At 37.2% G+C, this 72,089-nt stretch overlaps 1 protein-coding gene across 1 annotated transcript; it reads right to left on the reverse strand.

Annotated features, from left to right (window-relative positions):
• Positions 1-34,395: 34,395 nt before the first annotated feature.
• LOC143583374 (uncharacterized) lies at positions 34,396-35,108 on the reverse strand. Its single transcript, XM_077065691.1, has 2 exons — positions 34,913-35,108; positions 34,396-34,862 (listed from the first exon to the last, which is right to left on the reverse strand). The coding sequence occupies exons 1-2, from the start codon at positions 35,106-35,108 to the stop codon at positions 34,396-34,398; spliced, it is 663 nt and encodes a 220-aa protein (XP_076921806.1).
• Between the last annotated feature and the right edge of the window lie 36,981 nt (positions 35,109-72,089).

The raw sequence follows: 72,089 nt of genomic DNA on the forward strand, positions 1-72,089 counted from the left end.
ATCAAGTTTAATGACTTATAAAGCAGCTTTTGACCACGGGTTTGCTTTTCAAAGCTAGTTTAAATATTCATCGAAATGAATACCCAGATGATAAACCGCATAAAGACCCGATGGATCCAGGAACCTTAAAGCATCCCATCAATACAGGATTTAAGGCCATAAAACCATACATCGTTGAAGCGTTAACCACTTACTGATACTATGTTTTAACAAATTTTAACAATCATTCTGATTAAAAGGCTTGAGTATGACCAGATATTACATTTCTTCCTTCATCGTCCAGACTTTTGTTAGAAACAAATATCCCATCAATTTGGCAAATTCATGTTTAAATCACTTACTTTTCCCTACTTGTTTGATTTAAAGGCCTACCAATGAACTAATACAATTAAGCACACAGTCTTTTACGCCTACTTTTTACTGGATTTGGGACCAGATGATCAATGTACTATCATCTTCCCTTTTTGCTTCAAAAACTCATTTTCTGATTAGCAACATTTTTTAATGTTTTTGACATTTTTAAATTTTTACTATTTTTGGTTTTTCTCATTTTTTCAATGTTTTTGAATTTTCTAAAATTTTCTCCCCCCCTAAAATAAAAAAGTATGCGAAAAATATTTACAAAGAAAATTTGACTCTGATGTTCAGGATTACTAGGTATCCAACACACCTGTAATCTCGGTAACCCCCTTTTCAACACTGCCCAAAACTTTTAAACCAATTAGTTTTAATAAGTAGTTAAATCTTGACTTATCAAAAGCTTTGGTGAAAAGATCTGCTTTTTGTTCATCGGTGTGAATCTTGTCTACAGTAATCAACTTCTTTTGTAGCAATCACGAATGAAGTGATACCGTATCTCTATATGTTTAGTTTTAGAGTGGTTTACCGGATTCTTACTTATCGAGATAGCTGCATTATTTTCTACATAGATAGGGGTAGTAAGAAAATTCAAACCGTAGTCCCGTATCTGTTGTTGTATCCAAAGAACCTGAGAGCAGCAACTAGAAGCAGCTACGTACCCAGCTTCACATGTAGACAATGAAACAGTGGTTTGTTTCTTACATTGCCAGGTGACAAGTCGCTTGCCAAAGAACTGACACCCTGCCATTGTAGATTTTGCATTCAGCTTACAGCTCCCATAATCTGAATCAGAAAAAGCCCTTAACACAAACTCATCATCTTTTGGATACCAGAGACCGACCCCCGGACATCCCCTAAGATAGTGAAGTATTATCTTGACGATTTTTAAGTGCACGGATTTGGTGTCCGCAACTGTTCCAACAGGATAGGAGTAGTTTAGTCTTTACACTTAATGTATAATGTCTAATTCGCTAAACATGTTTAGCGAATGAGGCCTCATTCGTTAAGACTAGGCTATTCGTTAATGTAAGAGCCCATTCGTTACTACAGTGCAAAGAATAACAGCTCAATTCCTTAAGGTATACCCATTCGCTAAGGGTGTTTAGAGAATGGGCTATGGAAAGGCCTCATTCGTTAGTGATGTTAACGAATGAGAAGGCTCATTCGTTACTACAGTTATAACGAATGGGGTATGCCTATAAATAGGCCTTCCATAGTTAGTTTGCATAGAGATATGTGCCATATTTATCCCCTATAATGTTATGGTGCCGGATTCTCTCTAGGCTTAATGTATTGATCTCCATTAATGTATGAACACGAGTTAACATATCGATTTGCGACTAGATCTTGGCTCGTCATAACGTTTCACAATTGGAAGTGTATGTGAAGCAGCCTCCCAGTTTTGAGGATCCTGACTATCCAGATCGTGTTTACCGCTTAAACAAAGCTCTTTATGGTTTACACCAGGCCCCGAGAGCCTGGTACAGCATGCTTGCTGACCATTTAATTGATAGTGGCTTAAAGCGGGGGACTGTGGACTATACATTATTCTACAAGAACGTTGGTGATTATCTGCTCCTTGTCCAAATTTACGTGGACGGCATTATTTTCGGTTCGACAAACGATAGCTTGTGCAAAGATTTCGAGAAGACGATGCAAACCAAATTCGAGATGAGTTCGATGGGAGAGATGAGTTTTTTCTTAGGATTGCAAGTTCACCAGTCTGATTCCGGGATCTTCATCCATCAGACCAAATATGCGAACGATGTCTTGAGCCGATTCAAGATATCAGACGACAAGATTCCTTCGACACCTCTTCCCGTGGGTCACAATTTATCATCGGATGAATTGGAGGATACCGTTGATCCAACCCTATATCGAGCAATGATCGGATCTCTTATGTATTTGACTGCATCTTGACCTGATATCATGTTTGTTGTTTGTTTGTGTGCCAGGTATCAATCGAGTCCTCGAGTGACTCATCTAGCGGCAGTAAAGCACATCTTACATTAACTGAGGGGAAATCCCGACATTGGGTTGTGGTACCCCAAGGACGATATGTTTGATCTCACCGCTTTTACCGATTCAGACTACGAAGGGTGCAAGATCAACTTCAAGTCTACAATAGCGGGTTGTCAATTCTTAGGAAACCGGCTTGTTTCCTGGCAGTGTAAGAAGCAGACAACGGTCTCAACTTCAACAGCCAAAGCGGAGTATGTGACGGCCTCGAGTTGCTGTTCACAGGTTCTCTGATCCAGCAGCATCTGCGGGTTTACGGTTTGAAGTTTCTTACTACTCCTATTTACATTGACAATTCGGCTGCTATATCTATCACCAAAAATCCGATTCATCATTCAAAAACTAAACACATTGAAATCCATTATCACTTTATACGCGATTGTTTTGAAAAGTAATTAATTGATATTGAGAAAATACATACGGATTTTTAAAAGGCTGACCTTTATACCAAGGCATTTGATAAAACACGTTTTCAATATTTGCTCGGTATAAATGGTTTAAAAAGATTAACAGATATTCAACATCTCGGTTGAATCATTTTTATTTTCATTTTTCTTGTTTAGTTTCAATCTATAGTTTTTATGGGGAGAAAAATATAAAAATCCAAAAAGATTGTGATTTTCAGTTTGTACAGAGAAAATTAAAAACTCCAAAAACATTCAAATATCGAAAAATTCAAAAACATTGAAAGATGCTCCTCAAAATGAGTTCTCGAGCAAAAGGGAAAATGATAGTACATTGTTCATTTGGTCCCAAGTTTAGTAAAAAGTAAGTAATAAAAGACTGTATGCTTAATTGCATTGATGTATTGATAGGTCTTTTAACAAACAAGTATGGACTAGTAAGTGATATAAACCTAAATTTCCGAATATATAAATATTGGGTCTAGTAAAAGTCTTGATAATGATGACAGAAATGGAATAATCTGGTCATACTCAAGCCTTCTAATCAATTTGAAAAACATTTTTTTAAGAAAAATCTTCTAGTTGGTGGCTAACGCTTCAACGATGTATGGTTTTATGGCCTTAAATCCTGTATAGATGGGATGCTTTAGGGCTCCGGATTCCATTGGGTCTTTATGCGGTTTTACATCTGGTATTCATTTCGATGAATATTAAAAATGCTTTAAAAAGCAAACGCAGTGTAACTGCTTAAATCTCTAAACTTGATCGCATAATGTACTTTATGTACAAAATGAATTACAGACTTGATCAAACCAAGATGTGAGTCATCATTGTCCCCTTGCTCGCATCTCATTACCATTAAGAAACGGACCACAAGAGACACAATGTCTGCAAGCCGACAGATGAAAACGTGCATACTCATCCATGGGAACGGACCTTAGGGTATTGCTTGATAACGGGGGTATATCTTGTAGTGGGGATTACGGACTATGTTGCTTAAAATCACTCATTTTCAATCAAATTAATTCTTAGGTTTAAGTCAAGTTGGTTGATTGGAGAAAATTAAATTAAGCTTGAATCAAGATTAGTGCTAATAAATTTTTGTATTCGTGCTTAATTGAACCAATTAAACATATCACCGAAAGTTCTGAAACATTTGTTAGAAGATTTAGGTGGACAACAATAACAATAATCAACTTAAACATTAGCCATAATAAAAACCCAAAATAAAACTGTGATGGAAGGAAAATTTGATCAATATGATTCCCTGATCGAACTCACAAAAATATTTACTGCTTTGATAGTTTAAATTGTTTACTACTTTACATTGTTTGAATAATTTCAAAAATCCAAAAAGATTTTATTGTTCTGCTTTATTTTCGATTTACCAAGCCAGCGAATAATCCGAAACAAAAAGAAAAACTTTGTTTCCCCGAATTTTTAAGTTAATCGTCATAACGTTTTCTCAACTGGTATCAGAGCTAGCAGTTGCTCATGATACGTTTTCTTCGTGTTCTTCATGTGTATTCAGATTTGGATAGATTCATGGTGTATTCAATAAAACTGATGATGAATTTGTGTTCGGAATGCAAATCCGAAGCTAAGTAATGTATTGTAATGGTTGATTACAATGTGTTGAAGAATCTGCCATTGATGTTTAAGCTATTAGTTGATCTGAATTAGACCGGATTAAGTGCTTAAATGATGAATTAGATGTTATATTCGTATTCCTAATCAAAATCCGAGTCTTCGCATGGTTCTGGTGGTTAATTATGGTGTATTGGTGAATCCGCCATTGTTACAGCTTGAAGATATGAGTTTTCCGGCGATGTAACAAATTTTTCCGGCGAAACCCGTTTTAAAGGTGTCTACAATAACTGCCAAACAACCCATTCGTTAATTTAAAAGGCCATTCGTTACGAAAGTTTAACGAATGAGTTATTCATTCCAGTGTTTAACGAATGTAAAGCTCATAACGAATGAAACCTTAATCGTGTACTGTTCATATCAATGAGGGTGAGGAACGTATGGAAGACATTCATTAAAGGTTTAACGAATGTGGATTTAACGTATAAGCCACTCGTTATGGGGATTAACGAATGAGATCTATTCGTTCATGTGTAACGAATGTGGATGGTTGCTGGACGAATGTACACTGTTCTAGCGAATGAAGACCAGATAACGTATGAGGATGTTAAATTTTGGTGATATATTTTCCGGCCGACTTTTCACGCATATCTATAGGCCGAGGGGGAGTAACCGATTAAGTTATCGAGAATTTTATTGAATATTTTCGAAGAATTGTTCAAGACCTTGCCTAATTTGTCAAGAAATAGGGGAGATAAAAACTTCAAAGAGCTTAGATTGGTATCTTCCTATGTTTGCAATGATTTCTTGAAAAATTACTGCAATTCGGGTGGTAATTCGTGATTGCAAAGCTACGTTTGACTGAGTTCAAAACCGCTATTATTCTTCGATCATGGATTGAGTTGTTCAAGATTGAAACCTAACTGTGTGGGATACAAGTGTCTGTCCATTTACTTCTTTCTGAGGGACTTTGATCCTAACAATGTTGGCTACGAGTATTCGGCGGATTGCTTCTGTTGAAGGGGACAATTCTTGGATGGGTTGATTTGGTTGAGGAATATACGGGTCTTGTTATTGGATTGAAGAATCTGATCATTTGGGATTGATTAACGAAGGTTGGAACTCTGAATCATATGCCCAAAACAGTAGTGCATCTAAGCGTATTGGTTGCCGAAGAGCTTCAAAGAGTGAAGATTTGGGATAAACGTTATCGAGAGAGTGAAGACCGATGTGAAAGATGTGGAATGATCGGGTTGTTCATGAAGATGTGTGATGAGGTTAAACATAAAGACATTTTTACTTTACCAGTGCAACATATAGCTGATGACTTGTTGCTGATTGACTCGTTTGATCCACTACAAAAAAAATGCCATATAGTGACACATAAAAAATGCTACTAAAAACCAAAAAAGTGCCACCAAAAACACTTGGAATAATGTGTAGCACACAAAATAAGTGTCACTAAAAGCGGTGTCACTAAAGCCTTTTAGTGTCACTTTTTCGATATGCCACACAAAGTTTTTTATCTTTTAGTGACACTTTTTTTATTGCCACAATAAAAAAAAAACTTTTGTGACACACTTTCAATGTCTTTAAAAAGTAATCCTACTTACATATTCATACTAGTTTTAGTGGCACTTTTTTCTGTCACAATCTAAAAAAACTTTTATGACAATTTTTTTGCCAATAAAACTATTTTTATTTAAATATATGTACTATTTTTAGTAGCACATAACTTTGCCATACAAATCACAATGTTTACAATATAAAATAAAAATTCAATAAAACTATACAAATAGTGTAGAAATCATAATATTAAAACTTCAATAATAATTTCAATCCAAAACATATAATCCAAATGATAGGAAAAAAAACTATGTAATAACTATTAAGTAACATATTCCAAATTTCAATTGTTTACACAATGAGTCCAAACGTTCTTTTGTGTTAAGACTTTCACTTTCATAAAATTTAGCTCCAAAGCTTTTCACGGCATCTACACTGCCATCATCAACCATATAAGCAAGCATTAGTATTGATTAAAATAAAAACTCTAAAAGTTACTTTGTTATGAAAGTTATTGTTCCTGATTTAAAAGAAAAACATGTATATAAAAATTGCCAGAACACCTAACAATTAGATAAAAAAAACATCTAATATGTGGCTATTATAATTGGCACGAACACGTAAAATTTGGAAAAAAAAAACCAACATATTAACTTAACTGTTATGTTAACTATCTTATCCTGAACCTGTTGTCCTTTCTCCATATATTCCTTTACTTGCTTCCCATTTTCACACCATGCTTCAACTTCTACTCCTCGTAAATCGCCAGCTGCAATATGCACTAAATCATACTGCACATGCTAACATAAATTTACTAAGTCATTTTTATTCAAAGTGCATTACTTTTGAAACCAAAACTAAGTTATGCATTTATTTATAAAGTTCATAAAAGAGAGACACAAATATTTGTGGGTCAATCTGACCTGGCCCATTTCAAAAGAATGACCTAATTTAACCAGGACCTTTCTTGACTTGTTAGCTAAACTACTTCTCTTTTCATAGTGTACTGCTCAAATAATATGCAAAAATAAACAAGTCATATATAGCAACAACAAAGTTTACAAGCCCCCTAATTATTATTATTATTATTTTTTTATTGGCCTACAGGAGTGCTTGTGTCTTTTCACATTACCTCACACGCACCTAGACCTTTGGCATCACGAGGAAGCTTTGTGGGTGCAAGTTTACTAATACGTGGAGTCTCTTCTAAACTTGATCACCCAATCTTAACTGGGCCCATATTTCATAATTGTGTTAAAAAAAGTGAAATAATGCTCCTACTTATAGTTTATTGATGAAAATTTATGAACTGTTTAATGGGTGATTATTCAAAACAAATTCATGCTTTCAAGAGCTTAGTTTTTCACCACTAACTATAATTTAAATAACACTCCATTTCCCTACCAAACTAACATAATGGGTGATTATTCAAAACAAAATATAAAGACAATGCAGTAAAATTTCTGAAGAGCCCTCACCTGTATATTAGAGATGTTATCAAGGTTCCATCGTGGCAAGAAGAAACAATTTGCAAAATGAAGTACAATCTGTTTATTAATTTAAAAAAGTTATAGAAGAATAATAACTAAAAGAGATTTTAAAAGAAAGCTTGGGCAGTTTGAGTGTTATTAATTAATAGAAGTTATGCACAAAAAGCTATAGTTCCATTCAAAATTGACAAATAAATATACATGATCCTCAAAAAAGTTAATTAAAATTATGACGAGTCTATATGAATTAAGTTACCAATTTATACTACCCATGATGTATAAAAGGGTGAAGTTGAAATTAGGATTAGGAATGCTTACATTTAATCATGCAGTAACCTTTTATCTTTTTGCTGACACATTGATGATCTGTATGTCCTGTTTTTTGACATCTCATATCCATGTATTGCCTTGTCCAACAATCGACACGCTAGATTCATATTTGATCTATACAAGCAATCACAGGTCAGAATGTGACAGACTATTGAAAGGATCCATACAAAATTAAATGACATTCTTAGGCTCTCCGTTGTGGAGAGAAAAAAAGGTATTAAAAGTCCACTCAACATCAAATGGCCACAACACCCTAATTACCATGATGGCACCAGCCTTTTTTGCCCTCCAGCGCCATCCTAGTAACGACGCCATCTCCTCTTAGTGAGTGGGGTCCACTTCAAGCTCACCAATCATATCCAAACACATACACATTTATTTTTTTATTGTTTTCTTTTATTTAAAATATTAGTTAAACCAAGTTAACCCACAACGCGCTAGTTAACTTAAAACGCCACTGCCTACGTGGCAGTGACGTGACGCAATAACTAGCTCCACAACACACAGCCTTAGTTTCAGAAATTTCATACTTCAAGCACCAAGCTGAATCATCTTTGTGAATATAATTTTTTTAGACATTTAGCCTTGAAACTTTGAACCCATGTGCCCCTATTGATTTCTTCCCAAGAAGATCACACGCATTGTTTCAACACAATTAGTCAAACAAAAGCCAATTATAGAGCCACAAATTCAATAAACTGACTATTAAAACTTAAAACACTAATGGAGGTATGGGGTGGGCATTTCCTGGGTAACTTTTAAAACTTTAAATTTCAAATTGCGTTTAAAGTTATTCTAATCTCAAAACATCAATCATACTTTACCAAAAAAAAGTATACATTCTTGTTATATATAATTCACATCTACACAATTTGAATCGCCAATCACCGGATCATCTATATTAAGAAGTACAAAACAAACATAAAGCAAAAGATATATAGACACCTTCAAAAAAATATACAATTTTTTCAAAAAAAATGTAATGCAATAAAATCACGATTTAAGATTATATGAACACACCAATAATACCGAGAACGTAAAGTTGAACCTTTAGATGAATATCATCTCATAGAAGACACCGTTAAACCCAAATGCAGTGGTGGTTCAGAGTGAAGCGTTTAATTTGGGGGAAGTTTCATTTAGGCTATTTAAATTAAAACAATTTTAAAACATAAAAAGAAAAAAACTACATGTATAAATTAAGTAGGAAAAATGTTTGCAAGATAAAAGTTTTTAAGTTATTAAGAAAATAATAAATAAAATAAAATAAGGTAAAAGTAAAACTAGTATATAAAAATATTGTCATTTGTATATAGATTATAAAAGTTATATATAAACTACGAATATTTTAGTAAGCCTTTTAATGGTTAAGATAAAACCTTAAGTCTGAATGGTTAAGGGGCTATCTTTTAATGGTTACCTCTTAACTATTCAGACTTAAGACTACCTCTTAATCATTAAGAGGATATAAACTGTTAAGAGGACTATTAAGAGGCTACCAAACAGCCCCTAGACTACCTCTTGACTATTCAGACTTATTGGACCGTTGTCACTAACTTAACTTGTTATGACTTCTTATGACACGTTATAACATGTATTGCGAAATACACCACATGATTATTTAAAAAATAGTAAACATAGGTCATACTTGTTTAATCAAAACGTTTTATGGTCAAATTAGTTAATACATGCCAAATTACAATCAGTCGTGGTAATTAAGGTCAAATATAGTGATTCGTATAAAAAAATGGGTGTATATGACATATTAAGACACCTAGTGGACCAGTATCACTTACAATGATACATTATGATGATTATCGTGTAACATAACACATTGCGTCAAACATAGTAATCGTGAGTCATAGTTGGTAAATCTAAAAGATTTGCAGTCAACCATTAAAAATGCAAGTCAAATAAGTTAATGCGTGTCAAGCTTGATCAAACATAATAACTAGTGCTCAGACGATTTCAATTTTATTCGTTATGTTAAAATTCATTTTTAAAAAATATGGGCCGCGTAAAATATCAAAATTCTTTGTATTTAAAACTGGTATTTAAAAAAACGGACGATACGATATGTTGGCTCAGTTGCTGTTTGGCCTAAGTGTAAGGCCCAACCCAAGAATTAAAATGGTTTTATTATATTTGATAACGTCTTGGCTAACAAGTTATATTAGTCTATATAACGCGAGTTATGGTTAGACATATAGATTATGAAGTCGATGCAACCAAGTTATGGTTTCTCAAAAGTCAAACCGAGTTACAGTTTGAGAGTTTTATTCAGTTTTTTTAGTTGTATTTTTTTGATTAATAAACAAGAGTTATCTGTTTACATCGTGTTTGATTATCAATCCAGGACTTGACGATATTCTAACAAACAACCTTAAAATACCGGGCTCTAAATACCAATTACCCGATGAAAATCAGGTTTAACCAGTTCAATCGAGCGGTATGTATCGGTTTTTAAAACATTGATATTTACTTACTAAAAAGTAAAACTAAATCAATTCTTATCTTTATTTTTTTGTTTAAAAACATTTGTTATCTTAGAATTTATAAAATTCCCTCTAGGTTAATTGAGTTCCCGCCATAACTCAATTAATTTTGAGACTCAACGACCCATTCCACAAAATTCCAATTCCCTCCACGCTAAATCATGTTCCGCTACAACCGTAAACATAATTTTCTTCTCCAAAACACACGCAGGCTCTTTCTAAACAAATATATGTAAAGGGACTTTTGATCTTCAACTATCAAACCTTAAACCTTTTAGTAATTAGAATTTATATTCTTGGAAAACCAACATTCTCCAAATTAAGCATCCATGGGTATTTTTTGTGTTTATTATTGATTTATTACCTTCTAGTTCTCACTGTAGTAGATGGTGTATTGGAGGCTATACGATTATGTCACAATTGTGTTACTTGATTTCAGTTTTTTTTTTCTAATATATTGGCTTTATATCATTGATTATGGATGAGCATATTCGGTGCAGGCACTTTCCGAATTTTCCTTTAATACCGATATTGGTACCAAACCGAACATTTCGGTACCGGTACGTACCAAAAATTCGATTTTTGTACTACTACGATACCGATCTCATCCCTATCATTGATACTAATATATTTATACATCGTTGGTTGATTTTGGTATTCCAGCAAAAAATATCTTTTCATTGCTTCCACAATTATGTAGTCATCTTCATGTAGTTTCGTTGTATAAGTTTAAACAAAATATTGTCATTATTATTTTTATTTGCTTTTTCGGAATTGTTTTAAACAAAATATTTTCATTATTATTTTTATTTGTTTTTTGTTCGGAATTCGGATTTGTTGTTCTAGACGTCCCCTTTGATTTGTTTGATTTTAGTCGGTGGTTGCAAGTGAGTTACTGATATTATTTGCTTATCTTTGTTATACAATTATGTTATATTTTGGTGATCTGGCTAGGGGTATAAACGAGTTGAGTAGAGCCCGATCTTGACTAGGCTCCACCAAGGCTCGCTTTGACTTACAAGAGCTCAGCTCAGCTCGTTTCGAGCTGTTTTTTTAAAGCTCAAGTTCGACTCACAAGTTGTTTTCAAGCGGATCGACTCGTTTATTATTTTTTAATTAGTTTATATACATTTTTCATTTATTTTATTGATAAAACCTTAAACAAGCCTAAGCTTGGCTCGAGCTCAGTTATGTAGTGTGAAATTAATGCATACAAGTCCAAAAGAGGTAAAAACATAAAAATTTAAGAGCTTGTTAAGGCTCGCCGAGTCTAACGAGCTTCCCGTACAAGACTTGAGTACGGACTCGATAACTAAACGATCTTTTTTTAAGGCTTGGGCTAAGCTCAATCTTGAAAAGGCTGGATTTATGCAACATTAATCATTGTTTTATTATTATTTCATCCATTGATGCCTAAATGGTATTAGTTATCATATAGTTACAGGGTATATTTTTATTTTGCCCAAATTGATTAACAGATTGTGTATGTTCTCTTAACATGTTTAGGAATCCATATGAACCGTGAGTATGCCTTTGTACTCGGATTAATTTAATAGTACATACTCCTCATCACACGTAAAAATGAGTGATTATGCTAAATGTCATTATAAGTGTTGCCAAGCAAATATGGCATACATAAAGTGTCATTAAATACTTAAATTTAATTGACGCAAACAATAAATGCCATTAAAAGTGTGTGTCAAGCAAATATGGCATACACAAAATGACATTAAAACAAAAATTTTAGTGGCACAAATGTTAAATGCCACTAAAATTGTGTGCTAAGAAAATGTGGCATACTCAAAGTGCCATTAAAACCTAGATATTAGCGGCGCAAATGCTAAATGCCACTGAAAACGTGTGCCAAGATATTGTGGCATACGTAAAGTGTCATTGAAACCTAAAATTGTGTCACAATAGTTAAATGCCACTAAAAACGTGTGCCACAAAATGGCATTTTTTTGTAGTGATCGAACCATATCATATGCCAGTTGGATGATTGGAATGATCACCTGGAGATGCTTATTTGAGGGGGAGATCTGATACGAGTAGCTACAAGTTGTTGGTTTGCTTACAAAGAGTTATATTTTGTCTGTTCGCACAAGCCTGAGAATCATCAGCCAAGGGGGAGGTTGGTATTACGGCTAATGATATGCAGTTAAAGTATTAACGATCAAAGTATTCGACTTTAACGTATTCGTCGTTAATGTATTCAACGTTAACATAATCGTCGCTAAAGTATTCAACGCTAAAGTATTGAATCTAAGGTATTGGAAAGCATTCGACAGCTACGGACAAGGGGGAGTCTATAAGTGCACGGATTTGGTGTCTGCAGCTATTCGAATAAGATAGGGGTAGTTTAGTCTTTACACTTAATGTATAAAGGTTCATTCGCTAAGCATGTTTAGCGAATGAGGCCTCATTCGTGAAGACTAGGCTATTCGTTAATTTAAGAGCCCATTCGTTACTACAGTGCAACAAATGGCAGCTTAATTCGTTAAGGTATACCCATTCGCTAAGGGTGTTTAGCGAATGGGCTATGGAAAGGCCTCATTTGTTAGTGATATTAACGAATGAGAAGGCTTATTCGTTACCACAGTTATAACGAATGGGGTATGCCTATAAATAGGCCATCCATAGTTTGCATAGAGATCTGTGCCATATTTATCCTCTGTAACGTTATGCTGCCAGATTCTCTCCAGGGTTAATGTATTGATCTCCATTAATGTATGAACACGAGTTAACGTATCGATTTGCGACTAGATCTTGGCTATTCATAACGTTTCACAACTGGTATCAGTTGTTTTTAATGTAAAAACCCGTTTAATTTAAACCTTACCGATCTTTGGTAGATCAGGTATTTTAATGTATGCTATTAAAACCCTAATTGGTTTTTAATGATTATTTAATTTTTTGTTAAACCCTAATTGGTTTTAATAATTATTTAATTCCTTAATGAGATTTTATCTCATTCGCTAAGGATGTTGGGTGATTCGTTAACTTTGGTTTAACGAATGGAAAGCCTTTCGTTATTTAAAACATAACGAATGAGTATCTCATTCGTTATAAAGACATTCGCTTCCGTTGTGCATAACGAATGGAAGACATTCGTTTAAACTGTTAACCAATGGAATGATTTTATAATTTATCATTCGTTAAAATTTTAACGAATGACTCTGAGATTCATTATAAAGTTAACGAATGAAAGAGCTAAAGTATTATTCGTTAAAGTATTAACGAATGTTAGTTCAAAATTTGAACGAATGACCTCGATTCGTGTGAAATTATTGAAGTTTATAATCCCTAGATAGACAAATGAATCTTCATTCGCATCTTCACTATTTCATCATCTTCCTAAACAAAACTCTGCCCAAATTTTTCCAAAATCACATACCTGCATATTAACTATATTGACTAACATATTTGCATTATATATGTAATGACGAGATCAGAGATACCAGATTCAAGATATTTCATCGGGTGTTTAGGGTTTAATTGATTGTTTTGATGATCGTTCATAAAACAAACAGTTAACAAATTAAAACATATACTTTGATGAAATTTCTAATTGATAATCAACGTTTAAGAGTATTAACCTAGTTTCCGAGTAGTTTCATAGAATCTGATTGTGATATTGTATGGTTTCTATGGATTGAATGACGATGTTCGTCTTCATTGACTGTAATTAGTCAAAATTATTGGCACTTCGACTGTTGTTGGTCAAATGGTTATGTTTAAACCTGATTCGTTATTCATATAACGAATGATCAAATGGATTCGTTATGAGTAAACGAATGATAGTCTTATTCTCTAAGGTTGCGAATGGGTTATTGAATTCATAACGAATAAGTATAACGAATTAGATCTAATTCGTTAATGTAATAAGATAAGATTCGTTATTATAACGAATGATTTAACGTATAAGTATAACTCGTTATTAGTAACGAATGTATTTCGTTAATAGTATAACGAACGTCTCGTTCGTATAGTATAACGAATGAGATACCTATTCGTTAAACAATATAGTATTCTTGAATACTATACTAATTCTTATGTTTGGTTAAACAGAAATGGCAGATGAGATTATTCAAAACCCCGTTCCCGAGAAAATCCAGAAGATAATCCTGAGCAATAACCTGCTCAAGCTGAACCTGAACAAGCTCCAGTACTATTATCGTGGAGCAAAAGCCATAAGATCTGTGCTTTTATGGAGACGAACTTTGAAGACTCACCGATCTTTGGAGGCATGATTAGTTTCTTGATACGCTCCAGGATATACAAGGCCATCTCTACAAAGACTGTGGTTTATCAAGGCATCATTCGAGCCTTTTGGGATACCACTAGACTTTATGAGATCGAGAATCAGATAGAAGCGGTTAGTCAGGATAAACGAGTGGTGATCGATGTTGGAGTTATTAGAGACTCTTTGGGCTTTCGTGATACAGTGGATGATAGATGTGAGTTCGATAAAGGTTTAATTCGTGGGTTGTTTGGACGGGTAAAGTATAATGGTGATTTGGGTAAATCGATGTACAACAAAGCAAACTTGTGCGAACAATACAAGTATTTGCTTCATGTGTTGATACATTGTCTCGGTGGACGCAAAGGAGGTTTTGATGTGTGCCGAGTTATGTTACAATCTGTTTTCGTTGCCTTGGTGCTAAATAAACCATTCAATTTCTCTGAATTGGTTTATTATCACTTGAAGGAGAATTTCACGAGCCGTCACAAGTTCCTTATGTACCCGAGATTATTGCAGATGATGATCAATGATCTCCAGCCTAACTTGATTAAAGATCAAGATGATGTATTGAAGCTAGAGCACATGGATTCAAAGACTATGAGACGTTTGAGATCTTATCGAGGTCAAAGTCTTCAAGATCGACCGAGGTTTAAACGCTTGATTAGCCATCTTGCCAATATCGATTATGAAGCGCCACCTATTGATCATTGGGCTCATGATAATTCAGATTCTGAGCGTGAAGGTGGTGGTGATGGTGGTAATGATGGTGGTGATGGTGGTCTAGGACCACAGGCGGAGTTACCATATGAGCAGAAGCGTAAGCGTAAGGGTAAAGAAACTATGGTGGATAAGGGGGAGAAACCGAAGAAGCAAAGGGTACGGCGTGGTTCGGGTATTGAGATACCGAGTCAACCTTTTGAACGATCGACTCCACCTGTATCTATTTCAGCTCCTACTCCATTGCCTCATAATATTCCGAGATCTCCAGTTCCTGCTGTTACTAGATCCCCAACTCCTATTCAGATGCGAATTTCTCCAGTAGCTCCATCACTGACCTTGACGACAACTTCTGTCGCTAATCCATATTTTGGAGATGTGTTGCAGACCGTATTGGCACGCATGACTTCTCCACAACCAACTACTCCTGTTACACCAGTTACTCCTACACCGTTGCAAAGACCTGAGCATTCGTTTATGACATTTAATCGTCCTCAGGGTCCTATGCAACTGCTTCATCCACACTTCTATGAGTTATCTCCTAATGCCCAGATGAGGGCAGAGCAGCGGAATATGTTTAGGCATATTCAGTTTCTTCAGCGTGAAAATAGGGAACCTAAAGCCCTTGTTGCTGCTCAGGGGGAGAGGATAGACAAACAAGATGCGATCATACTTCAGCTCATGTGCAAAGATGAGGAGTTAAAGAAATTGAAGAATGATGAAGATGATCAAGATGGTGAAGGTGGTGTTGATCAGCAACCGGGCGGTAGTTCTACACCATCGACAGGTAATCAGGCAGATATGAGTACTGGTGGTGGGACAGAGGGGAATAATCTACAGATTGTGCCATACAAGGATTATACGAGAGCCAAGCCGATTGACGTTATACCGGCTAACATGCTTTTGTTTGTTGGTATGGATGGGATTGTATATAGTATGGTGAATGCTGATGAGATCGAAGAGGGAGAGTTTGTTGATCACTCGTTGACTAAAGAACAAATTGCCCTGCTTCTGGATCTGAATGAAGAGGAAATTGAGGAACTTAGGAAGACGGTAGAGGTAGATATTGAATTTGAAGAAAGAGTGAATCCAGGCATTCCACGTGGGAATGTGCCTGAATATGAAGAAGTTGAGGTAGAAGACGTAATTGCTAAGGAGTATCCTGAGTTCTACACAGACAACACCAATGATTCACGTATTCCATTCTTTATCACAGAACACTTTGATTTAGCAGAACGACGTTTACGAGAAGAGATTGAGAAGTGGAATATGGAGGCCGAGACAAGTCACCTATCTGCTAAAGAAAGGAAACGGAAACGTGCTTTGGAGGGTATGTTTGAGCATGATGTGAAAAGGATGAACAAGATGATTGAGGCCTTTCGTTATCATGAATAGGAGGAAGTCAGATTAGCCATGGCTCGAGCATCTCATACCAGATGAAAAAGTACAAGCCCGTCAAAGATGTGAAAGGTGATTTGGTAGCTTGGCAGTATGATTCTGAGCTTAAGGTATATATCGTGAAGTTGGAGCATGGTATTTATTATTTCAAACGACCACACGATATTCTATCTATGCCAAGGTGGAATGTTAGAACACTAGCCAATAGACCGTTCGTGAATCGAGAAAAAGATGTCCGGGCTGAGTGGTTCTATGCTCATTTATTACATGAAACCCGCTATGGTTTCAAGTTCTTCAAGCCGCAAGTGCCGACTCACAAGTATATTGACGAGATTGATCCACGCACTGGCTGGAGGAAGATGATCTTACAGGTAAAGCCGCTGAAGACAATGAAAAGGGCACTGATGAAGATATTCCCTCAGAGTCTGTTCACCACATTCAACCGTTGGTACTACGACAACCAGACGGGTGAAGCGGTTATTGTATTGGGCACAGGATCTAACACGAGGATTATACGTGTGACCGATCGAATGTGGCTAGTTAACTTACATGAGTCTGATAACGACGCATTATTTCATAGTCAGATCAGATTTGCTAACGTAAGCGATTATGATCTTGCGATGCAGTTTCAGAAAGTTGTTCGAGTCTGTTATGCATTCAAGATTCATAGCTGCACTGACTGGAAGACGAAGATGTTATAGAAATAAAGTATAAAGAGCTCGAGACGAAGGGGAGTTCGTTGATACACGATATTGGCGTCTTGGTTGAAAGAGCCGGTAAGGATCTAGATCTTAAGATGACATCGATGAATTCGTTGAATACTTATACAATTAGGATGGATTACGTCAAGTGTGTGTAGTGTGTGTTGAGAGAGTATTTTGACAGAGTAACGAGAGGGAAAAGGGAATAATAGGAACTGTTAAATTAATGAATAGTTATAGGGGTATAAATAGGGGATGACGTCATTCGTTAAGATAGACTTAACGAATGAGTCATTCGTTACATTAATCTAACGAATAAACATACTTATACGTTAATACATTATCATAGCGAATGGCCTTCATTCGTTATGTTCCATTCGTTAAGCTAGTTTAACTAATGGGACTTACATTAATACGAATGTGACCCATTCGTTATGGAGTAACGAATGTGTCTTACAATTAGGTGAATGGCATATTCACATTAAAACCCCTATAATACTAAACTATTACATTATCAGACAATAAAGACCGAGACGTACAAAACATGTATCAACAAACTCCCCCTCGTCTCGAGCTCTTTATCCTTCATCTCTGGAACATCTTTGTCTTCTAGTCGATACAACTATGAATCTTGTATGCATAACAGACTCGAACAACCTTCTGAAACTGCATAGCAAGCTCGTAGTCGCATACGTTAGCAAATCTTATCTGACTTGTTAATAAAGCATCATTGTCAGACGCAGATAAGTTAACCAACCACATCGGATCAATCACACGTATAGTCCTCGTGTTTGAACCGGAACCAAATACGATAACCGCTTCACCTGTATGATTGTCACAATACCAATAATTAAACGAGGTGAAAAGACTCTGTGGGAATATCTTCATCGGAGCCCTCTTCATTGTCTTTGGCGGCTTTACTTGTAGAATCATCTTCCTCCAGCCTGTGCGTTGATCAATCTCATCAATGTACTTGTGAGTCGGCACCTGCGGCATGAAGAACTTGAAACCATAACGGGTTTCATGCAATAAATGATTATAGAACCACTAAGCCCAGACATCATCTCCTCGATTCACGAACGGCCTATTAGCTTGTGTTCTAACGTCCCACCTTGGCATAGATAATATATGTAAGACCCCAAATCCCGAGAATCCTACAGTTAGTATTCATCCATAATACTTATAAAAATACTTAAACTTGAAAACAGTTCATTTCATTAAACAACCAATTCAGAGTATAATTCAGCGGAAAACCATAATTAATAAAATAAGTTCCCAAAACCTGGGAATAATGCCCAAAAACCAAATTAAATATATCTGATAAAACTTTTTAAAAAGAAATGTTTAATATTTAAATCTTCCATCTAAGTATGCCCTTCCCGTCCAAGTAGCTTCATGCACGTCCAAGCGGTAAGGCATCCTTCTCCTAACCCGAAAACTCACACTAACATGCACACAAAGTCTGCTTGAGCAGAGTGAGTTCAAGTTTTAATAAATAACATCAATAATTAATAATCATAATAGTCATTCTAAGAGTTTAAAAGTAAAAGGGATACATCAGTTAAGCCATCATCATCGATAAATAATCATCCTTATATATATATATATATATATATATATATATATAACATCCAAGTAATAACATCAGGGTCGAGCAAACGTACAACCCAAACACGTAACATCTCATCAACGTATGCAAACACAAAGTAGGCATACGTAACATCCGCAGTCGATACGACTACTAACATTGCCAAATATTGGCCATACAATAATACATACATACATACGATAATATCATCTCAACGGCATACCCTATACAAGTGAGCCCATCCAAAATAGTTTTAAACAATTTATCAAGCAAAATGCTTAGGTGTGCATGCTAACCCAAAATCTTAAAAGAGTAAAACGGGGCATCATGAACTCACCTGACACAAGACACGTATTCACCCCGAGCTAGGTAATCCCTAAGTAATCCCAAAACTCAAACACCTGTTGGTTTACATACAAACATTACAATCGACATCGAAAGGACTCGTTTATCCTACGAGACGCTCTAACATGGTTCGAGTTACCTAAAGCCTCGATCTCATCAAACTCAATCATAACAGCCCCCGGGGCCTTACATTCCCCAACACGACCCTTAGATACTTCCGGGAATAAAGAATTCCCAATTTACCCCCGGAAGCACTAGGTGACACTAACACGCGCGTCTATGAGTCGTTTACGCCATTAACATCCAACTCAGCCCCGTGTGGACCCAATATGACAAAATCACAGCCAACATGTCCACACGATGCTACACGGGTCAAATGGGTCAGTAACTCGCAAGTACAACGCACCAACTATTCAATAAACGCAATTGCGCGTTGTACCGACCCGTTTGAGCAACCGACAACCAATTCAGCCCCATAACTTATAAAAATGATTTTTCAACAGCCCGTACATCAAACCAAGTTCCCCCAAGCTGAATTTTTCATTACTCACTTCAACCCTCGCGTTAAACGCATCAAACTACAATTCTAGTCAACCGAACACTAACAATCAAACTACAACTAGTTGACCAATCTAGCGAACACCAATGAACATGATTTTTAAGTATGATCTACTGGACATCCCTAGGAGTATTTTGGTGCAAAAGCCTCAACCAAAACAGTCCCGAAAAGGTTAGAATTGACAGTCACCCGGTAAGCCTACAACACGCAATTTAACGATTAATACGCGTGATATAAGGGTCAATTAAGGTGTAAAAGACTTGGGGAATCATAGTACTAACCTTTAATTGTTGTTTTACGCTCACACCTTGGCTGGAAAGAAGAAAATCGCAGGGGGGGGGGCTTGAAGCTGCTGATCGGACTGCAAGTGTGGCTAGGGTTTAGGTTTTTAAGTTTTATTTTATAATGTAAAAATGTTTCATCCTAGCCCCTCAAATTTGAAAGATATGGCAACTTGAAGTAAAGTTAAGGATTTAACGTACCGGGAAGATGATAGGGCAACGAAATATGCCGGATAACTCCCTATAATTATACATAATTTACATGATTTAAACCCTTAAACCGTAAATTAACAGGCGTTACAAGTCCACCCCCTTACAGTGGGATTCGTCCCCGAATGCCGATGCGACAGGAACAACTGAGGATAAAGTTTCATCATCTTATCTTCGGACTCCCAAGTAGCCTCGGAACCCCTACGGTGCCTCCACTGCACCTTCACCTGCCTAACCACTTTATTCCTCAAACGCCTTTCCTGACGGTCAAGAATAGCGATAGGTTCTTCAACGTAGTTCAATTTACTATCAAGCTCAATGTCATCAAGAGGCACATGGGCCGCCTCATCTGCTAAACATTTCCTCAAATGGGACACGTGAAAAGTAGGATAAATCCCCGCGAGCTCCTCGGGAAATTCCAACCTATGCGCTACCTCACCAACACGGGACAATATACGGAACAGACCAATAAACCTCGGACTAAGCTTCCCCCTCTTACGAAAACGAATAATACCCTTCCAAGGAGAAACATTCAACATAAACCGATCCCCAGCCTCAAACACAATAGGCCTTCGCCTTTTATCCGCATAAGACTTTTGACGATCCTGAGTGGGCTTCATTAAAGCCTTAATTTTATCGAGCTTCTCAGTCGTAGCCTCAACCACCTCCAAACTACCCAACTGTTTCTGACCAATGGAACCCCAGGAGACCGGAGTCCTACACCTCCTACCATACAACATCTCAAACGATGGCATCCCAATCGTGGCGTGATAACTGTTATTATAAGAGAACTCGACTAACGGTAAGTGACGATCCCAACTACCACCAAAATCTATAACACAAGCCCGCAACATATCCTCAAGAGTCTGAATGGTCCTCTCGGACTGACCATCCATCTGCGGGTGATAAGCGGTATTGATGAGGAGTTTGGTACCCATCTCCTCGTGAAACTTCTTCCAAAACCTGGAGGTAAAACGCGTATCCCTATCCGAAACAATAGATACCGGCACCCCGTGCCTAGAAACGATCTCACGAATAAACACATCGGCCAGCTGCTCAGAATTAAAAGTCTTTCGAATCGGCAAGAAATGAGCGCTCTTGGTCAGTCTATCAATGATTACCCAAATGGTGTCATAATTACCCCTAGGAGTACGTGGTAGTTTAGTCACAAAATCCATCGTAAGATGCTCCCACTTCCACTCAGGTATTTCCAGAGGTTGAAGTTTCCTGAAAGGCTTCTGGTGCTTAGCCTTAACTTGTAGACACGTCAAACACTTACTCACGTACTGAGCCACCTCAAACTTCATCGCAGGCCACCAATAATTCTTCTTCAGGTCTTGGTACATCTTGGTCGCGCCCGGATGAATGGAATAGCGTGACTTGTGTGCTTCATCCAAAATTTTTCCTCTGAATCCCCCATACCTTGGTACCCATAAACGTCCATCCTTATACTTCACCCCATCACCGACGTCTTCCAACAATTTTCCTTGACCCCAAATAAGCTCTGACATAATCCATTCCACCTGTAAAGCTTCGTTCTGAACGTTGGCTATCTGTTTCAAAATATCGGGTTTAAGAATAAGTTAGTAAGATTTTACGCGAATGGGTTTCGGTCTCTCCTTCTGGCTCAACGCGTCGGCTACCACGTTAGCCTTACCGGGATGGTACATAATCTCTAGATCATAATCCTTAATCAACTCCAACCATCGACGCTGTCGCATATTCAGTTCCTTTTGTTTGAAGAAATACTTTAAGCTCTTATGATCGGTATAGATAACGCAAGGAACACCGTACAAATAATCCCTTCACAACTTAAGCGCAAACACAACCGCTGCCAGCTCCAAATCGTGAGTAGGATAATTCGCCTCATGAGGCTTCAACTACCGTGAGGAATAAGCGATGACTCGGCCTCGCTGCATCAAAACACACCCAAGCCCCTGGTAAGAGGCATCAGAATAAACCACTAAATCATCGTTGCCATCGGGTAAAGATAGAATCGGGGCATGCGTCAACCTGTTCTTCAACTCGAGAAAAGCCCTCTCCTGCTCAGAACCCCAAACAAACTTAACACTCTTCTTGGTCAACTTGGTCAATGACGAAGCGATTTTCGAAAAATCGGGAATGAAGTGGCGGTAATACCCCGCTAAGCCCAGAAAACTATGAATTTCGGACGGAGACTTAGGAGATTCCCATACATTTATGGCTTCCACCTTTGCAGGGTCAACCAAAATACCACTCGGATTAATAACATGACCCAAGAACTGAACCTCGCGTAACCAAAAAGAACACTTAGAAAATTTCGCATACAACTTGTTCCTTCGCAGAGCTTCCAAAACTTCCGTGAGATGACCGGCGTGATCGGATTCGCTTTTGAAATACACCAGAATGTCATCGATGAACATAATAACCGAACGATCGAGCAACGGCCTACACACCCAGTTCATGAGGTCCATGAACGCAGCCGGTGCGTTGGTCAAACTGAAAGACATCACGAGGAATTCATAATGCCCATAACGAGTGCGGTAGGCAGTCTTAGGAATATCTTCCTCCCGAATTTTTAACTGATGATACCCGGACCTAAGGTCGATCTTTGAGAACCAACTAGCTCCTTAGAGCTTATCAAATAAGTCGTCGATCCTTGGGAGAGGGTACTGATTTTTAACAGTGAGTTTATTCAATTCACGGTAGTCAGTGCACATCTGCATGCTACCGTCCTTCTTCTTAACGAATAGGACCGGGGCACCCCAAGGTGAGATGCTCGGTCGAATGAAGCCCTTGTCGAGCAAGTCTTCCCATTGAGCCATAAGTTCTTTCATTTCATTCGGTGCTACACGGTAAAAGGCTCGAGCAACGGGTTTGGCACCCGGTACAAGGTCTATCTGGAACTCGACCTCGCGATCCAGCGGCACATCTGACAAATCATCTGGAAATACATCCGGGAAATCCCGAACAATAGGAACATCACCGACGGTAGCCACCTCGGTATTCACGTTTATAGCATACGCCAGATACGCCCCGCATCCCTGCCGCATCAACCTTCCCGCCTTTAGCATGGATATGATATGTGACGTCGCACCATTCCGATCACCGAAGACCGTAATTTGGGTCCCATCCGGGGCTCTTAGACGTACAAGTTTCTGACCACAAACGATCTGAGCATCAACACTTGCGAGCCAATCCATCCCAAGCACCACATCGAAACAGCCGAGCGGCATCAAGTACAATCGCACCAGAAATCTATACCCAGACAACTCGATGGAACAACCCTGAATAGCCCTAGACACGGAAACGGACTTTCCTACAGCGACCTCAACCTCAAACACATCGACTACGCGCTCAGGTGATTTATTCAACGAGGAATAGAAAGCGGTAGACACAAAACTTCTACTGGCACCCGAATCAAATAAGACCGAGGCCTGTAATTCATCAAGTAAAAAGGTACCTGGGATAATATTATACTACTGCTTAGCTACATGATCATCATATACGATTCCAAGGAATGAGAAATTATAATGGTGGAATAAAAGATAATTAAGGAAAAGTACCTGAAACGACATCCGCATCATCCTTCGCCTCCCTCTTGGAGATGTTGAAGGCCCTCGCCCTGGCCTTCGGCTTCTCTTCCACCTTCCCCCTCGAGGAAGTCCCCTGACCGGACCCCCCCCCCCCCCCCCCGCCTTGGTAGTAGGACAGTTCGATGCCAAGTGGCCGGCACCCTTACAGCGGAAACAAGTCAACGTCGGACACTCGAAATGGGGGTGCCCAACCTTATCACATCAGAAACAAGAACTAGACCCACTCTTACATTCCCGCTTGTGCGGTCTCCCGCACTTCTTGCAATTTCCAAACGCTGCATCCCTCTTAACATCCGAAGTCTCAGTCTTTACCCTCTTCAACTCATCCCATATCATCCTCCTAATCGATCGATCACCCATAGCCTGCACCAAGTTATCCCACCAACACAGCGCCTCGAAACGAAAAGAGGCAGTAGCATAAGTCACCATGTCATCCCCATTGCACTTACTAACTCTCAGAACGGCCTCCATCTCCCTCACCCACTGATGTGCTGCCAACGCATCTTTAGTACCATTGAAAGAAGGAGGGTCACATTTCCTAAAGTCACCGTACGAACAACCCCGGGTAGACACACTAATAGTCCGCACATCGTCTTCATCCCCACTCGGCACATACACCTCCTCCTCCTCCTCGACCTGCGCCTCCTTTCCCTTTCTTTCCTTACCCGAACTCTTACCGACCAACGACTCCTCAATGGCCCTAACGGCCTCAGCAACGATCTCGGAAATGGCGCTATGGAGCACCTGGTAAACCTTGTCCGCGATAGCCGCGCGCATAGCAGGATCTAAGGCGGGGTTATCCCCCTCCTCATGAATCGGGTTTTCTTCCTGCTGGGAAGTAGGGATTTCACTCTCGGCTTCGGCACGTGGCTTACGACCAAGAAAACTAGGATGGCCTCTCTTAGCTGCACGAATGTTAACCATGAGTTATCCCTACAAAGACAGAATTTTAACACGGTCAAGTACAAGTGGCATTTAGAACATGTAAGGTAAGGGTAAACTACTAATGACGTTGATCAAGTGTAATCAATCGTTTATTTTACCCGCCAGTCCTAATCACCCCTGCCCCTAACCCCATTAGCATTCTATCTATCACTTAAACAGTTAATCACATATTGGAAACTTTAAAATTCAAAGGAATGACTAAACAATATAAAGTTACCTCTTGGCGTGCAGCTACTCGCGGTGGGCAGACTAGTCTCTTTTCTTACAGTTCGAGTCCAAGCATTTGGGGATGCTCGGATCCCTCGAAACATGGCTATGATACCAACTTGTAAGACCTCGAATCCCGAGAATCCTACAATTGGTATTCATCCATAATACTTATAAAAATACTTAAACTTGAAAACAGTTCATACATTAAAACAACCAATTCGGAGTATAATTCAGCGGAAAACCATAATTAATAAAATAAGTTCCCAAAACCCGGGAATAATGCCCAAAAACCAATTTAAATATATCTGATAAAACTTTTTAAAAAGAAATGTTTAATATTTAAATCTTCCATCCAAGTATGCCCTTCCCGTCCAAGTAGCTTCATGCACGTCCAAGCAGTAAGACATCCTTCTCCTAACCTGAAAACTCACACTAACATGCACACAAAGTCAGCTTGAGTAGAGTGAGTTCAAGTTTTAATAAATAACATCAATAATTAATAATCATAATAGTCATTCCAAGAGTTTAAAAGTAAAAGGGATACATCAGTTAAGCCATCATCATCGATAAATAATCATCCTTATATATATATATATACACATACATACATATATATTAACATCTTTATAAGTACATCCATATATATATATATATAAAACATCCAAGTAATAACATCAGGGTCGAGCAAACGTACAACCCAAACACGTAACATCTCATCAATGTATGCAAACACAAAGTAGGCATACGAAACATCCGTAGTCGATACGACTACTAACATCGCCAAATATTGGCCATACAATATTACATACATACATACAATAATATCATCTCAACGGCCTACCCTATACAAGTAAGCCCATCCAAAATAGTTTTAAACAATTCATCAAGCAAAACGCTTAGGTGTGCATTCTAGCCTAAAATCTTAAAAGATTAAAAAGGGGCATCATGAACTCACCTGACACAAGACACGTATTCACCCCGAGCTAGGTAATCCCTAAGTAATCCCAAAACTCAAACACCTGTCGGTTTACATTGTAAGACCCTGAATCCCGGGAATCCTACAGTTGCTAATCACATCCATAATTTCACAAAAATTTAAAACCAAACTATTCGTTTTTATTTAAAACAAGTTTAGAGTAAATAACAACGGAAAAAGTGTAAGTATTTAAAAATTCCAAACACGGGTACAAGTGTCCAAGATCTAATATAAATAAAATGTCTGCTTTATTTGAAATCCTCGACCAGAAATGTCTTCAACCTTCCGAGTAGCATCCAGCACGTCCGAGCGATAACCTCCAATCCTTAACCTGACAATCAATCTAACATACACACAAAGTCAGCTAGAGCTGAGTGAATTCAAGTTTTCATAAACGACATTCGTTAAACAATTTAAATTCCATGAGTATGAAAGGTAGGGGAAAATCATGAGTAATTAGTTATAAAATTTTCCTTTGTCAAATCATAAGTCCATAAAATCATAAGTAACTCTTCTTAATCAAATCATAAGTAAATAAAACTTTAAACATCTTTTCTTGATAAAAAAATGCAACACGGGCCTCCTCACCCCGGGTCTACCCCGAGTAATATATTTGACCCAGCCGCGGTTTAACGAAAACCAACAAAATCATGCAACACGAGTCTCCTCACCCCGGGTCATCCCCAAGTAATATATTTGACTCGGTCACAGTTTGATAATACAAAAGTCACGCAACACGAGCCTCCTCACCCCGGGTCATCCCCGAGTAATATATTTGACTCGGTCGTGGTTTAACATACCCAAACACGTGATACGGGCCTCCTCACCCAGGGTCTTCCCTGAGTAATATATTTGACCCGACCATGGTTTAACAGAACGGCGGCCTCCTCACCCCGGGTCTTCCCCGAGTAATATATTTGACCCGCCGGGTCCTAAACATGCAACACGGGCCTCCTCACCCCGGTTATTCCCCGAGTAATATATTTGACCCGGTCACAGTTTACCAACACGTACACATTCACATACACACATACAAACATCTAATTCAAACATCCAACCAACAATATCATCACATACAATCCATAAATAATGGATAATCTAGGCATTCAATACTAAGCCTAATGGCAACATCGAGCTTAGAGCCCAAGTAATATGTATAACCTTAAGGGATATATGACCTTAAACGAGTCTAAAATATCCTAAGGCATAAAATATAATTTACACATGTCCTCATAAAGGTACAATCACAAACAAGATCATACAATACCAACTCAATAGTTTAAACGAAATAATCGGGTAAAATTTGTAGTAGGGTGTGTATGCTAGCCCAAAACGTAAAGAGATTAAAAAGGGCATCATGAACTCACCTGAAACGAGCCACACAAATACCAAAGAGTTTGAGAACCTCAAAGCCAATCCACAGTTTACAAGCCTGTCGGATTGCACACAAAGATTACTAACTAAACGTACCGAGTCGTTTATCCTACGAGATGTTCTAACATGATTTGATTGACCTAAAGCCTTGACATTACCAAACTCAATTACATCAGCCCCCGAAGCCATGTATTTATCAAAACCGCCCTTAGTTAATTCCAGAGACAAAGGATTTCTAAACTACACCCGAAAGTTGTTGGTTTTACCGAATACGCGCGTTAACGGGTTGTTTATGCACTTAGCTACCAACTCAGCCTCGTGTGGACCAAATTTAGTGAAGCCACAGCCAACAAGTCCACACGACGCTACACGAGTTGGATGGGTCGGTAGTTCGCAAGCACGATGCACAAACTACCAATAAACGCGAATTTGCGTTGTACCGACCCGTTTAAGTAACCGACAACCAATTTCAGCCTAAATACTCAAAAAAATCAGTTTTTCACAGCAAACATATCATGCCGAGACTTCAACATTCGAATTGGTTTTCAATTCCCTCAAACAACGCGTAAAACACAACAACTCACAAACTAGTCAACCGAATCCTAGTTTTCAAACTATTAACAATTGGCCGACCTAACCAATTCCAATGACCATGAAATTTTAGTATGTTATATAGGACATACGTAGGAAGATTATGGTGTAAAAACCTTAGCCGAAACAGCCCCGAAACTGCCCAATTGGACAGCCACCCAACAAGCCTAAAAACAACCGAATTTCGACGAATAAGCGCGCCATAATGAGGAATTAAGGTGAAAAAAAGTTGTAGACATATAATACCGACCTGGAATTGAAGTTTGGATGGCCGGAAACAGGCTGGTCATGCATGGAAATCGAGAAGAGAGGGGGAGGGGGCGCCGATCGGACTAGCTAGGGTTTAGGGTTATATATATATATTTTTTGTAAAATTTAATAACAATAATACATCCTAGCCCCTCCACTTTACTAATGGTTGAACTTGTAAGAAAAGTTAAGTAAGATACATTTACGAGGGTGGCAAGGAGCTCTCGGAAGAATGCCGGGTCAAGCTCGGAAGGTGTACACAACACTACAAGGTTAAACCTTTTTATCGGAAATTTACGGACGTTTCATACATACAAACATTACAATCGACATCGAAAGGACTCATTTATCCTAAAAGACGCTCTAACACGGTTCGAGTTACCTAAAGCCTCGATCTCATCAAACTCAATCATAACAGCCCCCGGGGCCTTACATTCTCCAACACGACTCTTAGATACTCCCGAGAATAAAGAATTCCCAATTTACCCCGGAAGCACTAGGTGACACTAACACGCGCGTCTAAGAGTCGTTTAGGCCATTAACATCCAACTCAGCCCCGTGTGGACCCAATATGACAAAATCACAGCCAACAAGTCCACACGACACTACACGGGTCAAATGGGTTGGTAACTCGCAAGTACAACGCACCAACTATTCAATAAACGCAATTGCGCGTTGTACCGACCCGTTTGCGCAACCGACAACCAATTCAGACCCACAACTTATAAAAATGATTTTTCAACAGCCCGTATATCAAACCAAGTCCCCCCGAGCTAAGTTGGTCGTTACTCACTTCAACCCTCGCGTTAAACGCATCAAACTACAATTCTAGTCAACCGAACACTAACAATCAAACTACAACTAGTTGACCAATCTAAAGAACACCAATGAACATGATTTTTAAGTATGATCTACTAGACATACCTAGGAGTATTTTGGTGCAAAAGCCTCAACCAAAACAGTCCTGAAAAGGTTAGAATTGGAAGCCACCCGGTAAGCCTACAACACGTAATTTAATGATTAATACGCGTGATATAAGGGTCAATTAAGGTGTAAAAGACTTGAGAAATCATAGTACTAACCTTTAATTGATGTTTTAGGCTCACACCTTGGCTGGAAAGAAGAAAATTGTAGGGGGGGGGGCTTGAAGCTGCCGATCGGACTGCAAGTGTGGCTAGGGTTTAGGTTTTTAAGTTTTATGTTATAATGTAAAAATGTTTCATCCTAGCCCCTCAAATTTGAAAGATATGGCAACTTGAAGTAAAGTTAAAGATTTAACGTACCGGGAAGATGATAGGGTCAACGAAGTATGCTAGATAACTCCCGAGAAGTATACATACTTTACATTATTTAAACCCTTAAACTGTAAATTAACGGGCGTTACAATATATCGTGTGGGCGTTTGAAATAATAAATACCACGCTCACACTTAACGATATATACCTTAAGCTCAGAATCAAACTGCCACGCGACCAAATCACCCTTCACATCTTTCATCGGCTTGTACTTTTACATCTGGTATGCAGATGCTCGAGCCTTTGCCAATTTGACTTCCTCCCATTCATGATAACGAAAGGTCTCGATCATCTTCTTCATCTTCTTTACATTATGCTTTAACATACCATCCAAAGCACGTTTTCGCTTTTTCTCTGTCGCCGATAAGTGACTTGTCTCTGCAGCTTTATTCCACTTATCTATCTCTTCACGTAAGCGACGTTCTGCTGCATCAAAATGTTTTGTGGTGAAAAATGGAATACCTGAGTCATTGTTGTTGTTATCGGTGTAGAACTCAGGGTACTCTTCAGCAGTAACATCCTCAACTTCCACTTCATCAAACTCAGGCACATTCCTGCGTGGAATGCATGTATTCGTACTTTCCTCAATCTCAATATCCACATCCACACTTTTACCCAACTCCTCAACCTCTTCTTCGTTTAGATCTAGAAGCAAGGCTATATGTTCTTTGGTCAATGAATGAACTACAAATTCGCCTTCTTCGATCTCATCTGCATTCACCATACTATACACAATTCCGTCCATACCCACAAACAAAAGCATGTTAGCCGGAATAACGTCAATTGGTTTGGCTTAAACCTTATATCTAAGTGGGACCCACAATTAAGAACCATACCGGACCCGAGCCACCCCAATTTGACTTAAACCTTATATCTAGTTGATCAAATCATGTTGCACCATTTATAAGAATAGCTACAAACAATCAAGGGTATTGTTTATCCACCTAAGCTTAAGCATTAAGGTCTACCTAGCAGCCATTAGATATGATTAATGTATGTTTAAGTAGCTAACTAGTAAGTGTTCCCCACTACATGACATACCCCCGTTATCAAGAAATACCCCAAAGTCCATCTCCGAGGGTGAGTATGCACAAATTCATCTGTAGGGCTTACATATGACGTGTCCCTTGTGGCCAGTTTCTTAATGGTAATAGGGCGCGAGCAAGGGGACCCCATATGACTAACAGCGTGGATGATCAAGTCAGTAGTGTATTTGTACTTTGAAGTATGAGGTGATCATGTTTATTGACTTCTGTTTGGCAGATAAACTGCGGGTTTCTCTTTGAGCTCTTTTAATATTCATAAATCCACTTAGGAAATATGAATACCCAGATGATATATCGCATAAAGACCCATGGTGTCCGTCCCCCGGAGCATCCCATCAATACAGGATTTAAGGTTATAAAACCATACGCCTATGAAGTGTTAACCACTAAAACTAGAAGCATGAAATTTATGTTTATATCACAGGCTACTTGGGCATACCCTAACGTTAAACCTACCCAAGCATTGTATGATTAGTCTATTCAGATTTCTATAAAATTTTAATTTTTACGATCAAACTAAACATAAGGCTTGAGTATGACCCGACCTTTTAACCCATTTTCTATAGTCTAACATGTATCCCACTAAAAATCAAGCATTTTAAAGGGTTCAATTAAGTCAACAACCAAACCGCCCTTTCATTCTTAAAGGCTGAGCCTACCAACACATCGGAAACTGAGTCTAAACCGTTCAGCTACAATACCTTACGTGTGGGCCTATCGACCTTGTTCTTATTTATTATTATATATATTTATTATTTTTTTATATTTTTTATTTATTTATTTATCTTTTTTTAAACACCAAGAATTTGTCAAAAACACTAGGTAATAATATCATTTCCTGTTTAACGCAGAAATTCAAAAACACAGGACATTCAAAAACCTCTTTTTTTTTTAATTTTTTTCTACAACTAAGTAAAATAAACTCCCATCCCCACACTTGAACAAAAAACATCGTCCTCGATGAGAACAAGAAAAGGAAATAAAAATAAAACTATTCTAGAAATTAAAATTACGAAAGAAAAGAACTAATACTCCCCTGGTAAATAGCCGTGTCTTCTAATCTTGTGATTATATGAATGCGCATATGCATGATCACGAAGCTCCTCCAACTATGCAGCTGATGAAAACGATGATCTCCAGCAGTCGAAAGATCGAGGTTAACCGTCTGAAGTGCCCACGAGGCACGATGCTCCAACTCGACGGGTAGATGACAAGCTTTCCCATAAATAATCCGAAATGGTGTAGAACCAGTCGGAGTTTTATACGCTGTACGGAAAGCCCACAAAGCGTCATCTAGCTTGTCGGACCAATCCTTTTGGTTTAGCCCAACCGTCTTCTCAAGAATGCGTTTAATACCCCGGTTACTCACTTCAACTTGCCCACTAGTCTGTGGGTGATAGGCGGTCGTAAGCCGATGGGTGACCCCATAGCGTTGCAACGCCTTTTCCATCTGCGCGTTGCAGAAGTGAGTACCTCGATCACTGATCAAGGCTTTCGAAACACCAAACCGATAGAAAAGAGCCTTAAGAAATCTCACTACAACTCTGGCGTCATTAGTGGGCAAGGCTTTGCCCTCGACCCACTTTGAGATATAATCAACAGCGATGAGTATGTACTTGTTCCCACGAGATGACGGGAACGGGCCCATGAAATCAATACCCTAGATATCGAAGACCTCGCAAACCTGAATAAAATTTTGGGGCATCTCATTACGGGATGAGATATTACCTATACGCTGACAACGATCACAACCTCTAACGAATGTATGCGCGTCCTTAAACACTGACGGCCAATAAATTCCAGCATCGAATACCTTCTTTGCGGTAAGGCTCGCACCGTGATGCCCTCCTATCGGTCCCTCGTGACAATGGCTCAAAATCTGCCATCCCTCCTTAGCATCCACACACCTCCTAACAAGCTGGTCGGCACCGATACGAAACAAATATGGATCATCCCAGATGTAGAACTTAACGTCAGCCAAGAATTTCTTCTTTTGCTGGTGAGACATCTTTTTCAGGATAGACCTGTCAACAAGAAAGTTTGCGATATCGGCGAACCAAGGGTAACCGGCATCCTGTGCCTTAACAAACATCAAACACTCGGTAGGAAAATGATCATCGAGCTCAACAACTTCATCTTCAACTTCGGCTCTCTCCAGGCATGACAAATGATCGACCGCCACATTCTCGGCCCCCTTTTTATCATGGATCTCTATATCAAACTCTTGCAACAGCAGAATCCAACGGATAAGACGAGGCTTAGCATCCTGCTTGCTGAAGAGATATTGAATAGCGGCATGATCCGTGTAAACGACAGCCTTGGACAGAACTAGATAGGACGTAAACTTATCGAATGCAAACACCACAGCTAGAAGCTCTTTCTCGGTGGTGGTGTAGTTCTCCTGAGCATCGTTTAAGGTCCGGCTCGCATAGTAGATCAGATGGAAGCGTCTCTCCTTCCGCTATCCATGAACGGTGCCGACTGCATAATCGCTCGCGTCACACATCAACTCGAATGGTAACGACCAGTCGGGAGCAACCAGGATCGGGGCGTTAACAAGTTTGTCTTTTAAAAGATCAAATGCCTATATACACTGCTCAGAAAAGACAAATGGGGCATCTTTCTCCAGAAGCTTGGTCATGGGTCTCGTGATTTTAGAAAAATCTTTAATGAAACGACGATAGAAGCCGGCGTGACCCAAAAAGCTTCGAATAGATCTCACGGAAGTCGGCGGGGGGAGTTTAGAGATTGTTTCGATTTTGGCACGATCTACCTCAATCCCCGCACTCGAGATTCGATGCCCCAAGACAATGCCCTCGCACACCATGAAATAACACTTCTCCTAGTTAAGGACTAGGTTGGTATCAATGCAACAAGACATCATCTTTTCAAGATTAGAGAGACAATGATCAAAGGAGCTTCCGAATACCGAAAAGTCATCCATGAAAACCTCCATGGAGTCCTCAATCATGTCGTGAAAGATAGCCACCATGCATCTTTGAAACGTGGCTGGAGCGTTGCAAAGTCCGATAGGCATACGTTTATAGGCAAACGTGCTATAAGGACAAGTGAATGTGGTTTTCTCCTGGTCATCTGGAGCTATCGGGATCTGAAAATACCCGGAGAAACCATCAAGAAAGCAGTAGTACTGCTGACTTGCCAAACGCTCCAGCATCTGGTCAATGAAGGGTAAAGGAAAGTGGTCTTTCCTAGTGGCATCATTCAGTCTGCGATAGTCGATGCAGACTCTCCAACCAGTCAAAGTTCTAGTGGGAATGAGCTCATTCCTCTCATTGGTGACGACAGTCATGCCACCCTTTTTTGGAACCACTTGAACTGGACTAACCCAGGGGCTATCAGAAATGGGAAAGACGATCCCTGCATCAAGGAGTTTGATAATCTCTTTCTTCACCACCTCTTGCATCTTTGGATTTAGCCTTCTCTGAGGCTGAACAACGGTTTTGAAATCATCCTCCATGAGGATTTTATGAGTGCAAAATGAGGGGTTTAAACCTTTGATGTCAATAATCTTCCAAGCAATAGCCTCCTTGTGCGCTTTGAGCACTTTCAACAGCTTCATCTTCTCGCCCTCCGTCAGTGCAGAAGCAATAATCACTGGCAACTTCCTCTCCTCGTCTAAAAACGCATACTCCAAGTGAGTGGGTAGATCTTTAAGTTCTAGGGAAGAAGGAGGACTCTCGATGGAAGGTCGGTCCTTTGGATCGACTCGCACAATCTCAGTCGATATGTCGGAATCAAGGGAGGACGACTTGGCGTCAACATCAGATAGTTGTTCGGTCATGGCGACCATCTCAACCTCTAGAATCTCCCTATCTAGAATCTATGTGTCTAAGGCGGAGCCTCCACAGATGTCACTGAAAAACTCCCCCACATGAGTCATGATCGTATCAATGAAGTATAGGGAGTCATCAGTTGATTTGGGGTGCTTGAGTGACTGTCGAACGTCAAACGTGACGTTCTCATCCCTAACTCGAAGAATCAATTTACCGTCGCGAACATCGATCAACGCTTGCGCGGTAGCAAGAAAAGGCCTGCCTAGAATGAGCGGAACGCTATCATCTTCGTTCATATCAAAAATGACGAAGTCCACCGGGAAGATGAACTTGCCGATACGAACGAGCATATTCTCAACAATCCCACGTGGATATTTTACGAATCGGTCCACCAGTTGAATGCTCATCCTCGTGGGCCTCGGCTCACCTATACCTATTCTACTGAAAACAGAATACGGCATAAGGTTAATGCTGGCTCGAAGGTCGGCCAATGCATGACTAACCGCATCCTCGCCTAAGATGCAAGGAATCGTGAAACTCTCAGGATCTTTTCAAGCATCTTGCTCTGCAGAACAGCAGAGCATCCAACACTAAGAGGAACGAAGGAGACTTTAGCTAACTTCTGCTTATTAGTGAGAATGTCCTTGAGGAATTTGGCATATTTAGGCATGTGAGTCAATGCCTCAAGGAATGGAACGTTTAGATAAAGTTGCTTAAGGAGTTCTAAGAATTTGGCGTTCTGCTCCTCGTCTCTGTCCATCTAAAGTCTCCCGGGATATGGCAATTTGAGCTTAAAAACTCTTGGTGGTGGTTTGGCTTGCTTCTTGGCCTGTGCTGTACTTGCTGGGCTGCGCCTCTGGTGCACCTTGGCAGGCAAAGACTCCATCTGAATCTCCTCGTCTACCTGCTCCTCTCCATCGACCGCAGGCTGCTCGACAACTCCTTCTATAGTCACCTCCTGAATCACGGGCTCGTCACGTGCCCCTGCACCACTCCTACTAATCACAGCTTTCGCGAATCCTCTCGGGTTTTGCTCGGTATTGCTCGGAAGTGTAACCGGCGGCCTCTCATTTAAACAACTAGCTATCTCTCCTATCTGCCGCTCTAGATTCTGAATCGATGCTCCCTGATTTTTTATGAAGGTTTCGTGCTCATGGAATTTCTCTTGGGTTTCCTTAAGACGGGAACCTTCTCGTGTCATGAGCTGGGATAGCATCTGTGTCTGCTGTGCCATCATCTCCTCTAAGGTGGGCTTCTTCTCTTCACTACTCGGTACCTCGACGGAATCCTGGAATAGGCTTTGACGTTGCTGGAAGCCGGATTGATTTCTGTTCTTCCAGTTTGAGTTTTGATTACTTCTCCATCCCGAATTATAGGAATTTTGGTTTCGGTTTGGATAGCTTATGAAGTCAACAGCCTTTTCCTGAAAACCTACGGGGCACTTATTCGTATCATGGCCCCCTCTACAAATCTCACAAAGCTGACTCTTCACCTCCAGGTCCTTTACCATCTTCGTTAATGCCTCCACCTGTGCCGTAAGTGCAATGTTCGTGTCAACCGGATGTACGCCACGTGATAGAGAGTCGACGCTCTTGGTACTCCTAGCCGGTGGTCGCTGGTATCCACTCATGGCTAACCCATTGAATAGGGCTATGCACTCATCGGTATCCTTCGTCGTTAGCAAGTTGCCTCCCGCAGCCGTGTCAAGCATACTCTGCGTCGCGTACGTCACTCCGTTATAGAACTTCTTGACAACTGTCCAGTCTTGTAGGCCATGGTTCGGACATAATGCTAGCAGATTTTTGAATCGCTCCCATGCCTCATAGAATGTCTTGGTGTCCTGCATTTGGAAAGAATGAATTTGATTACGCAAATGAGCGGCTTTAGCCGGAGGATCGTATTTTTCGAGAAATTGAGCTTGCATGGCGGCCCAAGTAGCTATGGACCCCTAAGGGAGGGATTCAAGCCACAGGCTAGCCTGATCAACGAGTGAGAATGGAAAGACGCGAAGCTTGATAGCATCTTCAGAAACGCCGGTGAGATTGAATGTGTCGCAAATACGAGCAATGCGAGTGAGATGAGAATGCGGGTTTTCGTGGATCAACCTGTGAAATTATGCAGAATGTGAAATAGTGTTCAAAATATTAGATGGAATCTGCCAATTCGTGTTTACCGCGATAGCTGGTGGAATGATGCTGGATCTCGCACCAGCATTGGCCGGACGGGCCCGATCTGCAACGGTCCTCCTCAGTGGTGGTACTGCGTCACCCATCTCTTCTACTGCAGAAGGTGCCTTAGATCGCCTATGAAACTCACGTTCGGGTTCGGAAAGAGGTTTTAACTCGGATGGTCCCTGCGAACGTGTGTGTGGCATGCACTAGTGAGATAAACAGGTGTAAGTTCAAATAAATGGCAAATAATTTTTTTTTTAAGTAGCATGTAGAGCCCCCAAACTACACGAAAATAAGCAAAATTAATTTAATTAAGCTAAACTAATCTAAACTAGAAAACAAAAATAAACAGGCAAGTTCCCAACTCGGGTTGTTCTCTAATCGCCTCAAACCGTGTCCCTGGCAACGGCGCCAAAAACTTGATGTGCGAAAATATATATATATGAATAAAATGTGATTCGCAACAAAGCTTTAAAAACCAAACAGCCTAACCTAGTTCACACAATCGGCAAGTGTACCGGTCGCGTGTAGCAAAGAGAAAGGAAATCCGGGTATCGAACTCAAGGACACTAGAGGTGGCTCGGATACTAAACCCTAACTAAGTCCTGCCCTAAAACAATATTTGATTAATTATTATTTTTTTATTAATTTATTGTAGTTAATTTAAACTATTTTAATTAACTTACTTAACTTAACGGAGCTAACGGGAAAACTTAACGACACTAACGTCACTAACGGAGTTCTCAAATATGATGAAGAGGAACCACCTAGGTAAGGAATCTTAACGACTATCAACGACGCTCGGGTGACAACGAACACAGAAACCGGGTTCTAAAGATAACCTAACTAGACAATAATAAAAGAAAATAGGTCCCCACAGTCAGTTTTACTAAAAACCCCTAAAAACGTCTAGAAAGATAGGTAAAGCATGGTTGATTTTCTAAGTACCCTAATGATTTATTACTTGGTTCGTAACAAAATCACAAATTCCTCTAGGGCTCATAATCGTAACAACCCTAGGGAATAAGGGGTAATTCAATATTAAAGATTAAATAATTCGGCTTACAAATTAACCTAATCAACGGCTAGAAAAACCAAACGAGGTCTCGCAACGGCTAACTAAATCGACTAGACCAAAGAGATAAACCGACTCCTAATGTCTTGGTCCGACTAAAAGGAGATGATCCACTGAGATGAACAACTCTAACCAATCAAACCCTATGGTGACGTCTACCATAAACGACCAAAAACACCAAGTAATCAGTCTAGCATGCAATCCTAAACAAAACACGAAACTAATTCATGTAAAGATAAAATCACAAGGGTCTAATTAATATAATATTGACAAACTCAATAGCAATCATAGAATAAAATCAAACTAATATGAACTTGACAATAGAAAATCACTTATACGTTCGCCAATCAACCCAAAACAATTGTCAAAACATCATCAATCTACCAAACCTAGGTAGTTCTAAAAATTTAGCTACTCATATTCAAATATAAAACAAAAATAAATGAGTTCATATAAAGAAGTAAATAGAAGCTCAATTAAATGATTAACTGAATTGATGAATACTTGAAGTTAGCGTACTGCTTCAATTAATTCCATGCATCAAAAGAGCACTTTCTTCAAGAGTGACAATAAGATTCTGCCAAAGAATCTCTTTTAATGCCGGCTCCTTCAATCTCCTATGCACCACCAATAACAATTTTAATAGCCCCAATACTCGAAGAAAACGTGGATCTCCCTATTGCCTCAAAACCTTCTAGAAGACCATATATTCTACCTTTCGTTCTTTATTTTCTTTTTGCGGCTCCCTTTAATCTGCCGTCAGGTCCCCCCTAACTTCTGCCGACCCCCTTTGTTATATATCCAATCGATTAGGTATTCATTCTTTCTTTTTGGGTCTTACTTCAAAAGCCTTTCAACTTTATATGGGCCCACAAAAACTTAATTACTGCATCACATAGAAAAATAAATATAAATAAATTTCATGTATAGCAATTCAAAATCTGTTTGCCTTTAAATCCAATTATATTATTATATATATATTTGACATAAGTAAACTCTTTCTTTATTTTTTCTCAAACGTGTTAATAAAACCTGTCTTTCTCTTTTTTTTTTCTTTCTTTTTTTTTAATGATAGTAATAATAAAGAAAGATATATAAAAATTTATCCATTGGCCTCAAGTTTAGTAAAAAGTACTCAATTTTATCTCGCTGTCTCATGAAACCTTCAGACTTTACATATGAGCCAAATATGAGTAATATTCAAAAAAACCTAGCTCAAAAATATTCAAAGTGTAGGAAATATTTCTATAATAATATGTATAATTGAGACCACATCAGATTCTTTCGTTCAGCAACCCCATTTTGTTGTGGAGTACACGGAGTGCTGAATTTATGAAGAACTCCCCGTTCGTTACAGTAGTCTGGCATCTTGTTGTTCTTAAATTCCGTCTCATTATCACTTATGATACGACGGATTGGAAGATTATACAGTATCTCCAATTTCTTGAATAAGACCATAAGGGAATCATATGTCTCATCTTTTCATTCCATAAACATTACCCATGAAAATCTCGAGTAGTCATCGGTAACTACAAGACAATACAGTTCGCCTGTGATACTCTTGACATTGACAGGACCAAATAGATCCATGTGGAGATGTTTAAACGGTAAGTTGATGGAGTTAACAAGTTTCTATGGATGAGGTTTCTTAGTCTGCTTTCCCTTCTTACAATCCAAACAATCTTTAGTTAGTTGAAAATTCCTCAAATTAACTCCTTCTACCAGATTCCTGTGAACTAGATAGTTCATTTTCCTCACGCTTATATGTCCCATCCTCCCATGCCATAGAACCGATTCCCGTTCAGATGCTCTTGAGATGAAACATTGAGCAGATCCAGATGAAGTTGATGTAGTGTTCATGTTCATAACATAGAGATCATTTTCTCTTGGAGCACGCATAAGAATCCACTCTTCTGGTATTTTGAAACCAGGTTTCAAAATCAAACATTTACGATCCGTGAAATGAGTAGAGAAATGTTTATCACAAATCTGTGATATCCTTAGAAGATTATTCTCCAACTCTGAAACGTAGTTGACATTCTCGAAAGTTACTTTCCGATTTGTTAAAGTTCCCTCACCAACAATTTGTCCTCCTTGGTTTCCAGCAAAACCGACATACCCTCTTCTAATAGATTTGACATCATTCAGCAAGTAGAGAGTACCCGTCATGTGCTTAGAGGCTCCACTATCCATTATCCAACGAGAATCGTGGGATCTTGGAAGCCCATGCACATAAAGTTAAAAATTCAGTGAAACAAGGAAACCCAAGCCTTCTTGGTCTTTGGTTGTTTAAAATGTTTAAACAACAACTTATCATTTTCAACCTCTGAATCACATGATAATGAATTTTCACTTAATGTTGGTGACTCAGATGCAGACTTCACTTTCTCAACACAATCAGGTAGCTTAACCGTTTTTGTTACCCAGTTTTGACCAGCAGATTGTTTCTTTTTGTAAAATGATGTTTGACTTGTTTTTGAAATTGTTGATTTTAAACCATCATTTTGAACAATCTTTTTAACATCAACTGACTCATTTCTTTTCAAAATTTTCACGTTATCAGTAACACAAACTGGTTTCTTATCACACACATAACCTAGTCCCAGTCTTTTGCTCACAGTCTTTTGAAGTTTTTGAATCGGAATGTGATCTTGTTTGTATCGATTAGGACAAGCATAAAACACATGTCCAACCTCATTACAACCAAAAAAACCGTCTCCTATCAATAAATTTATTGATCTGAGATGTAGTTTCAATACGATAACGTTCAGCTTTCAAAGGATAAAATTCATCATTTGACTATTTTCTGAATTCATCTTCCTTTTCAGACTCTGAAGTTTTACCAAGTATAAACTTGATCTTTTTCTCTTGAAATTGATTAACTGAAGAAGATTGCTTGTTATAGAAACTTGTTTTAGTAAATCTTGTCGAGTTCTCAACAACTTTCTTTTCATTGTCCAAAACTTTCTTTTGATTACCCAACCCATGAGGTTTAACAATTTTCTCATTCAATACAACTTCTGCCATTTTTACTCCAGTTGTAGAATCACAACCAGAACTCTCATTATCAACAACAGACTTAAAAATATCATCATGATGTGGTGTGTTGATTTCCAAATTGAGTGCCCTTTTCAAACCTTTCGGTTTCATTGGAATATAAGCATTCATCATCGGTGGAGACACGGCATGATAATCTTATCTAATGTTCTCGGTCTCATTATCCTTGTTCTTCGATGAAGTTTTGGGGATAATGTGATCAAGTACATATGACGATGCAGCATAGCTTACCAATTACAGGTTAACTCTTTCAGTCTCATCTTGAGTGTTTGAAGCTCAAGTTTGAGTGCTGCGTTTTCGTCAATGTGTTTGTTAATGACAATTTGTTTGTCTTCAAACGTATGCTTAAGCATCGAAATTGTCTTTTGGTTTTGTAAAATCTTTTCCCAAAGACTCTTTTACACACGATTGAAGCTTCATGTAAGCGTCATTAACGACATTTAAATCAAACAAAGCTTTATCATAGCGTACCTTTAATTCTTTGATTTCTAGATTCTTAAAGTCACATTCATCGCATGGTAATTCACATTTTTCACAAAGATTTGAGTTTAGAATTACCTCATTTGCCATGAATGCTTAATCAATTTTGTAATACCCCGGCTAAAGCGGAAACGCCTGAGTGTGACGTACAGATTGCTCAAACACACGTGACACTATTAGGTGACCATAATAACATTATTTCATTTAAATCTTCATGTAACACAAGTTTATCAAATAATACAAGTTGTAACAAATAAATAAACAAATGATAAGTTATTCTTTGAATATCCTATAGGCATGCTATGTGTCTTCTAACTTTCATCCTCGTATCTTTACACCTGTAACATATGTATAAAATAAAGTCAGCTATGAACATAGCTGGTGAACTTCCACAGTTTAAATACGTACGTAAAAACCTTACAACTCATGGACAAGTGATAAACGAGCAAGTAAGTCCTTTCCAATTGGTAACAACCAACCAACTCGGGAAATCGCGCAAGTAAGGTCCTTTCCAGTTGATAGCAATCAACGTACTCGGATAATGAGGCCCTTTTCCACTCGATACAAATGGACCGGAGTGCAAAGGGGGCGTATGATCATACTTAATGAGGCTTCCCAACCGTGCAAGTAATATTCGTGCAAGTAATATTTGTGCAAGTAATACAAGTAACACACAAGTCCATATACGAATTGTAGTTTTGTAATAGAAGTAACAATACTTGCATTTCAATATGGATACATATGCTACCCCAAAACAATAAAAATATTAAAAATGGGTGGTGAAAAACTCACTTTGAAATTGAAGATAAACGTTGCAATGAAAACCGAAAGAATGATAACGAAACCGAAGCGGTCGAACATGCGTTAAAGAAATCCGAAACGATAGAACTTCTCGAACTATAATTAAAACAAAAGCAAAGTCTAACTATCGGGATTGAAAGGTTAAAATTATTTTGTTAACGGAGTTAAGCATTATTTAATGTAACTTTTATTATTTTATGGCATTTTTATATTTTAATAATATTGTTTAAGCTTTAACGGGTTTTAACGATTTAAATTAATATTTTATTAATAACTTAACGCTAATACGAGAATTATGATATTTGCGAATCACGGATTTTAACTATAGTTTTTAGGTGAAAATGTTAAACTTAGATTTATACATAATTTATTTATGTTAAAATGATTTTATTTGATTTAAAATAATTTTTAATAATCTATTTGGTTTATTTAATAATAAAGACGACTTAAAAGAATTCGGTTCATTTCCGGTCGGACCCGGACTCAACTTTAGGTTGGGTTCGTTTCCGACATGGTAAAAAGTTTTATATTTTAGAGAGTGAGATGAAAAAAATTAGTTTTAGATGTTGGATAAATAAAATAACTAAACCGAACCGAATAAATACATAAGCGAGTCAAGATCGTTTTTGATGAACTACACTATTGTTAAATAAATAATATAACATTAAGTTCTAAACGACACGAACAAGCAGAAACTAAAAACATACCCGGAATAAGAACTTAGATAATAAAAGAAGAAATCTTGAACTTCACGGTTTGACTTCATAAATCAAAGTAGGTGAAAATCACCAAAATGAGAAAATAACAAGAATCTTTTGTAAATTGAGTTGTGAGGAAATGAGAATGAATGGAGCTCTATTTATAAGTGAAGTGAGCTAGAGTTGTTTCAATTGTATTAAATTGGTCAAAATACTTAATGGGTCATGAATGCCATTTAAAACTTGTAATTGGTCATAAAAATTAAATTGTAACCTACAATTTATATTCAAACACATTTATTATCATCATAAAGAATTTTGACCAAGATTTAAATGTAGTAGGAATGTATTTTTCTTCATCTTTTAAAACCAACTAAGTAAAAAAAATGTGACATAATTAAATAATAATAAAAAAATGTACTTTGGTTATACGTAAGTAATGTTATCTATGCGACATTTGAATAAAGTATATATATATATATATATTAGTAATGGTTAATATATTTAAATAAATTTAGGAAAAGCTATTACATATGAAATATGTAACATATGATTGTATTTATAACTAAATGGATCATCTCGACTAATAAAACGGATTAGTTTTCAAAATATATTTACTCTTTAGTCCTTGAACTTTGAGGTGCAATCTATATGAAATAGAATTTATATAACTTGGATATTTTTATATTTTACCCGCACAGTTTGCAAATTGTTTTATCTTTAAAACATTGACTTTCGTTAATTGCGCAAAATGAATTGAAAGTGACAAATGATAACCGTAAATCCTCGGAATTCAATACGAATAGAAAATGAAGGTATGATAAACGACGAACAAGAGTACATTAAAATGAAAAACCGGGTCGGTTTAACGAACACAATACTAACTCAAAAATGACGAATGTCACTTGAAGTGAAACTTAAGAATCTTTTAATAATATATATATATTTATATATATTTATAAACAAAAACCAAAAATTGGAAATGGGTCGGGTTTTCAGATTTGAAAAGTAACGAATGTTACAAATTTGTTCCTCACTTAAGTTTCTGAGTCATCATCAGTGATATCTTCCACCACTCCTTCAACGAATCTTTCTTTAACTATCTTTTCATCAACAGCAACAGATTCCTTCTCATCTCCTGACTTGTTGACTTCTGGACTTTCATCATCCTCTTCCACTCCAAAGTCAATTTTTCCTTGTGGAATATCTTCTTCATAAAACCAACCTGCAAAAAACTCTCGATAATGTCAGGAGGAAATAATGAAACAAGATAGTCAGAAGGAACCTCATGAATTTTATCATAGGTTCGAGGAAGTTCATCATCAGAAGTATCACAATCAACTTCTTTCACATCATTGTTGCTATCTTCATTCACATCCTTATCTTCATTCACATTCTTTGCTTCATTCATATCCTTGACCAAGTTCTCATCTTTGACCGCATCCTTGTCTTCAACCTTATTATCCATCTTGACCACACTCTCACCAATTACTTCCTGTTTGTCTTCATCAACCACTTGAGCTACATTCGCTTGGAATACAAAATTCCAATTGAAGCCTTTTTCTAATTGGGCTGTAGCTACCTTTTGTTGCGAGGTTGATGCTTCAGTAGGTTTCTTTCCCTTTGATGATTCTCCCTCTGGACGATGATATATAGCTTGTTTTTAGTAGTCTCGTCCAAAAGGATTAGCAGCATTATCATCCACTCTCTTATTTGTGCATTCCCTTTTAAAATGACCTTTCTCTTTGCAATGAAAACATCTAACCTTAGACTTGTCAAATCCTAATTTAGAAGTTGTACCATCAAGCACGTTTCGACCAGTTATTTCTTTGAATCTCTGAGCTCGTCTTATAACACTTGCCATGCACCACCTAATATCAATCATCTCCATTTGCTCCGGGTCTATTTGGTCATAATCTTCTTTAGTCATGTTGTAATTCCCAATGCGACCCGCCACCAAACACTCATATGATTCTAGAACGGCTCCTAGAAAAGCCATGTGTTCCTTGATAGTGTCAGTGGTCATGTTTCCCATATTCTTCATATTCACTGCTATGTTGCATTGAAGAACATCATAATCCTTTGAACTTGACGCTTGAGTAGTTGGAATTGTTCTAGAATAACTACTACTATATTAAGGAGTAGCAGCAACATTAGTAACACAAGCTTGACTGAGTGGCTCAGCACAAAAAGAAATAGGAATTTTGGGATTTTGAGTAACACTTGAATTAGAATTCTTGTAATACAAGCCCACATCTTGTGATACAGCTGTAGATTTCATCTTTTGTTTCATTCTAAGCTCCAGATCATGAGCTTCAAGCTTTTCGATGAAACTTGCAAAGTTCAAACGAGCATAAGCAATGGTATTAGATTGCTGAATCATAATAAAAGTACCCGACTCCTCATGAAAAGCATCAGCAAGTTTATCGACGTACTCATATTCAGGCTTATCAATCTTCGGCCTTTTCATCTCATTCACAATATAGTAGTATCTTTCAATCAATTGAGCAAAAGATTCACCCTTGACTTGAGTAAATATATCGAATTCCTTTTTGAGAAGTGCAATTTTACCCTTACGCATGTCAGGGTTCCTTCGATCTTTGTTTAGAAGTGCATGCCAAATGGAATAACATGAGCCATTATGTTGCAGTAGTTGGAAGATCTCGGCTTTGATAGCTTGTTGAAAGAGGTTTAACATCTTTTTCTCCTTTAGGAACAAAGCCTTTTCATTATCAGCAATTTGAGATAATCGATAATTTTCTTCGTTCTCATTCTTGGGAATTATGTACTCTTCCTCCACGGCAGTCCATGTTTCGTAGTTCAACGCTTGAACATACGTCTCGAATTTGTCAGCCCATGAAGGATAATCTTCCATCCTAAGAAGCTTTGGAGGCTTATTAGCTATATCCATCTCATTTTCCAAATTGATGTTCTGAAGTAGAATAGACGGTTGTGACACGAATGCACCTAGACTTTCCATTGTGATCAAAGTTAACGTATGTCTTCTCTGGTTAACGGATATGCTAAGAATACAATGAATGGTCAACGGATATGTAAAGATTAACGGATATGTTCTGGGGTTAAGGCTGTCAACGGATATGTTATTAGAAATGGTCAACGTATATGTTCTAAGTCCACGAATATGTTATTCAGTATAACATATACGGCGTATATCTTATACACCGTATATGTTATGCGTAGGCAACATATGCACTGTCAAGACATATGCGCTGATCATTATCATTTTGGTAATTTTGGAATTTTATGTGCAAATGATGTAGGAATTGAATGAAACTTTGTAGGGTTTGTCACGGATGTGTAAGGAAGGTTCTGTGAAGTTTTGGAGAACTTTTGATGGTTGAATTTGTAATTAGAGAGAAAACCTTGAAAACTTGAATGTTCAAACTAGTAACGAGCCTTAAAGCTTTAATACCACTTGTAGGAACGCCTTGAATGCAGATTTAATTGACAATCAGGATCTCTAGTTGTTACAGCCTCTAACTCAATGTGCGGAATCCATTGAGAATGAAGACAATCAAGTAAACATTAAGCACATTATCATTGATAAATCAAAGGATTACAAGATATGACACTTTTAGTACTTTCTCTCTCTACTCTCTCTCTAACATTCAGCCAAAAGTCTTAAGTACAAACGCATAAGTCCCCTATTTATAGGAAACATTCACAAGCTCATCAAGGCCGTATATGTTATACGACGTATAACATATACGTCGCATATCATATGTGTTGACCTTGAGACTTATGCGTTGACTATCAAACACAAACTATACATTTGACATTTTTAGCCTTATACAATCATATATAATCCATGTAAGACCCCCTAGCAATAGACATTATGCTCTAACATGTCTTTTGATTTTTGCTATCCTAAGTCTTTTTAAGCATCTTTAGGTTACTCCTTACGTCCCTTACACTCCAGGATGTATTGTGATTAGTGATACTGAGAGGTGATCTAGTCATTAGAGTACTTTAATACTGTTGGAGAGACTGAGAGGTAATCCAACCAACCGGTTTGCGTCATACGTCTTTTAGGTAATCCTTTTAGGTCACACCCAGAGAATGATCAGGGATCCACTAGGATATCTAGGGTGTCGTATTTTTAGATTCCGGGGCCATCACAGTTTCCATAGCCGATAAGCATCCACGATTCACAAATAGTATTTCAAGCCTAGGTAACGCCTTTCTCATTATTGTTTTATTCTAAGTCTTGGATTTTTAAATTTAATTTACTAGTTTAATTTAGTTTAATTGGTTATAAGTTTTAAAATAAAATAAATAAATATTCAAAAATAATTAGTTCAAGTGTCAGTTTTAGTTTAAGTATTCTTTAGTTTATAGTTAATAAACAAAAACATAAAAATCAATTAAATATATTTATTCAAGTTTTTAGTCAGAGTCTAGTTTTAGGTGTCGCTAGTGTCCTTTGGGTTTGATATCCGGACTTCATTAGGCTTTACTACAGTTGATAGGTAAACTTGCGTGTCTGGTGGTCTAGCATTAGGATAGTCTAGATTTATAAATTAAAAACTAGAGTGTTTAGGTTAGGTTACTATTTTATAGACCGCTTTCATCACATCAAGTTTTTGGCGCCGTTTCCGGGGACACTTAGGCGATAGAGAAACTAGCTTTGATTGATATACTTAATTGATTACTTGGTCTTATTTGTGTGTCTAATTGTTAGTGTCTAGTAGGTCTTAGGGAGTCTTTTTAGTGTGTCTAATAATTTTTGTAAATTATTATTAGTATTATTATTTTATATTATATATATATATATATATATATATATTTTATATATATTTAAATTTTGTAAATATTATTATATATTTTTCTGGTGCCTGTGATTAAACTAAAATTAAAAACTAAGATTAAACTAAAAATTAAAACTAATTAGTAAAACTAAAGATGACTCGAATTGGAATTTGGATTTAATTCAGATGATTATAAACAACCACCTAGGCTAGAATCCCTAATGCATCAATTATCAAATGATTGGAAAATGCTAAGTTATGGAATCGAGATCTTAAAGTATTTACTTAAAGGGAAGCCAAACAGAACCCTCGATCTTTCTCAAGGAGACACCTATGGAACCCTAATAAATTATTAAAAATACCGGATTAATTAGACTCGCTCACGGTCGCTAATTTATTTTATGACAAACACCTCTATAAAAAATCCTACCTTATAGCACGGTAATCAAAGGTAGTTTAAAGAATTCACTTGACTAGATAGACAAGGCAAATAAACCAAACATAGACAGACTCCTTAGAGAGAACTAAATCAAGCAATTTATCAACCAAGACCTATCAAATAATCTATCACCTTATAGCTATTTATATTAGTAGAACACTTAAGTCTACTCGATTAATTATTATTGTTCCTATGGTTTTATTGCAAATCACCCACAAACTAGTCAAAAATACACAGTAGATAGCCTAATAGTATCCTATTACATGAAACAATCACCAAAGACTCTGTGTAACAATAAAACTCATCAAACAATCCTAAGCACATATGCATCGAATGAATAAAAATAAACTGTTTACTTGATCATAAATCCATAACAAAAGCAAAATCCAAACCAAAATAACAAATCAACAAGAGTTTATCATAGAGCCTTGGGGGTCTTAAGAGTTTAGCCTAGCATAACTGAATCAAACAAAATTCAAATGGAATTCATGGTCAAAATCATAACAAAAACAGAAAATGGAAGAATTAGGATGATAAAACCGTTGTCTTCGCTCCCGCTTGATTAGCACGATGCGTTCAAAATTTTGTTTTTGTTTCAAAATTTTGTTTTTGAAACGGACGTGGCTAAAACAAAATTATTCATGCCGGTTCAAGCTAAATCTTCTCTGGTTCATTCCTGTTCGTAGTGTAGGCTCGTGTAGCTCCGTCCATTATTGCTCTTTTCAACACCATTCAAGTCCCAGGACATACAAAACAAAACTAAGTTAGTAGTATACAAATTCGAAACAAAAACAAACTAAAAACAATTAAAAAGGATACAAACTATTCAAGGGAAAATATGTGTACTTAGCAATATATTATGTATCGTATGTGTGGCCGTTATGACCACAAAAAATTTTGTTTTAGCCACGTCCGTTTCAAAAATCCGTGGCGAAAGTGTTTTTGTCATAAGGCATTTTGTCCCATTAAGTGTGGATAAAGGGTAGCAACAACCGCATAAACTCATAGTAAATGCGACAACATGTATTATATAGTCACAGAAAAGTTTGTTTTCAACACATTCGTTTTGAAAAAAATGTGGCCCGTGGGTTGCAACAACCATATCAATTTATTGTGATTCGACGTGTCCATTTTCGTGTAATAATACATTTAATTTCAAATTTAATTTGGGAAATAAAACTTCACTTAAGATGACAAAACTAAAAATGAATTAACCAAATGATATATTAACAGTATAAATCAAAATATATCCATATATATAATCAGGTGTTCAACTTAAACAGCAAAGACTTTATACTTCTAAATCAACGCCATTTGTTAAATTTATTGATCTTATTGCTCCTTGCCTTTTTATGTCTTCTTTCTAATTTGGTAGCTAGAGCAACAAAATACGGAAACAAATTATATGAGTACCCAAATAAAAGCAAATATGCATGACTCATATTTGCAAACACAATACATACCTCCTGGATGCTTGTTTTTTTCTTGTTCCAAACAAGATTGCCTATATGGCGTAGCTTAACCTTTGTTGTTTTTCTGTTTTTCGTGTTTAAAAAAAAACATTCAACTGATTAGATTATGAATAATCATCACCTGTCGAATAAAATAAACTATGAAATACTTACCAATTCTTTGAACAAAGTGTGAAATACGTCAGCATTAGTAGTCTTCACATAATTGAACTACAATTCAATTAATTAGGTTATGAAATTACGATCGACAGCCACATGAAAATTTATTAAAAGAATAATGAGAATGTCAAACTCTTATCAAAATTTTAGCATTACTACGGTGGTTAGATCTAACAATATTCTCCACTTAATTTACCTAAAAAAATGTTGTATAAATATTATTATACTATATTAATTAGGTTGCTACATAACAGTATGTGCCATGGTCATTGCTAGCCAACGAGAGAGCAATGTTAGTTTTTAAAAGTAACAGATATGTTCATCAAAACACAAAGAATATCTTCGTAATTTTTATGATAAACAACTTCCATGTGAAACTGCTATTGCATTTTAGGGCATATGCTGTTCATGGATAGGTTGTTTTAAACTGATCAACACATGAGAGAGGAGGGGGTGCTGTCGTTTACTGAAAGTTGTTTAAAGAGGTGTCGGATTAAGTTTTAGATATCACTAACAGTAGGTAACATTTGATTACTACTAAAGCATAATTTATATATTTAAACTAAGTCACAAAATTTACCGTAAATTTTAGTTATGGTCGGATTAACAGTGGGTTTGTAGTGGTGACACTTGCTCTTTTCAATCTGTATATAAAATTTCAAAAGAATGTAATGAAATGCTTTTTAAGATAACATTATAAACATGTTTAATAAACCAAAAAAAGTTTGAAGTTAAACTTAAAAATTTATCTGCCATTACATTAACTGTAAAGAACGGGTTTCATAAGCATATCCACCTCGTTATCATATACCTTGTAATTAATACATAAACATCAACTATACATACAACTATGAAATCATGATATACACAAAGAAACCGAGTTGAATTAGAGAATGAAGTTAGTTAGCATTTTATCTCTAAGACAAACACATCCTCTTTGTTGTTTTGTACCTATGCACATATCAGGCATATATATATATATATATATATATAAAATTAATGAAACCCAGTAAATATGTATAAATAATGTCATATTTTCAAGTACTTAACAATTACCCGTTGATAAAAATAATAAGATTATAACAAGAAACATTTTTCAGGAACCAAATACTGCCATATTGTTAACGTAACTAATTGTACATAAAATAAAAAATATTCGATAATATATTCGAAAAAACAAGAAGGATCAGTGGCACGTCACACACAACAAAAATTCACAATATCATTCAGATTCTAAGTTATTATTTTAACCCAATCACCTCAATAACTTGATACTAGTAAGATTATCTGAATATGTAAATTAACAGCCATAACAGACACAACTTTCAAGTTAATACCTAATAAGTAGATACTAACAAGATTCGATGAAACTGTACATGCGTTTATAAGTAAAAGATATATTAAAATTATAAGATTATAGCAAAAAAAAATTGTATTTAGGAAACAAACATGACCCGTAGCATCTCACATAAAACAAACAAACACATTATCATACATGTGGCAAGTAACATTATTAATGTGAACTAGTAAAATCATTCAACTAGCAAGAAGGTTAATACATAAATAACTTGACACTAGTAAGATTAGATGGATATTATTAATGTGAATAGCATAATAACAGGATTAATGGCATCCCGTATACAACAAACAGAACCAATATCATACATGGAGCAAGTTAATACTGCAATATGTTGATACTAGTAAGATTAGACGAACATTCTTAATAAGAAATAGCAAAATAACATAATTATTGGCATCTCATAAGCACAATAATATCGTTCAAGTAGCAAGTTAACACCTCAATAGTTTGATACTGGTAATAGTAGATGAACATATTTAATATGGAATAATAAAATAACAGGATTAGTGGCATCTCACTCTCACATACAACAAACAAATACAATATAATAAAGGTAGCCATTTAATAACTCAATAGCTTGATACTGGTAACATTTTATGAGCATATTTAATATGAAATAGCAAATAACATGATTATTAGCATCTTATATAAAACAAACAGACACAATAGTATCATTTAAGTAGCAAGTTATACCTCAATAGCTTGATACATGTAAGATTAGATGAACATATTTAATATGTAATAACAAAATAACAGGATTAGTGACATCTCACATACAGCAAACAAACACAATATCATACAAGTAACAACTTAATACCTCAATAGCTTGATACTGATAAGACTAGATGAACAGATTTAATATGAAATAGCAAAATAACATGATTATTGGCTTCTCAGATACAACAAACAAACATACTAATATCATTCAAGTAGCAAGTTAATACATCAATAGTTTGATACTAGTGAGATTAGATGAATATATTTAATATGAAATAACAAGATTAGAGGTTTCTCAAATACAACAAATAAACACAATATCATACAAATTGTAAGTTAATACATCAAAAGCTTGATACTAGTAAGATTAGATGAACATTCTTAATATAAACTAGCAAAATAACATGATTATTGGCATATCATATACAACAAATAGATACCGTTCAAGTAGCAAGTTAATACCTTAATGGCTTGATACTAGTAAGATTAGATGACCATATTTAATATGAAATAACAATAGCAGGATTAGTGACATCTCACATGCAATAGACAAAAAAAATATAATGCAGGTAGGAAGTTAATACTTCAATAGCTTGATACTAATAAGATCAGATGAACATATCTAATATGTGAAATATCAAAATAAAAGGATTGCTGACGTCTCACATACAACAAAGAGACACAATAATATCATTGATGTAGATGTCGTGGTCTAATATAAAATAAAGTAATTATGAGTCTTAAATACCTACATAAGTACTAGTAAGTAAGGTGCCGAACCAAGAGAAGTATGTGGTAAATGTGTAATGTAACTGATTTATAACATTGTGAAGATTATTATATTATGAAGATTTAGTCGACTACTAATCACACTAGCAATAATTTGAGATTTAAATAACACGGTCACTTGACAAGTTGTAAACAATTAATGAAAGACTAATCACACCCTGGTTCAGAAATATGTAATACTAGTAGCCTACACAATTGACTTGATTTGAATTAAACACACTTGAAATTTTAGGTTAATCAACATACATTCCTAATTAATAATAGGTGTTAACAATCGTCTATCGTCTGTAACCGGTGTAAGAAAACCTTCACTCTATGAAATCACAAACAACTGTACACTTCATAAACCAAAAACAGTTAACAACCCTAGTCTAAATCAGTCTTAATAGAAATCCTCATTTCATAATGTTACTAATGCAAGGAAATCTTAACAATTATGAATCCAAGACAATACTAACAACTTAATCCAAAATATTTAGTCCATTACATAGGTTCAAATCAAAGCAAAATTGTAGAACAATAAAACCTAGGCTACATAATCTTACACCCAGATATGAGTCAAAGGGAATTAGCCTCTCATGGTAGCCATTAGATCTTCAATTGATGATTGGAACTCGTTAGGCATCGATCGAATGATGTTTAGTGGTGTTTCCTAGACCAAAAGTCATCCAAAACGGCCAAGGGAAGTTAAAAACGAGTTAGGGTTTATAATGGACCTTCTATACCTAAAAAAACTCGTAAGTTCGCGTCACTTATCAGCACCTGGTGTAAGCTACTCCCTACCCGGCATAAGCTACACAAGGCCTTGTTTTCCAACGGCAAAACAAACTTTTTAAAATTACTTACGCAGTAAGCTACGTCGGGACCTAAAATTCCATGTTTCATCTTGTTTCCAATCCAATGCTTCTATAACTCACTTAGGCTCAATTTCCCACTTTGGTTAGCTTCTGTTTACTCCCTGATCTTCCCGAGACTTCATCCCATGCTCGTACAAGTCCTAGTTTAGCATATTTAACATTTAATGACATGCAACATATAAGCACCTATGAGTATCATTTTTCACACAATAAACTAACTAAAACTAATAAAATAATACAAATAAATAAATGATTTATACCCGACCATCAATCATTCAAGTAATAATATTTATAGGTAAATATTCAGTATCTTTTTAGTTTCTTTCGCAGGTTCGGGATTCGTTTAAGAAATTAAATTTTAGAAGATTTAGCTATGTAAGATTTAAAGAAAGTGAGTTTATATTTCATATTTTAAAGAAATTTTGGTTAAAATATTTTCTAGTTTATTTTTGACTAGTTTGGTTCGTCTTTGAATAACAAACCAAATCTTTATTAAAGAGGAAACGCTTAAGCGAGTGGTTTGTTTTTTTTTTTTTTTTTTGTTGTTGAACAGGAACCCGGGGTTGCGTCGGGTTTATGTTCATAATTTTATGTAGTGAAGGTGATGTTTAAAAGGTTAAAAAGTTAGCTTCTCATATTTTAGTTTAGGAAAAGTCTTAACCGAACATTAATGAACCGAGTGCGGGAATATGTCGTTACCTCATATGCTAATTATTTTGACAACATGATAATGATCAAAATATGTAAACAAACTGAAATTATCATAAAAATTACCCAGATTTAGATAAACGAAAGAAAGACTTTGTGCAGTTGGCTTACAAAGTCAAACTTGGTTCTTGAGCACTAAAGAGAAAGCACGAATGAATTGGAGCGAAAATTGAGTTGTGGCAAGGGTTTAGCGGAGGAATGGGTCTCCTTTTATAGTCATAACTTCATTAATAACAAGGTTGAAAGGATTAATTGCAATGGCTAGTCAAGGGGATAGTCTTTAGGGATTGAATAAATGATTTGACTAATTGAATAAGTTCAATGATGAATTGAAGTCAACGAATCATGCATACAAGTTATAATAATGCCCATGAACATAGTACAATGTTCAAAACAAGTCAAAAGGCGAGGAATCAGCAAGACATGATGCTTGTCGTGAAGCAAGCATTTTTCAACTCTCTACTGACTATGTCACGCTTCGTGAAGTGTGCAGGCACAAACCTCATAACGCATGATGCATCAAGTTAATGTTAGGTCAAATATTTGCCTCGCTTGTCGCGGAGGGAGAAGCCCCCCCCCCCCCCCCCCCGCAACACGCGGCGTACTCCTGAGTCAAAATTTCGGTTTTTAGCAGTTTTGGTCCTTGAACTTGGCTTAGATACAAATTAAGTACAAAAACGTGAAATACAACTTGGAATTAAATTTATAACAACATCATAAATAATAATACATCTTTATAACATAAACAAAATAATGAACATAAATACTTGACAAATTCATCATCTTTTTTTAATAACTAAAGATCCGAATTACATCAAAACATTTTAAACGGGTCGGGTTTCATGTTTAATGAGTGATAAATGTCACATGATTCACAAATTTTTGAAATTTTGTCCCAAAATTAGTAAAAAAGTTAAAAAAAAGAAACAAACTACGACATAGAATTGTTTTAGTAAAATAAGTAAATAAAATATAAGATAATACTGATGTTCGAATGACTCGGAAAAACATTAAAAATGTGAAATATGACAAGGACGCTTATGTATAAAATGTACCAGCGGCGTCTCCACCATGTCCTTATAATATTTTATTTGTTTCGTTTCCCAAATCACTTTCAGCTTTGCATTTTGACGCACAACAAAGCTTGCTATGATTTCCATGTGGGGGGCCTTCATAATTACGTATGCATCCATAATTAGTAGGGTCGTTGGATGGTCTACATAGTTCGTTCTATTGTCTAGGTTAAAACTACCGAAATAAATACGCGAAAGACAAAAATAAAATAAGATTTTAAGATCATGGTTCAATTTAGGCACCATATGAGATTTTGTCAACTTCTAGGAAGTTTAACGAGATCAAGCACAACATTATAATGAATGGGGATCCTCTCGGGTATAGATAAAAGAACTAACAAAGTGTTTGAAATGTAGGAGAAGAAATAGTTGTTTGTGCAGGTGTTGTGATGTGCTGAAAGCGGTCTATAAAAACTTAGCCTAACCTAGACACTCTAGTTTTAAATTTATAAATCTAGATTATCCTAATGCTAGACTACTAGACTGGCAAGTGTACCTATCTACTGTAGTAAAACCTAATGAAGTCCGGATATCGAACCCAAAGGACACTAGCGACACCTAAACTAGACTCTAACTAAAAACTTAAATAAATATATTTAATTGATTTTTGTGTTTTTTTATTTATTAACTATGAACTAAAGAATATTTAAACTAAAACTGACACTTACACTAATTATTTTTCAATTTTTATATATTTTGTTTTAAAACTTATAATTAATTTAACTAAATTAAACTTAAAGATCTAATACTTAAGCGAAAACAATTATAAGAAAGGCGTTATCTAGGCTTGAAATCCTACTTATGAATCTTAGACGCTTATCGGCTATGGAAAATGTGATGGAACCGGGATCTAAAGATACAATGCCCTAGACATCCTAGTGGATCTCTGATCATTCTCTGGGTGTGACCAAAAAGGAAAACCTAAGGGACGTATGACGTAAACCGGTTGGTTGGATTACTTCTCAGTCTCTCCAACAATATTAAGTACTCTAATGACTAGATCACCTCTCAGCATCACTAATCACAATACATCCGGGAGTGTAAGGGACGTAAGGAGTAACCTAAAGATGCTCAAATAAACTTAGGATAGCAAAAATCAAAAGAGAATAAGGGGGAAATCCACTCTCATGTAATCTATACCCAAACCGCATAATAAATAAGACAACCCCAACTATCTATTACTCTCGGTCTCAAGATAGGTAGAACACTTAATTTCTCTAACCCTTAAACAATAGTTCCTATGGATTATATCGACTATAAATCATAAACTAGTTAGGAACACACAGTAGGTAACCTAATACGCGTCTACACAATGAAAGACTTTCACAAAGACACATATGGAACTATTGAACAAAAGTAAATTAAAAATAAGCATAAATGTTCATCTTATCAAACACCAAAAAGTTGGTTACAATAATATTAGTCCAACACTAATAACCAATAAAACCGACAAGCAATCCAAACTCAACAAATATTCGTTCAAAGCCTAGGCAATTAAAAAGGTTTTAGCCAACAATCATGTTCAAGAAACTAAAATAAATAAGTTCAATAATGGAGTTCATAAAAATAATAAATTTAAACTAAAGAAACTGGGTTTAGAGGAGTAGATGTGATACCCTGCTTGCTTCTTCTCTTCCTTCTAATTCTCTCCGGTTGCTAGCTAGTCCAAAAGAATATGTTGTGGCTTCAAGGGCTGTCCCCGAAATTAATAATGTTAATGGCGGTTGCTTCCTTCAAATAAATATAATTGCCGTTCTTTTCTTTTCTTTCTTCCAATCCCACCGACATGCAATAAGTGGCCCAAGGCCCACATAATTTGGTTCTTTATATTTTCCATTGTATCGCTGGACAAGAAAAAGGAGAATTTCATAAAACTTAGCAAATTAAGAAACTTTAATTCAAAAGATGGTGAATAAGAATAATTATATAAAATCTATTTGAATATGCTCTTGTTCGTACGTATTAAGTTTATTAAACAACTTATTTTGGCTCAATGTCACAAGTCGAGTGAAAATACTTCATTTAGCTCGTTGATATTTGAGGTCTTTAATACCCACATATGAACAAATTAATAATAATATTCAATAATAACCTGGTCAAAAGTACCTAAAAAGTGTAGGAAATACTTATATTATTTATATAGAATTGAGCTCATATCATGCTGCTTCCATGTTCCTTGGTAACCATGTGGATAGTCCGCTCATAGTTAGTCAGTTTTGAAGAAAATTTGAAAAACGACTACTCAAACAAGAGTCATTTGCGGTTTGCCTTATAGGTGATATTAGCGTCTAATAAAGGTGTGATAACGAATGGGTGTACGAGGTTTTGAAAGATTTGCTCCTTGTGCAAGGAAACTATTGGGTAGAACATGTGACATCTGTCAAAATTTGTATTTGAATCCGTTTACTCTCTTTGTTTTGTAATTCGGATCTTCGTTCATTAATAAAGTGGAGTATTTATTGAGTATTTATGTTTGTTATGTTGTTGGAATGTTATTCAAGTGTTTACAAGTTGAATTTCATGTATTTCGAACCATTATTGTGTAACATCCCGAAAAATTTTATATTTATTTTGGACTAAAGATGTCAACTTTTATAGATGAGAGATTAAGTAATGGGAAAAATGAGATAAGAAAAATAAATCATCTCATGCTAAGGAAGTAAGAAATTTCATCCCACATGGAAGGAAGAAAAGAAATGGAAGTGTCACACCCTCAAATTTCGATTAACGGAGTTTTACCGCGAGGAGGGTGACATACCAGGATCTAGCTCATTCGTTATACCAAACAACCAAATTAAATTATTCAAAACATTTATTTAAGTCTCATTCAAACTTGAGAAAACAAAATCCAACCGACAATTTAAAGGTGCCGCGGAAGCGTTAAAGTAAGTGTTTTAAGATAAACAATAAACCATGTGTTTGAACACGTACAACCCATCATATATAAACAATGTGAAATAAAAGTTCATGCGACCAGTGTGACTCCTGACATATGCAATGCAACCCGCTCCTTAGCACACTTAGCAACCTGGGCAAGTATAAATACTCAAGGGTCAACACGAGGTTGGTGAGTTTATAAGTTGTAGTAAAAAGTAATATATATATATATAGTAAACGTAGCATAAGTAGTGTATGTAGATTTAGCACTTTTCAAATATATCAGGGTAGCTAACCCATTTACAAGCTACTAGACGTTTGAACCTAAGCTGACTGCCTGTATGCCTTCTTACCAGGTCTATCACAAAACACTAGCGATGTATGTTAGGACAATTTACACCCGTCCGACCTCTAGTCAAGTTGTGGCGGGTGGGGTTTGTCAAACCCAGTAGTACTACTTAAATTTCCTCACGATCCCATCCTAACGGTTCAAGGTATGTAAAGACTTTAAGTGATATGAGGGCATCTAGTATACACTTGTGATATATAAGAAACTACATAAATCCAAAGTAAGTCGCTGCATTTTCATCCAGAAAACCAGTATGTAAGTATGTCCATGTTTTCAATCCAGAAAACAAGTAAGTCGCCGCGTTTTCATCCAGAAAATCTGTATGTAAGTATGTCCATGTTTTCAATCTAGAAAACAAGTAAGTCGCCGCGTTTTCATCCAGAAAACCTGTATGTAAGTATGTCCATGTTTTCAATCCAGAAAACAAGTAAGGAAAATTTTTTGTTGTTTTCAATCCAGAAAACAAGTATACGAAAATAGTTTTGTTGTTTTCAATCCAGAAAACAACTAGGGAAAAAAAGCATGAACTCACTTGGTGACACGTGTAATGGACTTTTCTCAAACCAATGTATGCACTTCACTCTTTAACTGTTACCCAGTACAAGTGTTTATGTTATGAGAATGTGTTTAACAACACAAGACTCTAAGACTCACATGTGGACACACACACAAACACAAACTTGACCCGATGACTCGTTGGTGATATTAAGTAATTTCAACTGTAATAAAGGTCCTAACATGTATCCACACATCATTTCATGACAAAACAGCCAAATATTCATCATGCAACCTAACTTATGATCATTCAGTTATCGAGGCAGATTCTAGCACGTACAAACTAATTTTATTCACTATGCAAAACTCAAATATAAATTCTACAAAATTTATCACTATAAAATATATGGATTAGGTTTCTCAAACAATTTTATTATATTTTTATCATATATGAAAAGCTCACAATAATTCAATCATTGCAGATAGGTACAAACAGTTCAGTAGATTGCGCATCAAATGGTATTTTCATGGTTCTCTCAACTAATTTATCCAAATTATACAAGGCCAATTGGGTTGTCTCCTAAATTCGTAATACTAAGTTCCAGAAGTGGAACCAACTCCATTTGGCTTTGTCAATCTTAAGTTGTGATGTCGGGAAGTTAGACTAGAAAGCATCTTCCCAAATCAGATTAGACATGCAATTTTGTAAAATCATAAAACTATCCTCTGTATATCCAAAAATTACAATTCATAACTTTCTGGAAACTAGACTCAATGAAATATATTCTAGAATCAAGAATTTGTTAAAAACCGTCGTTTATCATCAAGTTACATTCGATACAATAAGCAAGTACAAAGCTGTCAGCATTCTGATTTCAACAAAGATCGATCGATAATCATGTATACGACAACCCTAATGTTCTACTACACCAATAAACAAACAAACATCATCACAACCATCATCAAACCTCCATATTACAGAAATATTTCATATCTTATTAAGGTTTTTCAACACAAACAATAGACAGGCATGTAAACGAGTGGTTATTGACGAAACACTTACAATTAACGATCGAACAATGATGTGGATGACTCCTAATCTTCCTAATCACCCACAGGCTCCCAAAGTTACCCAAGAACTCAATTTTTTCATCTAATGACGGCTGTAAAGGGTTATGGGGTGATTAGTGTTTGAAAAATAGGTTTTAAACAAAATTTCCCGACTTGGTCATCCCCCGAACCACGCGGAGGTTGAAGGTCCGGCCTACGAGATGCGCGGCGAGCCTAATTTTTTTTTTTACTCTAGACTTTTAATAACTAATTAAAATATGGAAAAGCATTTAACACATAATCACTTATCATGCAAAAATTAAATCATACAAGTAATTAACATAACCGGTTCGATATTAATCACCAATGCGTACATTAGGACTCATGTGTGTGACTTGTTACTGACTCGTGTAAATTTTATGCGTGACGTGCTAATGTAATGGAGTTGGGTTGACGGTGTTAACATGGAAGAGCGAGGTGTCACATTATCCCCTTGTTGAAAGAATTTTCGTCCCGAAAATTAATTGGTGCCTCTAAGTAAGTAGGTAGACTCACAGTCTATAAGTATGAACAACATTAATTCAATAAACTTTCCGTCCATTGAAAGATCAAAATAAATTAAGTAGGCATCCCGTCTATTGGTTACTATCACAATTGTTTCGGAAGTGTTGCAAATGTTGAACAAAAATTTTCTGGTTGTCACAGGAAGCTCTTTATAAGGAAGAGAGTTTCCATAGTAATATTCTTATATGGCTAGCTATTCTCCCTAGTCCTAGTGGAGGGTGCGAAGCACCCAACCTGCACGCGCACATACGCGGACACGGACTCGGACTAAGACTCGGACTCAGGCGTAACGTGGCGTTTTGATGGCGCTCTTTGCACTTCGCACGCTCGCATCACCGCATAAGGGCCGCTTTAGTATTTTTGGAAAGTACAAGGAGTAAAAGTAAAATTTTGAATTTCCTTCTTTCGCGATACGTGAACGGATAGGATATAAAATCTTCACACAACGCGAAAGACAAAATACTGAAACTGACATTGAACTGCTTCGCGCTACGCGAAGTACCAGCTTGTTATTTCTTCACGTTACGCGAAGTAACTCCTGTGCATGCATGACACGTATGGACACGTGGCAAGCCGTCTGATGACTCAGCAAAGTATTGCAGTTCGCGCGACGCGAACGGCTAGACCGTTTGTCCTTCGTGCTATGCGAAGGAGCCCAAAATCAAGTATAAATAGGAAGGGTCACGACACTTCCCACCTCACACCGAAACCACTTCACTTTCACACGTTTTTGTCTCGGGAAGTGTGCTGATCTCATAGAGCGTGCCACGCTCCAAAGCTCTGATAGTCTGAGCTCTAGAACATAATAGAAAGTAGAAGTACTGCTCAATTAGTCTTAGGCAACTAACTTCGAATACCCGTGTGAGGTAGGGATTCTGCTTAAGTTATTATTTTATTATTATAATTGCTTAGACCATAGTAGGGGGTATAGCCCGAACCTTGATTACAGTTAAATATAACTTTTTACAAGTTAAGGTTATAGTTAATTATTGTTTCTTCATTATTAAGAAACGTAAGCATTTATACACAAAGGTATAGTTAAAATAATATTTCTTTATGATTAAGAAATATTCATTCACAACGGTTATAGTTAAAATAATGTTTCTTGTTGAATAAGAAACCTGGTATAGATGTTTCTTCCTAAAGAATAAACCTAGCATATAATTGATGAATAAACAAAAGGACTAAAAGTCCAAATATTCTATATAAACAAATGATTTGTCAAGGTTAAAGCTATACAAAACAGACTATGGGTCTGATGCTAGATTGTTGGTCTAGATATTTAATCAAAGGTTATTCTCATACTATAGGTCCGAGATAACAATCAATCATTCTGAAATCAGAAAGCAGAAATCAGAAACAAGAATTAATAACAGAAACTGATTGAGAGACAGGGGTCAGTAACTGAAACTGATCATAAACAGGAATCAGTATCAGAAATAGATTACAATAAAAAAGGTGAATACGTTAAACCTTTTACCAACTGAACTGATTTTACTCTTATAGTAAGCAGGTTAATATTGAAAAAAGAGTCTTATAAATGTTTGCATGAGATTACATGTCTCTAAAATGGTTATAATACAAAATAGATAATAAAAAGCAACTCTAAGGAATACATATGTGTCTGTATCCATTCATACATAGCGACTCGGAGTTCCCCGAGGCCATGCATATCATCAAACATGCCTCTAGAAATCTACGGGACTGTTCAGAGAATTGTGCATATGATTAATTGTACATGTATTTAGGGTAATTTTATCCCAATTGAGTTGAGTTAGGTGCCTAATGAGTTGCCACAAAGGTATTATTGTTGATTTCATAATGGTATTGAAAAGATTTCACAACATAGTCAGCGTCATTCACCGGCTGTGTGCTGATGTATTTTCCCCCCATATTTCAGGCAAACTGTAAAGAATAGAACTGACAGGCAAGACAGACTAGGATATTGGAGATATCTCATTATACATTATCTGATGGCTCAGATATTTTATTCAGAATATTATAAAGAATCATATTTTCAAAAGACAAGTATTTGATATATTTATCAAAACGGGTATTAAATCCCGAGTTTTCAATATAATAATATTATTTTAAAGACTTCGGCTAAAACAAACCCGTAACTCTGATATATTTACAAAACAGATACCAACTAATGGGTGTCACGCCTAGGCCCTAAATCGCGGTGTGACATATGCGTTTAAACCAAAGTTCAAGGACCTAATGTGCAACATTCTCAAAATTATGGATTTTTGGCCTAAGCTAAGTCTGTCGCATAGTGCGACGGAGTCAGAAAATCTGCAAGAACCAGCTTGGCCGTGCTATGCGACGGAGCCCTCTCTGGCTGTCATGATGCACGACTAAGGCATTTGCTACGGGTTTTTCATGTTTAAACTCATCTAAATACTCTTCAACACCATTTTGAACGATTTGAATGTTAGTTAATATATTTTATTATTATAAAACATGTTATAACTCTCATCCCTGTTTCAACTCAATTGATTGAGTTTAATAGTCAATTTAAAGGTTTTATGAACTCTTTAACTATCTTGACCAATTGAAATTAAGTTTGCAACATCCTTGACATTGTTCAACTATAAATAGACCCTCATATCCCCGCATAGAACATTGCCACACCTTAATCCATGAAAATCTTTGTGTTCTTCAAGTTACTTTTCCCTTATTATCAAGTTTGACTTTTGATATGACCTAAAAATATATATAATATTATATAAATATTCCTATACTTTCAAGTATTTTGAGCCTGGTTTTTATTGTATACACTCATAATTGGTTCATATGTAGGTTTTTAAGGTTCTAAAAGACAATGAGCTAAATTAGAGCATTTTTTTTACTAAACATAATAAACGCAAGTTTACATAATATTAATAATTCATGCTTTCAAGTAATTAAAATAAAATGGCTTAAAGATATAGCTAAATTAATTCAAATGAATCCATCTAAATAGTGCTCATAAGTTTAGTAATTCAATTTGTGAAGTTCACTAATAATACTTCTCGTTGATGGCATAATGACAGGAAATGGTAAAAATCCAAATAGGCCCCAATATAGTATTAAAAGGCTTGGAGTTGGGCTGTGGTGACGGATGGAATTAGTAGCTTGGGGAAAAAGTTTGTCAATATATATATATATATTATTTGGGGAAAAAGAAAAAAAAGGAGGAAAAAAACCCTAAGTGAGTGGCAGCGGCGATCGGTAATTCGGAGAAACAAAATAAAGAAAAAGAAAAGTAGAAAGCTAGTAGCTTGGCTAGCTGCTTAAGTCTCCACGGCCACAAGTAAAGAAAGAAAAGTAGGCAATTGTTTCGTATTTTATTTTCTTGTTTTTTTTAATGAAATGCAACATATATTATTATTCTTGTTTCATATTTTTTTATGAGTAGCTAAATACTTTGAACTACTTAGGTTTTGGTTGAGTACTATGTTATATTAATGATTTGACGAACTAGTATTTGACGTTGGTTGATTTGATGCTTTGGTAAAGTTTTTAATTGGTTTGGTCATGATATATATGCGTAATTAAATCCAATTTTTGCTTTAATAATTATTCCACTTGTATTTGATAGTCATTGGTGATTGTTAGATGCATGATTAGGTTGCCTACTTTGTGTTCCAACTTGTTTGCGATTTATGGTCGAAAAAATCGTAGGAGTAATTATAGAGAGCGGATTAGATTTTATTATTCTATCTCTAGAGAGGCCGGGAGGCAATTTAGTGTTGTGTCATCTTCGTCTTTTGCGGGTTTGGGTACTAATTGCACGGGAGTGAGTTAGCCTAGGTCTCTTTAGATTATTGTGATACAAGTTGTGTTCAAATTAATTAAAAATACCCCCTTTATATTAATATATTGTATTCGAAGAGACCGAGAGGTGATTTGGATTTTGGGGTACCATAGTATTATTAGGTAAGGTAAGACCGGGAGGTGATCCAAACCTTTAACAATTGAGCTTCACATGTTATTAGAGTTCTAGGGTGTCGTTGATGAGGCCGGGAGGCGATCTAGCGTACTTTAGTGGTCTTTAGTGTCATATTTTTTATATATTGTTTTTCAACTAAGTCAAGTTCGTTAACTATTAATTTAACTAGTAGGATTCCATTACCTAGGTAGTCGTTTCTCGCATTTGGTTAAAACCCGATTTTTATTAAAGTTTTGTTTTTAGTTTAATTTAAATTAGTTAAGTAATATTAGTTTAATTAATATTTAAAAAAAATCTTTAAAATCAAAAGAAAGTCTAGGTTAGTAATCATTTAGGTTTAATAATTAGAGTTTACCCATAGTGTCCTAGGTTCGATATCCGTTCTTACTTGCTAGCTACATAACGACCGGTACACTTGCCGATTGTGTGGTTTTTAGGTGAATTCGGTAAACCTTGGTTATTAATATAATACACACTTTTCACAAATCAAGTTTTTGGCGCCGTTGCCGGGGACACTAGTAAATTCTTTGTTTAAACCGAGTTGATTATCTGATCTGTTTATTTGTTCATTTGCTTTTTAGGTGCCTTTACTTGCTATTTGTACCTTTAGGTTTGGTTTCTTTAAAAAAAATAAATAAAAAATAAATAAAACAATAAAATATAAATAAAATAAATAATCAAATTTTTTAAATAATTTTTAGTTTATGCACCATACTCGTTCACAAGGACCACCTCCGTATTCTGCATCAGAAGAACCCGAGAGAGATCTTAGCGAGAGGCTTAAGGAGCTTAGAGGAGGCGTGAGTTCTATACCCGACATCCAGGTACGCGTCCCTGCTCCTAGAATATATATGGGTGACGCTGTTCCACCACCACCGAGACAGACCGTTCATGCTAAAGCTAACGATGGCATCGTGGGAGCCCGATCTGCAATCGTCCGACCAGCTGCGACTAATAACCAAAACTGGAAAATTCCCTCTCACGTCATGAATTCCATCCCCAATTCTGCTCAGTTCCACGGCTTGGATGACGAAGATGCTCCGGGACACCTGTCCTGATTCGTTCGGATCTGCGAAACTTTTAATATTAATAATATCTCATCCGACGTCATTCATCTTAAGTTGTTTCCATTCTCACTTTCCGGTCATGCTGCTTCATGGTTCGAATCGTTACCAAACGCCTCAATCGCCACATGGGCCGACCTTCAATCCAAGTTCCTAAGAAAATATTTCCCTCCGTCGAAGGCCGGACGTCTCCGTGAGCAAATCCATTCGTTCCACATGGACCCCGATGAGTCCTATTTTTCTGCCTGGGAGCGTTTCCAAACTCTTCTTAACCGTTGTCCTCAGCATGGCCTATCCGATTGGGCTGTGGTTGAAAAATTCTATAATGGCCTTACCTCCGAAACTCAACAGCGGTTCAATACCGCCACTGGAGGAAACATGCTCGATAAGCTCACCATAGAGGAGGCTGAAGAAATGTTCGAGAGCATAGCGTTAGCAGACCAGCATACACCGAGTAGAAGGTCCGTTTCGGCTGCCAAGGCTGCTGCCATCGCATCATCCCGTGGAGTGCATCATGTTGATCAGAATGCGAGACTGTCGGCATAGTTGGAGGAGTTGACGAAGGAGGTTAGAGATTTAAAGCTGCAACGAAAGTGCGAGATTTGTCACAAAAATCACGAGATAGCCGATTGTCCCGTTGATTCTCAGGAGGAGGTAGATTTTCTTACTAATCAAAACCATTCCTTCAATTCTGGGTGGTGAAACAATAACTCTAACTAGCGAGCAGGTAACTCCAGCTATCAGCAACGCCAGAATTTGTTCCAGGAACCCGCCCCCGAACCTGCTCCTGTGCCACATAATACTTCTAAGATCGAGGAGCTATTGGCTAACCAATCTCAATTGTTAAATCAGCTCTTACAGAATCAGGCCAACACAAAATCCACTCTTTTGCAGCATGAGACGTTTATGAAGGGGCAACAGGTCGCATTTCAGAATCTTGAGGCCAAGTTTGGTGAGTTGTCCGCAAAGATTGATCAATGACCCTCGGGGAGTCTTCCTAGTGACATCGTCCCTAATCCCGGTCCTACCTATTCTAAACCATTTCCAAATGCTCATGCCAATGTAGTGACCACCCGAAGTGGGAGAGGAGTTGTTAGCAGCGCACCAAGAGAGGAGGAGGAAGTCGATGAGGAGTTGGAGTTAGAGACGCCACCTGACAAGGTGAACCGAAGGTGAGACCCAGCAAGTACCTCACAGTCAGGTGGTGCGTCAGTTGAGAAGGAGAAGCAGGTTGAGCAGGAACTGATGCGCGTCTATAAGCCAAAACTGCCATACCCTGGTCGTCTGGTGAGGAAGAATGATTCGGAGCAGTACTCTAGATTTCTCGACATGCTTAAGAAGCTCCATGTGAACATTCCGTTTATCGAAGCTCTTGCGAACATGCCAAAACATGCCAAGTTTCTTAAATATTTGCTCACTAATAAGAAGAAACTTGAGGAGCTTTCGACTATTACTCTTAGTGAGGAGTGTTCTGCAGCCTTACAAAACAAGCTTCCTAGGAAGATGACAGATCCGGGCAGCTTTACCATTCCTTGTTTGATTGGTAATCTTAATGTTAGCAATGCTTTGACCGACCTCGGTGCAAGCATTAACCTCATGCCCTACTCTGTGTTTGCCATACTTAACGTAGGAGAGCTGCTTCCTACCCGAATGAGCATCCAGCTAGCAGACCAATCTGTGAAGTTCCCAAGGGGCATTGTGGAGAACATGTTGGTGCAGGTGGACAAATTCATCTTCCCGGTCGATTTTGTCATTCTCGATATGGATGAGGACTCGAACGTTCCGCTCATCCTCGGCCGTCCATTCTTAGCCATCGCACGTGCTCTCATTGACGTTGCAGATGGCAAACTGACTCTTCGAGTTCATGATGACATGGTCACATTCGACGTACAAAAATCCATGAGACATACTCAGCAGCATGATGACACTCTCTACTTCATCGACACATTCATGACGCATGTAGGCGATTATCTTACGAAGTTTTGCGAGAGAGACACATCCGACACTCAGATCATCGATGTGGAGAATCAGTTAGTCGAGATGACAGTATTTGATTTTGATCTGGAACAGCAGTTGCCTGAGTCAGGAGGACACGAGCCGATCATGAGTTCCCAGATTTTTTCTAATGTCCTAGCGGTTGAAGAGAGAGAGTTTTCGATCGAAAAACCATCTGTTGAGAACCCCCATCCTTAGAGCTGAAAGATTTACCATCTCATCTTGAGTATGCATTTTTAGGGGAGGGGTCTCAACTTCCCGTCATCATCTCTTCGAGTTTGGAGACGGAGGAGAAGGAGAAGTTGATGGTTGTTTTGAAATCTCATAAGCATGCCATCGCATGGAAGCTTATGGATATCAAAGGTATAAACACGTCGTTCCGCACGCATAAAATCTTTATGGAGGACGAGTTTAAACCTGTGGTGCAGCCGCAGAGGAGGCTTAACCCGAACATGCAGGAGGTTGTTAAAAAGGAGGTTATTAAGTTGCTCGATGCTGGTTTGATTTTTCCGATCTCTGACTCCGCATGGGTTAGCCCAGTCCAGGTGGTCCCTAAAAAAGGCGGTATGACAGTTATCACGAATGAAAAGAATGAACTCATACCGACACGGACTGTGACAGGGTGGCGAGTTTGCATCGACTACCGCAGACTTAACGAGGCCACACGAAAGGACCATTTCCTGCTTCCATTCATCGATCAGATGCTTGAGCGTTTGTCAGGGAAGCAGTTCTATTGTTTCCTTAATGGCTTTTTCGGTTATTTCCAGATCCCCATCGCCTCGGGAGATCAGAAGAAGACCACATTTACATGTCCCTTTGGTACATTCGCGTACCGATGCATGCCATTTGGATTGTGTAACGCTCCTGCTACATTTCAGCGGTGCATGGTGGCATTTTCCATGAGTTGATCGAGGATTCCATGGAAGTATTTATGGATGATTTTTCTGTCTTTGGGAATTCCTTCGATGACTGTCTGCGTAACTTAGATCGAGTGCTCGCTAGATGTGAAGAGACGAACCTAATGCTTAATTGGGAGAAATGTCATTTTATGTTTCGTGAGGGTATTGTTTTAGGTCATAAGATTTCTAGTACGGGGATTGAGGTCGATAGAGATAAGGTAGACACCATTTCCAAACTTCCACCACCCACTTCTTTGAAGTCTATTCGTAGTTTCTTAGGTCATGCGGGGTTCTATCGCCGATTTATTAAAGACTTTTCGAAGATTTCCCGTCCGATGACCCAGCTTCTAGAGAAAGATAGGTCGTTTAATTTTAGTGAGGAGTGTTTGAGGGCCTTTGAGTTGATTAAGGAGAGGTTAGTGAGTGCTCCTATTCTTGTTGCTCCTAATTGGATTCTTCCATTTGAGATCATGTGCGATGCGAGCGACTTTGCTGTTGGAGCGGTGTTAGGGCAGCGTCGAGAGAAGCATTTCCATCCCATCTATTACGCTAGCAAGACCCTTAACGATGCTCAGGAGAATTACACCACGACAGAGAAGGAACTTCTTGCGGTTGTTTTTGCGTGCGATAAATTCCGTTCATATCTCGTGCTTTCTAAGACTATCTTATTCTCTGATCATGCGGCTCTGCGTTACCTGTTCGCTAAGAAAGATGCGAAGCCCCGACTCCTTCGTTGGATCCTTCTGCTTCAGAAGTTCGATATAGAAATTAAAGATAAAAGAGGGGCTGAAAATGTCGGCGCTGACCACTTATCGCGGCTAGAAAATCCCGACATGGATGAGACCCGAGAACAGGGGATTGGTGATGATTTCCCGGGTGAGACTTTGCTATACTGAAAGCGAGTGAAGAGGGGTTTCCATGGTTTGCTGATCTTGCTAATTATCTATCCTTTGGTGAGTTAGTTCCTGGACTGACATATCAGGAGAAGAAGAGGTTCTTTGCAGATATCAAGTTCTACATTTGGGAGGATCCGTACTTATTCCGTATTGGTGCAGATAAGGTGATTCGTCGATGTGTTTTTGGTGATGAGGCTCGAAGCATTCTTCGACATTGTCATGAGGGCCCGACTGGTGGCCATTTCGATGCGACTTATACCGCCAAACGCGTGTTTGATGCGGGATTCTATTGGCCGACTATTTTTCGAGATGCGCATGAGTTTGTTCGTTCGTTTGACGCGTGTCAGAGAGCCGGTAACATCTCATCCCGAAATGAGATGCCCCAAAACCCCATCCAGGTGGTTGAGATCTTCGATATATGGGGTATTGATTTTATGGGTCCGTTCCCTATGTCTAGAGGGAACAGATACATCTTCGTTATTGTTGACTACGTGTCAAAATGGGTGGAGGCTCAGGCCGTACCCAGAAATGACGCACGGGTTCCCACTTTTGTAACGCTCAGATGGATAAGGTTCTAAAACGTTATGGGGTCACCCATCGACTTTCTACAGCCTACCATCCTCAGACTAGCGGTCAAGTGGAAAACACCAATCATGCCATTAAGAGGATTTTAGAGAAAACAGTGGGGAACAATCGAGCGGACTGGGTTGAAAAGTTAGATGATGCACTCTGGGCCTTTCGTACTGCATTTAAAACGCCTATCGGGACCACTCCCTTTTGGCTAGTTTATGGAAAGGCGTGCCATCTTCCTGTTGAGTTAGAGCATCGTGCGTATTGGGCTTTAAGAGCCGTAAATCTTGATTTATCTGCGGCGGGAAAGAGTCGTTATTTTTAAATTCATGAGGTAGAGGAACTACGGAACGAAGCATATGAAAGAAGTTGGGGGTATAAGGAGCGGGCGGACAAAGGAACTTCATGATAAGCATATTAAAGGGCCCAAAGAGTTTAAGTGTGGGGATAAGGTTCTTCTATATAATTCCCGGTTGAAGTTGTTTCCGGGTAAATTGAAATCCCGATGGGCTGGTCCGTTCGTTGTGAAGGAGGTATTTCCGTATGGAGCGGTCGAGATAGAGGCTGACGATGGACATTCTTGGAAAGTGAATGGGCATAGACTAAAGCATTATGTTGGAGGTCCACTTGGAGATTGTGAGGAGGAGGCGATCTACCTTGATCCGCCTGGAGAGTAGAGGATGAGAGCACACTCGGGGCTTTGCCCGAGTTGTAGAGTTTGTATAAAACTTTGTTGCATTTTTTTACTTTTATTTTTATTCTTATTTATTTTATTTTATTTTTCTTTGAGTCTGTTTTAGTCCTTATAGTCTGTTTGATGTCTGCTTTGGGTTGTTTTGAGTTTTATTTTGTAGGATTGGATTTTCTTGTTCGTACTCAATCTTCATTCGGATGAGGATTTTTCTGAGCCTATCATATTGTAGAGGACACCCAGAAGCTACGGCCGCGAATGAAATGCTATACGGTCGCCTAGGAACAAGACTTGTGGAGAGAATTACATCATTACTAGGGGAGTCTGTTCCACTTTACTTGTTTTAGATTTTAATTCTACTTTATTTTTTTGTCATTTTCTATTCCTACATTGGGGACAATGTAGATTTCAAGTGTGGGGATGGGAAACTGATGTTTTCTTAAAAGAAAAAAATAAATAAAACAAAAAAACAGAAAAAAAAATAAAACAAAAAAAAAATTGTCCTTGAAATTGTTTTTCTGCATTAAATAGTAGATGATATTAATTACCGATGAATTTTGACAACTCTCTTGAAAATTTTTATGAAAAAAAAACAAGAAGTTTTTAATCAACACATATACTAGGATGTAACTGAACAGGTAGACTCTGTATTTGATGTGTCAGTAGGCTCAGCCCCTTAAGAATGAAAGAACAGTATGCTTGTAGACTTAAATGAACTTAAATTGCTTGATTTTTAGTGGGATACATATTAGACTATAGAAAATGGGATGAAAGGTCGGGCCATACTCAAGCCTTATGTTAAATTTGATCGTAAAAATTAAAAATTTTATAGAAATCTGAATAGACTAATCATACGATACTTGGGTAGGTTTAACGTTAGGGTATGCCTAAGTAGCCTGTGATATAAACATAAATTTCATACTTCTAGTTTTAGTGGTTAACACTTCATAGGCGTATGGTTTTATAACCGTAAATCCTGTATTGATGGGATGCTTTGGGGTTCGGACACCATGGGTCTTTATGCGGTATATTATCTGGGTATTCATATCTCCTAAGTAGATTTATGAATATTAAAAGAGCTCAAAGAGCAAACCCGCAGTTTTTCTACCATATATAAGTCATTAAACATGATCATCCCGTACTTCAAAGTACAAATACACTACTGACTTGATCATCCACGCTGTTAGTCATATGGGGTCCCCTTGCTCGCGTCCTAATACCATTTAGAAACGGACCACAAGGGACACGTCATATGTAAGCCCTACAGATGAATTCGTGCATACTCACCCATGGAGATGGACTTTGGGGTATTGCTTGATAACGGGGGTATGTCATGTAGTGGGGAACACTTACTAGTTAGTTACTTAATACATACCTTAATCGTATCTAATGGCTGCCAGGTAGACCTTAATGCTTAAGCTTAGGTGGATAAACAATATCCTTGATCGTCTTTAGCTATTCTTATATTGGCATAACATGTTTTGATAAACTGGATATAAGGTTTAAGTCAAGTTGGGGTGGCTTGGGTCCGGTAAAACCGTGTGAAATTGTTCTTAATTGTGGGTCCCACTAGATCATATAAACTAATGAACTTGTCACATCTTACTTGTCTCGGTAAGTATTAAAGGGCATGGGTTTAGGTGGACAACAATACTGGCAATCGACCAGATTTATCTTATTAGGCGAATTCCATGGATAAGTATATCGGAAATCATGATTAATGTGTTTGATA

This window comes from Bidens hawaiensis, unplaced genomic scaffold, assembly GCF_021521415.1.
Source record: "Bidens hawaiensis isolate Kalapana, Puna unplaced genomic scaffold, B.hawaiensis_p1.1 tig00032373_1, whole genome shotgun sequence".
In the NCBI taxonomy this organism is placed as follows: Eukaryota; Viridiplantae; Streptophyta; class Magnoliopsida; order Asterales; family Asteraceae; genus Bidens; species Bidens hawaiensis.

Excerpts from the sequence above, each read along its gene's own strand:
- LOC143583374 (XM_077065691.1), bottom strand. The coding sequence starts at position 35,108 with ATGGACAGAGACGAGGAGCAGAACGCCAAATTCTTAGAACTCCTTAAG. Across the intron at positions 34,863-34,912 it reads ATGCTCTGCTGTTCTGCAGA|GCGAGGATGCGGTTAGTCAT; the intron begins GCAAGATGCTTG and ends CTTGCATCTTAG.